General features: G+C 42.9%; 1 protein-coding gene across 1 annotated transcript; it reads right to left on the reverse strand.

Moving 5' to 3' along the window:
* Window positions 1-3,258: 3,258 nt before the first annotated feature.
* cbfa2t3 (CBFA2/RUNX1 partner transcriptional co-repressor 3) lies at window positions 3,259-27,248 on the reverse strand (the record flags this gene model as incomplete). The annotated part of the gene is made up of 10 exons (XM_083890594.1): window positions 3,259-3,627; window positions 6,034-6,224; window positions 10,035-10,103; window positions 11,061-11,256; window positions 12,939-13,024; window positions 14,732-15,015; window positions 19,263-19,444; window positions 21,799-21,888; window positions 21,977-22,218; window positions 27,128-27,248. The coding sequence occupies 10 exons, from the start codon at window positions 27,246-27,248 to the stop codon at window positions 3,259-3,261; spliced, it is 1,830 nt and encodes a 609-aa protein (XP_083746720.1).
* Window positions 27,249-72,089: the final 44,841 nt, after the last annotated feature.

Raw genomic sequence — 72,089 nt, forward strand, 5'->3', positions numbered from 1 at the left:
CACGGAGACCCCTCGAGCCTTCATACTTCTGCGTCGTGGTGACGGATACGCGCTGCAATTTCCCGCCCGATCAGTAGGGGTCGCTGCGCAAGGTTGTTGTGCTTTTGGCTACAGTGAGCAATGGCGTCCGAGACAGAGAAAGACTGTTGTTGTTGAAACAGTGGCCGTTTCTCACTTTTAAGATATGACGTATTTATAGTTTGGCAGCGACGTTGTCAGCGGTGATCAGCTCCGCCTCTGTGGACGCTCGGTGCGCACTGTGGCCGGCACAGAGCAGGGTGATTGGTCCTGTCCTGAGGACCAATCACAGCTCTTGCCGTCTCCTTTACGCAGGAATATAAATTGGGCTTCAACGGTGCCTGGACTCTGGTGGCGCGCCACTTAAACATGATGACATGCGCGTCTTTTTCCGGTCAGTCGTCATCGAAACGCGCCATGCGCTAATGTGCGTTAACGTTGACGCCGTTAACGCTGTTAACATGCCCAGCACTAAATTACAGTTAAATGCACATTAGTTAATAATTATTTAGTCCAAATCACAATTTCTCCTGTCTCCTTTGGGAAATTTCTTATTGTCCACGCTCCAATCTTTTAAATTTTGTTAATTTTGTAGTTTTCCATGGATACATAAAGCTTAAAAAGGGGCGGCATGAAGGGATGGGAATAAAGCCTCTGATCAGGCCTGGATGCATCTCAAGCTTATGCTCACTCTCGACGCTCTATATAAAAAAAAAAATACTAATCGATGACTGATATCAGAAATTAGCATTGAAGTTTACTGTAGCTTAACACTGGCGTATCACTAAATCCTACAGTAATGACCTGTGATGAACAACCACACACACACACACACAGTTTCTTGAGGGTCATTGCAGCGTCACTAGAGCTGAAAAGATGGTTTGATGATTTGAATGTGACCTTTTTTGTTAACTATTGGGGCTTTTTTTCTAATCAATCGCACTCCACTCATCAATCCACTCGTGTGTGTCCCTCTTTCTCCTGAACATCGGTGGATTAAGGATGTGAATGCGGGCGTTCGGCCCTGATAATGACATTTTCTCCTCCACTCAGCGCCACACTGTTACACTTTGTTTGTTTTTAGCTTGTGAGGGAAACAAACAAAAAGAGGAATTGATAAAAAAAAAATCCGTGAGACAAATGTACTGTGAGAAAATCATATTCTGGACATTAAACTTTAAAGGTTTCTGTTATTTGGCAAACACATTTTTGGACCTCTTTAAATACTATGTACATTCACATTAAGTTACTGATGTTGCTTTAAATATATTTATATGTATCTATATTATATGACACCCTATGGGCAGTTGCTGAGGTTCCATTCAGTAGCTGAATTCTCTTCATATTGCACCTCCGTCCTCTCACTGTCTTACAATGCGAGCAATACAAAATATTCTACAAGAGGGGTTTTTTTTCATCTCATTAACATAGATACAAGAAATCAAACAATAAGTACAATGTGGGACTTTCCTTTCATCGACGAGTGTCCTTGCTCTGACTTCACCGCTCAGCCCGAAACTCAAAGGAAGGGAAAGGAAAATATTAAGGTAACAGAACCAAAAAAAGAGTCCATCTTTGTGGATAAAACACAAGGGCAGCACATGTGGACATCAGCAACAAGAGACATTATTGAACAAAAAACAAAAAAACAAAAGAGGAACAATATCTACAAGCAGGTTTGAACCCCTCGTCACGCGCCACTGCTCTGTCCAAAGCAGGTCGCGGGTTTGTGGGGACAAACGTGAGTCAAGTAGTCTGGGAAGAGCGTAAGAAAGGAGGCGAGGGGGTGAGGGGAGGTAGAAAGAGAGAGGATAATCGAGTCCACACCTCCCTTTACTAGGCTCTTAAATCTGTTCATCATGCTTTGGAAAAAAAGGAGGGAGCGTGAATGTAAAGGTAACAGCAACTCCTTGAAATATCTCGTCATTGTGGAGCCTTTTTTTTTTTTTTTTGTCTTTTTAAAAAGCGACTCAGAAACAATCTTCCCATGCGTCTGTTATTGTACATGACGTTTCCAAGCGTGTTTTGAGGTTTTTGGCAGCTCTGTTGCCGTGTCTGTATCTTCATCTTCTTTCGAGGGCCATGTCAGTTTTTTTTTTCCCCTGTCCTCTCTGTTACCATTCACAAAAAAACAACCAAAAAAATCATCACACTGTGGCAGGGTTTCTTATCCATTTCATGAAGTCGCGTTCACAGCATTGTCCATATTCACGAGTCTGGGCCGTCGCTGAGGAATCACTGTAGTTTTGTGTCGACTGCAGATCCGAATGAGTCACCACAGTTAGTTTGTTTGTTGACCTCTGACCTCTGGGTTCTGCAGCTTCTCCGCAGCCCTGGTTCCTCTCAGTGCTGGCGTTATCTGCTGAGGAGGTGATGTTGCGTTTGGTTATAAGATGAGTGCTTCTCCTTTTATCGCTTACTTACTCACTTTGGCAGTGTAATACAAAGGTTTGGATCAGGTTTTTTTTTTTTTTCATCTTTGAATTCATTTGGGTTCACAACGGTGCAGAGAGGTGAGTCCGGTGTAGATTTTTCTTGGCTTGCTAGCAAGGTAGTTAGCAGTTTTTTTTTTTTCTTCTTTAAAAATTAATTTATTCTCATATCATTATTGTTATTATTATTCTGCATTTAGAATATTTGGACTTTTCTTTATTTTCCCTTAAAGCCAGAAAGAAACCTTTAATAAATACTAAGCATGTGTTTCTGAGGAATCAATCGCACCACTGGTCTTTTTCCCGCCCTTTTCCGTCATCCATTGAAGAAAAGTGTTTTTCCTATTAGGTCCCCATTAGGACACTGTTTGGACGAGTAGAGCACATCTGAGGACTGTTCTCTCATCGGTACTTCATTAAAGGGAAATCCTCTCCCTTCCTTCCTCATCGATGTTGCTTTACTACAGCCCTTACCTTCTGCCCTTAGCTTCCATGCTAATGTTACATCAAAGTTCATGTTCTCAGCAAACACATCTGATATGTTTCCGTTAACGAGACACAGCCACTGTTCATGCTTTTACACTACACTGAACCGCAGGCTGGAATCTTTGTATGTGAAGAAGAGACAGAAAGGTGTTTTTAAAGGCTAATAATCAGGTAGTGTGAAGATTCTCTGAAGAGCTGCAGGGATAAGGGCGGTGGAAAAGGGGGAAGCCGTGTGCAATGAAGATTCCTCAGTTTGGTTTGTGTGGCGTGTGGGCACTGGCGCGTCGTGTATCCGGGGAGGGGGGGGGGGGACAACAGGCCGTCAGCGAGAGGTGGCGTCCAGGAGGGCGGGGGTAGCCGGAGTCGTGGAGCGCGAGGCGCTGCTCGAGCTGCTCTCTTTGGGGCTGGCGGAGACGCTTCCACTGCCGCTGCCTGCTCCCGCCACAATGCTGCTCTGGCCTGCCAGGGACAGAGGTCCTGGCGGAGCGCTCTCCGAGTGAGTGGGGGGCGCGCCCGAGGACGAGGGCGTGCCCAGAGGGACGCTGCTGCCCCCCGGCATCCCCTGCAGGCCCTGACCACAGACGTGGTGGTGCTTCTCCCAGTCTTTGTGTTGGCAGAAGGAGCCGCAGTAGCGAGCCGTGTTGCAGCCGCTGCACGTCTCACTGGCTTTCCTCCCGCAGTTCCAGCAGCTCTGGTGAGACAGTGGGGAGAGAGTGGATTGATAAAAATAAGTCTCTTTTTTGTTCCCAGAACATCACAGACCTTGAATGTTATGTGTATATTAGTCTTCACATAGAGATTAGGTTGTTTTGTTTCCTAAAAATCCAGTTTAGGAGGGTTTAATGGCAGGAAATGAATAATAATTAGAGCTGCAACTAAAGATTATTTCTGTAATCGCTTAATCTGTCGATTTTTTTCTCGATTAATCGATTGATCTGTAAAATATATTAAAAAAAAACGTTGATCAGTGTTTGTCATAATTGTATGTTATAATATTTTTATTGATTTTAAAAAAATATATTTTATATTTATATTTTATCTAAAGAAAAAGAGAATTATAAAGAAATCTTGTTTTAATAATGAAAAAAGCTTCAAACCAATTAATCGATTATCAACATAGTTGATCACATAGTTATCATAGTTAATAATAAATGGTTCATGTAGCCTTTAATAAGCTTTGTATATGCTAGGCAAGGTTGTGTTTAATGAAGTCTGCCATTCTGTGCCACCATGAACCCAAAAAGAAGAGTATTTGTTTCATGTTTGACAGTGGACGTTTACACAACCTAAGAATAAACCAAAAAAGAAGAACACAGTTAATAATATCTGTATCATCAGACAAAAAAAAAGACAAAAACAGAAAGAGACGAGTAATTGCCGTCCGTTTCTTACAATCTGCAGTCTCACCAGTAGATGCCACTAAATCTCACACACTGGTCCTTTAAAAGGCCTGCACCAGCGCCAGTGAGCTGTGTTGCCAGCAGGTGGTGGTCAATTGCTCTGTAATGGCCCGAGTCTGGCGCTGCGCTCCAGCTCCATCTGGGTCTGTTTGCTTTTTATTCACACAGACAACTGGACTGTTTTCTACAGCGATGATGACACTCTGGTGTAGCACCAAACCCAACAGCAGGCAGCTGTGTGTGGATTACACAACACAAGATGGAAGGCTGAGAGGAAAAGTGTGGCAGGCGTTTAGACACGGATGGAGCTGCAGGCCGTTGAACAGGAACCCAACCGCAGAGTGCCCAAACTTAAGGGATTGTTTAGGCTTTTTTTTTTTTTTTAAGTTTGGTTGTGCAGAGTTTTATTATTATTAACACAGATTTTGTGTTTCTACTGACAGCTTGGCTGCCAGCAGGGACAGAAGGAAAAGACAGATTTTAGCCACTGAACAAAATGTTCACCAAGTAAAATTGATACCTGCTTGTCTATGATACTATTAGGAAACTTACCCACACCAAAATCCGTAGATAAAAACTGAATTTGGAGTTTTTGTCACTTACGCTACCGTTCAAAAGTTTGGGGTCACTTAGAAATGTCCTTATTTTTTAAGAAAAAACAATTTTTTTCAATGAATATAACATTAAATGAATCAGAAATACACCCTATACATTATTAATGTGGTAAACGCTTATTCTAGCTGCAAACATCTGGTTTTTAATGGAATATGTACATAGAGGCCCATTTCCAGTGTTCTAATGGTACATTGTGTTTGCTAATCGCGTTAGAAGGCTATTGGATGATTTGAAAACTAGTGCTGGGCACGTTAACAAATTAACGGTGTCAACGTTAACGCACATTAACACATGGCGTGTTTCCATGACAACTGACCGGAAAAAGACGCATGTGACGTCATGTTTACGTGCCACAACACTGGAGTCCAGGCACCGTTTACCAGTTAGCTGCATTAGCTCCTTTAGCGCTGTTGGTGAAGATACAGTGGAACTGGAGCAGTCTGTTTATTGAGCAGCGCTACAAATAATGCAATTTGTAGCATTATTTGCTACAATTGTGTTAGCACAGCTGAAAACAGTTTCGCTGGTTGTTTGGCGAAAGCAAAGTTTGAAGGGCAAAATTATTATTTTGAATAAAAATCACTATTTCTAATCTTGTCGATGCCTTGACTATATTTTCTATTCATTTTGCAACTCTTTTGATGAACAAAAGTGTGACTTGTAATGGAAAACACAAAACAATTGTATAGGTGACCCCAAACTTTTGAACCGTAGTGTCGGTAAAACCAAAATCAAGGATTTCAGACACATTTAAACTTAGTGATAGAGGCAGCTGTGGATCAACACCTGTGATTTTCTCTATGGACGTTGATGCTGGAAGAGAGCGGTTTACAACAATCCTCAGTTTGAGGCTGTAAAAATAGCGAGATTGAGGCATCTGTTTTTCCTTCTGGCCCTGTCGGGCAGCCATGTAATTATCAGTGAGAGTGAATGTTGGTTCTCTCGGTCGTCGGGTCCAACGGAAACAGAGGTGCTCGCGTGGCTGAGTCAGTGCCGGTAATGCATCCGTAAATCTCACACAACCACACTTCAATTCATCACAAGAGGAGATGTGCTAGGTTAGGTTGGCGTGTAATACTCACTTCACTGGAGTCCTCCTGTTGGTTGATGACTGTTAGTGCATCCTCAGAGGCTTGCCTCTTAGCCTCGGCCAGCGCCCTTTCCATTTTAGAGCGTTCGGCTGAAATCATCTCGTGAGCCTTCCTCTCGGCGTCCGACACGGCCTTCTGCAGCTCCGACATGGCCTGTCTCTTCACCTCATTCACAGCCTCCTCTGAGAGAGAAGAAGAGGTGGGCGTTAGTTAGTTAGTCAGTGCTTGTGATGACCGCTGTGTCCAATACTGTCTGTTCTGTCATCCTTTATTAAGGCCCTGTAAGCTGTCATCTTGTTGTATCTAAGCGAGCAGATGTACATCATCCAAGATTTAAAACTTTCTGAGACGGGGGGGAACATTATTCAATAATTAATTCAAACACGTCTGGCCACAATCATTCTCTGTGTTGACAACAGCAGATGTCTCCAGATTTTTTTTTTTTTGGGCTGTTCATGCGACGTCCTGGGATTCCCTGTTTGCATGTCGTTCCTCTCATAAGAGTCGTTTAAAGAGAAATTGTTAGAGTTTACGCTGCAGAGTGAATCATTTTCCCGGCAGTAGGCATGCATATTTCCTCTGCAGGGCTTCCTACTTTGTAGATTTTATCATGGGGACTATTGTTCATCCAGCACAAGCGCAGGCTGTATGAGTGAGGAGGCTGTGTTTTTACAACAGGCAGGTGTGTGTGTGTGTGTGTTGTATCCTCTCCAGATGGCAGTCTAAAATAGAAACTTCCCGCAGCGGCAGGAGTGATTACATTTTGCCATCTTTCATTACTGGCCTCGCAGTTGCACACAGGCATATATACCTGAGAACTGTGTTGACAAATGTACACTAATCATTCATCAAATGCTAAAGTGGTTTGTTGTGATCACAAGGCATGGACCCCAACACAAATGTCTCCTCCTCTCCGCTGCCATTAACCACAGCGGTTTGTAAAGATTAAATGATTTCTCTGCCTCCCGCTCCACCTCCTTCAGATGTGCCAAGTAGACAAACGCACTAAGACACAAATAACACACACACATATATATACAGCAAGTGACCCTGCAGGTAATGTGTGAGCTCAAATAAGTAGGACATTGTCCCTTTTATCCTGCAGTCAGTCAGCGTGTTTACATAATGTTAGAGAAACAGAGTGTTGTGTTAGTCTGAATGAAACCGGACATTTAAATTGGAACCAAACTCCCTTTTTCTGCGAATGAAGAAAAGTGATAGAGAAACTTATTATGGTGCTTGAAATTATACATTATGTATACATGTATAATTTCAATCATTGCTGGGCGTTAACGGCATTAACGAATGACGCGCTTCCACCGGAGTCCAGGCACCGTTTACCAGTTAGCTCTGTTAGCGCAGTTAGCGCGCCTACAGTCGAACTGGAGCGGTCTGTTTATTAAAGCGGACCTAGACCGGAAGTTCCTATTAACGCTGTTTTTTTGGTGTGTATCTGCGTCATTACCTTGTTTATGAAGCCCTGAAGTTTCGAAACAAACAGTTCAGCCACTGCTGAGAACGCTGTGTTTATTGTGATCTTGGGGCTCAGCGAGATCTCTGAAAATCCCGTAATAGTTAAGTAAACAACGGTTCTCCTGAACAGCCGATCGTCCTGCTCCGGGCACTAGTCCGGGCACATCCGGTAGCGTACATTGAACCGCAGAAGAAGAATAACGTCCGTTGTGGAGGTGTTTCACGAGCGACAGTGTCTTCTGACTCTGGGTCTGACTCCGGGTCAAAGTCATAAAAGGGACTGCGGCGGGGAGTCGTGAAGAAGCTATTTTTAAACACTGGTAAAACAATGTTTTGATAATGAGTAGCAGTGCATCCACCGTTCCAGAGGGGGGAGCTGTGCTTCTGAGAGCGGGTGTGCTGAATATACTGGCCAATCACAAGACTCTGTCTTCTGGGGGTGAGAGTTCACTCTGAAACATCGCGGCTGACGAACAGCGTCAGAAAAGAGGATTTCAATCGGCTCTTTTACAGCAACTAGGAGGTTTTTGACCATAAAAACAAGTTAATATATGTAAGTAGACCTCCATAACTAACATTTATGTGCAACAGGACCACTCTGTGACTTTTAAAGGAAAAGAGCAGTGCTACAAATAACCAGCGTTACTTTAGAGACTCATTTTAACAATCGGGAGTCACATAAATGGATTGTGTATGGATCTAACAACTCTGCCATATTGCCTCCTAGTGTAGTGGAGGTGAAGGTGGACACACTTCATTCAATAAACCAATTCCTTGCTTGTGGTCATACACGTCTCCATCTTGCCCTATCCACCCCCCCCCCCCCCCGTCGTAGTACAATTAAAAGTAGTTAAAAAACCTACTGTGTTTCTTTGAGGGAAAAGTCATTAATAACTGTCACTTTTCATTGACTGTCTACTCCATTAGTTTCAAACTGCTCTGCAAAACAGCAGATAAGCAGTCGAGGGAAAATCTTGTGATCCACACTTCTTCTGATCCGTGGCCACTGCTCCGTTCCTGTGTTCACGTGCTTATAAAGTGTCGTATTCTGTCGTATATGTAAAGTCACACTCAAACAAAAGTCTCTATACCTTGCCTCCACCTTCATCTCCTCTTCTCTCTCTGATACCCTTCCTCCTCCTCCTCTTCTCTCTCCTCTCCCCTTGCAAACAATATCTGCATTATCCCGAGCTTCTCAATTATCTGGCCCTAATGCATGCACCACTAAGATTAGTTTGCAAATTTAATTAATTCTTATCAAGGAGACTGCACAGCAGATGCCGGGGCAATTAGCACTTAATGGAAAACACGGGGGCAGCAATATTAACGTTTTAATTCCGCAGGGATTTGGCAAGTCCCTGGAACGTGTTATTTCGGTCTGCTTTAAACACTTCAGATCTTATTTTAAAAAAAAAAGAAGAAAAAGCAACCGCAGTCTCTCAACCTGAACCAGACCAGAGGATACGTGTCTGGTTTTTAATTAAAAAGCAAGAGATGCAGCAGCTGCATCAGGTCGTACCTGGCTCCTGAGATAGAGGTGACATATAAACACATACACACACAGACACTGGAGGTAAGATGTTGAATGCGTTACTCACCCTGCTTGTTTTGGAGGTGCTTTAGTGCTGGGGAGAGCGGGATGCTTGTTGTACCTGTATGAAAAACAACTGCAATTAAAAGAACCATTTTTTTTACTGCTGGTGAAAATGCAGCACAGTCATTTTTAGCAGCAGCATCTATCCTCCGCAGGGTATTGGGAGTATGACTGCAACATAATAGTGCTGGGACTGAGCTGGGAACAAGAGCAGAGCCATGATGACTCCTGGGATGGGCGCTATCTACGCATGCAGCGTAGGACAAGGAAGGCCCGAGCGGTGCAACGCTCCCACCACCACCTGCTTCCACCGGAGTCAAAAATAACAGAATTTCTTTATCTAATCACTAAACGTCTGTTTTTTACAGAAGAGGATTAAAAAACAGGAAAAAAATATTTGAGCTCTGACTTTAAACTCAGAATTCAGACTTTATTATCAAAATTATGACTTTAAACAGAATTATGACTTTAAACACAGAATTATGACTTTTAAGTTTAGAAGTAGCTGTTAGCTAATGCAGGGGGTTGTACCTATGTTCCCAGTTTTTCCCAAAAAAGGTCCTATGTTCCCCACTTTGTGGAAGCCTGGGTGTGGAGCTCCAGGGTTAAGGTTAGGGTAGGGTTAGGGTTAGGGTAAGGGGTAGAGTCCTATGTTCCCCGGGTCCTTTTGGGTGAAAGCGGGGAACATACAAAGCGGGGAACATAGGACCCTTTGGGTGAACAGTGGGGAACATAGGGCTCTTTTTTAGAGAAAGGGTCCTATGTATCTACAACATAGATACGGTCCCCTAATGCAGCTAACTGGAAAACGGTGCCTGCCCGTGCCTCTGGTGCCGTGACACGTATTTCCTTCAAAAATAAGGACATTTCTAAGTGACCCCAAACTTTTGAATAGCAGTGTACACAGTATGTGTGTGGTTCTTACCGGCTTTCCGCCAGATTTCTTCTGGCAGGTATCCTGAGGGAGGCCTGTGTAAGAAGTCTCGATGGATATCTGAAACACACACACACACTCGGTCTCAGTTGCATGCTCACAGTGGCTCGTGATCTGCACAAAATCCATCCATCCATCCATCCCTAACAGTTTCAAGAAAAGCTGTATGTGGCAACATCAGTAAAAAAACAAAAACATTTTCAACATCATCTCTAAGCAGGAATTGGAATTCAGAAGTTACATTTTGGTATAAATCTTAAAGAGATAGTTGCCATTGCTCAACTAAAGGCTTAAAAACTGCTAAAAAGTACAATATCCTCATTATGCTCTCTGCTTTATCTCACTGTTAGACAGCCTTTTCTGCTTCACTGTAAGTTTGTAAACATTACAAACACCAAATTCCTGTCCAACTTTTGACAGCTGCCTTATTTTTTAGGTAAATCTGAGCAAAAGACTTTAAACACCAAAGTCAATGAATATTTTGTCTCTGTGAGCTGGAGAGAGAGAGAGAGCGGTTTACAAACTTCACTTCTCAGGCACAGAAAAAGTCTATCGAACAGCATGAACGGCAGAGAACACATTCTGGAGATATCGTCGGCTTTAAGCAGGTGCAGATTTTATTACGTGAGCTTTTTGTTGAGTGGCTGAAATCTGTTTTCCCTTCTGTCTCTGCTGGCAGCCATGTTTTAAGTGAACGGCATGGTCGTCCATGTTGATGATGCAGTGGACATTAAACCACACACAACTATCTTATGGATGTAATCGGATGTTTAAAGTTCAAACCGCTTTGTATTTAATCACATTGTGAGCTAGAATGAGTCAAATTTTAGTTTTTAAACGTATGTATGAAGGCGTCGTCCGCACACTACCTTGCTGTGAGTGTTTTTGCTTTGCCGAACATGCCCTGCGTGTGTGTTTGTCTACCTGTCTGTCTGCCCGACTGCCTCTCAGCAGCCGAGGGAGTTCCTATGGGCAGCGCCTCGCTGCTGCTAGCTGTGTTGGAGGAGGAGTTGTGGTGAGGAGTGGGAGGAGGAGGAGGAAGAGGAGGAGGAAGGCAGTGCTGTCCGTTGCTCCCACCTTTTTTCATCTCCTCCACGTCGCTATAGCGCCGGATCCAGTGGTTCATCTCCTCGCGGTCGGCCTCCTGGCAGCGGCGCAGCACCGTCAGGGAGCGCCGCGTCTTCTCCACCATGTCCATGATGCAGTTCAGGAGCTGCGGCGGGATTAAAAGAAGCATTCACCTTCACTAATAAAGCAACAGGAGAGGATTGACAGTTCTCCCTTTAGCTGAAAACGTACAGAAAACACTTCACCGTTATTTTCCTGACTGATTTCCTGTCATTTCTGTAACACTGTTTTGTTTTGAACAGGTAACCCGGCCATTGCCAACATAAGCACATAAAGGTTGCGTGAATTGCCTTTGAAATACCCTGAGAACTCAGTGTGTCTATCCAAATGAAATATGAAAATGAAATTGAATTTACACATTGAAACACAATTTTTTACAACACAAGTCTTTATTTTCTGTTTTTAATCAGAGAAAAACATGTTTATTATATTAAACCCATCCTTTTTACACACCTAGCAGTAAAATCACAGAAACCAGGCACAGGAACATCTTAATGTTGTCATCCTTGCATTAGAATACAAACTAGTTAATAAATGATGGTGTCTTATTTGGTAATGCTTCATTGTGTTCTAAATCTATTATGCAATGATGAGTGTTGAACAGAAGCTTGAGTTAAAAACATCATCATAATAAGTCACATCTCAATTGCAGCCCTGGTCTCTTCCCAGACTCTGAGAGTGCGAAAACTCTAACAGCTGTAAACTCTATAATCCAAACCTGAATGATGCCATAACGAGAACAAAGCCCAGAGCCCAATCAAAAGTAAATAGTTGTATTTTTGAGTCCCTGAGCTACTTTAATCCGTCCCAAAACACATACATGTACCACCGTGCAGACGTGTGTGTGTGTGTGTTGCTGTGCCACAATGTGTCACTGTCTGCGCCAATCTGTTCACCAAGTCTGTGCTCGCCAGTGATTTTTTAACGTCTTAAGAGCATTACAGCGACGATGAATTAACAGCTGGACTGCTGATGAAATAGTTGAGCCACTTCCTTCCAACCTTCTGCTCCGTTCACTGCCAACTCAGCAGATTTCCCTCTCTCTCTCTCTCTCTCTCTCTCTGTGCCCCACTGTTGTAAACAATGACAACAGTGCCGTATGTTTCCAGACCTGGCCAGGTCTGCTAAATGGGTTTTAGCAAGGTTGACATTCAATCCATATCATTATTCTCATTCATCTCTGCCTCTGCCTGTTTCTCCCTCCCTCCCTCCCTCCCTCCCTCCCTTCTTCCTCTCTGTGTTTCAGCTATATTTATTTCAGTGAAGTGTTTCTAATTTGGCAGGGGTCCAGGCCTGGCCGGTTCTCTCCATGACTGCAGCTCTTCTCTCAGCTGCTCTGCCCAGCTGGAGCTGCTCTCTGCTGGGTCCTGAGCTCCATCTGGGGCCCTGTTTCTCTCTCTCGCTCTATCTCAGTGTGTGTATGTCTTATAAACATGATGATTTTGTCCACGTGTTGTTAATTTATCACACTCACATGGAACCTCATAGGATCACCTATCCATCAACTGTTAACTGTCAGATGTGAAGGAGTGTTTTTGTCCTTGTCATCCTTAGCAATAATATCACCGACTGTCCCATTGGCTCCTTTCCCCCAGTGTGTGTCATGATATTTATGAATGAAACAAAGGCTACGTTCAGATAGCCAGCAGTGACTTGTGTGGACATAGAACTACAATCATGGAGTGTCGTCCACCAGAGCTAAATATGGATTAATAAAGGTACAGTACAATCTGAATGAATCACATTTGAACAATATTGGATACGTACGTTATCCAGGTGCTTCCATTCTTCGGCCCACTCCCTGTCTGTTAGACGGTGGTCGATCACCTCCTCTTGGCGAGCTCCGTGCACTGCTGCAAACAAGGTGACACAGGACCAATATCTGTTAGGCTTACTGTATGCACTGTATGGTTATTATTAAATAATATGACCATTTTACTGCCCGGAGGTACAAGTAAAAGCCTGGAAAATTTTTTAGCATCTGTGATTTGACAGAGATAAGTTTCACATTTTCTCATAATTGTGCTCAATAAACTAAACTAACTAAAGTATTTGTTTGTGGCCTGAATGGATTACATCCTGTTGATGGTATACTCCATCGTCTGCACATTTAATACGTTTCTTGTTGCTGAATTATTTTTAATATAAAGCACATAAAGGCTGCATGCATTGCCTTTGAAATGTCCTGAGAACTCAGAAGTGTGACTTTCCAAATGAAATATGACTAAAACCTCACTGTGACTGAGACCTCGTTGTGTTTGTTTGGTCTTGAAAATAGAGTCAGAGTGAGCACTCTTTTAAGTCTCCACGCAGGTGAGGCTACAAACGCGTTATTTCTAGTTCATGTTGCTTTTAATGTTTTCTACTACGCTTCAGCTTTGGAGATTATTTTTCTGTGACATAGCTGCCTGTATTTTTTTGTCAAACATTGCAGGGCTGCCAACTTTTGAGAAAACCTTGGTCTGACACATCGTGGCATGCGGGGCTAATGTATGGCTGGTCCAGTCGAGGTTACCAGCACACACCCAATATATTTATTTATAGTAATATTTTATGCATCCCAAGCTTAATTAATGCATTATACAATATGATTTATGGATTATTAATGCTTAATACTCATAATGCTTTATACAATAATAATATGGTAAATGAAATAGACAGTCTGGTAGCTGGATTTGACCCTATGACCTTCTCATCCTAAGCCCAATTACTTAACCACTAGACTAACACTGTTAATATCTGTCGTGCCCAGTAAGAAAACTACCAAGTTACTACTCTGAGTGCAGTAGATACTAGCTAAGCTAGTTTTATTGGTTCACCTGTGGGTTGTAGGGGACCGTATCTATGATCCCCGGGTCCTATGTTCCCCGCTTTCACCCAAAGGACCCGGGGAACATAGGACCCTACCCCTTACCCTAACCCTAACCCTACGCTACCCTAACGCTAACCCTTTACCCTGGAGCTCCACACCCAGGCTTCCACAAAGTGGGGAACATAGGACCTTTTTTGGGAAAAACGGGGAACATAGGACCCGGGGAACATAGGTACGACCCCGGTTGTAGCTGCACATAGAATGTTTCTTTTATGTTGTGTATGCTAATTTGCTAATTTGTGTTTTCTTTGTAATTTTGCTTTGCGCTACAATTAAACCAAAAAAAGTCATGTGTACTACAGTTACCCCAGTAAAAGCAAGAAAAGTCAATTGGAGGACTTCAATGTTAGCTAGCTGACTGGCTAAAGTGTAGGGCAGGGCAGTACTACACAGAGAGTCACTTAATTCACTAAATTTCCCCACTATAGCTCCACTTGACTGTACATTTAGCTATAACAATTCACCTCTTTCCATATGGGAAAGCAGGAGGCAGGCATATATGGTTGTCACAGTTGTAGCACATAGGCATGAACGGCTGTGCGCTTTATATAGACTCACTGCCACGAGGATTATCACGGCCGGACTGACAACTGGCCTTTGTTCATCACATACACCGCATTGACATCTGTGCAACTGTGCGTATGTGGATCTATAGATTCATTTAATCCGGTAAACAGATATTCCATACCTGTCTGCCGATGCCTGTCTCGAGCGTCGCGGTGTTCGTTATGTCTGTAAGCGTCTCTGTACTGGTGAGCCAGCGCCATGTCTTCTAAGCGATAGTGCTGAGGTCCCACTTGGTGGTTCGATGGGTGCGGTAGTCCATTAGGGGGGTGTGTGGGGAGGCCATTGGGAGGTGGGTGAGCTGGAAGACCCGTACTGGGGCTGAAGCGGTGGCTGGGGCTGATGGTGCACGGCCTCTTCGCTAGGTGTTCTGGGTGCAAACCATCTCTCTCTGAGCTCTCTTTGGTCCTGTGAAGGAGAACAAGGGAGTGGAATCAAACATGAAATACTTCAAGTAGACATATTATTCCCTATTTCTACACGTTAAGCTAGTTCCCTGGTGTCCTAATGAACATGTCTGTGACATGCTTTGGTCAAAATACCTTAAGGATGAAGCACCACAGCACCAGAGCGTTCTGAACTGTTTGGCAGATTGAACATCTGCCAAACAGTTCAGAACGCTCGCTTTTGGGTGCCTGTCTCTTTAAATGCAAATAAGACAAAGGAAACTACATCAGTGTCACTGAGGCTCCGGCAGCTAACAGCAGTTAGCATTTGGAAAAGCCATCATTTGCCGACTCTAGCCGGCACATTGCCGTCATATAGAACACTTTGTGGACTTCCGCTCTTCCGGATACTATTGCCCTTGCTTGCACTCTCGCGATTTTTAGGGATAAAGCGGAGCTCTGCGAGACAACAATTCCAGGAATGTCTCATTGTGACGTAACAATGAGTGCGGAAGTCAACATTGTGTGTTTTATCTCCACAAAAACATGAGTGAGTCATCTTTTTTCACACTTTGCCTACTCATAGGGCCTCCAGAGTCCCAAATATAAGTTTTACAATTATTATAAAGTTGATTTCACATAATATGCCTCCTTTAACAGTCACCCTGTAAAGAATTGTTGTTGTTTTTTTTACCCAGAATCAGCCGGGTCAGCTCTACAGCGGCAGCCATTTTGGACTACGATATTGCCCACAATGGACAAATTAAACATCTTTTAGTTTTCCTTCCCACACACTTGGAAGAGAAGTGTGAGGGATACTGAGCTGCAACAACGCAACTTCACCAATAAATGCTCCATTTTACACAATGTTCCATTATTGTGGGCAGTGTTTTGTGGGATCTTACAAATTCAATATTGTTTCATGATTTCAAATAAAAAACAAATTATAGCCAGGCCAGTAATAAATGTCAGTAAAATCGTGAAAAACAGACCTTGTGAGAGATGAAAGTTTAACTGCTTGGATACAAAGTGTTGTTCCAGGAGTGAGGCATGTGCAATCTGTCAAATCTTGTAATCTACTCCATAACACGTCTATATGTGTGTACGTAGGTCTGTTTCAAAGACCACATGTGCTGTTATTCCACTCAAGGATGTGTTCAGCTCTGTCAGCCAGACATTTATTGTGATGCCCCCTTTTGAGGCACTTTTTTTTTTAACATCAAAAGGATCATTAACAGAACGCACACAGAGTTTTCTCCTATGTTTTTGCTCCAAAGTTCTTATTAGAGACATAGTAGAAATTCAGGAAAACCTGTCCCAGCAAGAACCGCAAAGCCCTTCACGCCACATTACGAGGTTAGCGTTGCCTGCTATTTGTACTTTTGATTTGCACCTTTAAAAAAACCCCAACTTGTTTATGTACAGCATGTACAAATAAGTACAGTGCACATAAATGATGACCATTAGAAATGAAGTGACTTAAATATCACGGCAACTTCCACGTTTCACTCCACTGGAAGATGTGTGGACTGATGAGGAAACCACAGCATTCCTCCAGTTAGTGCAAGAAGCATATATTACTACAATAATGATAGATGAAGCAGCTACTGGCGGTCTTCATTTACGTCATCAAGTCATACCTTCTCATGCTTCCTCTGTGGCTGCCTAAGATTTCAAGTTTTGGATGGAAACACACATAAAAGTGTATTTTCTTTAATCTGATTTTTTTCAGTTAAAATCTTGTATACATTTTTAATGCGAACCAGGTGCACGTCATTTATCCCTGCTGATGGAAATGCTGCTTGTTGTTGACTTACAGTAAAGCTTCCACACAGCTGTGCACCATATGTACCAAACAAAGCCAACGTCCGACTGTACATCCTGAGTCTCAGACTCTTAATCTGAACACTTGCACTTAGATTGCAAGTATTTCTCTCCCTCACACTCTGCTTTCAGGCTTAAAGGGCAGCACAGGCTGAATGCTGTGTGTTTGGCAGATGTTTAGTGACACTCAATTGTGTCTGTGTACTTTGAGTGTGTGTGTGTGTGTGTGTGAGTGAGAGAGAGAGAGGTTTTGTTTGTGAGCCATCTGGACAGTTTAAAATGGGAGTGTTGATATTAATCTGTTTAGCTGGAGAGCAATAGCCGTGCATTCGGATGGAAATCGCTCTTTATCGTCATGGGGATCAAATAAATGCAGCGGTGGACAAATTGTGTGTGTGTGTGTGTGTGTGTGTGAATGCTCATGCACTCCTGCTAGGTTATCCATGTGTATATATGTGCATGTTAGCTATACTTGCACACACATCACCACACCAGAGTATCTGACAAATTGCAGGAACAGCTGGCACGATGAAGCCCCGCCCCCCCACCCCCACCCTCCCTGTATTAAACCAGACTTAGGGACGAGGAGGAGGAGGAGGAGGAAGAGGAGGGGGAGGTGTGTTGATTACAGCGAGATTATGCATCCGAATCAAACCACCACCACCACCACCACCGTTTTTCCAACCCCACACACACACACCCACACCCTCTGCTCAGAAAAGTATTACGGTCAGCACATCGCCATCTGGACACATCTATGACATATGGACAGCTGCTGGGAGCCTGCAGGTCAGGCCATCAGGGCGAGCAAAGAGACAGAGAAAAAAAAAAAAAGGTGAGGAGGGGATCAGAAAGGAACAGAAATGCCGTAAAGAGAACAAGGACAAAAAGAAAGATGGGGAAATGCCGTAGAATGTATGTAAAAATGGACACTTATGGAATGAAAAGGATTTAGCAGTTAGCCACCAGGGGCCAACTACTGTATATAAAAATGGACATCGTCTTCTGGTTGTCACATGGTGTCATCTCTCTTATGTGCTGTGCTTTATCGTCTATTTTCCTCTTAATGGGAACATCGTTTACAACATGTACATGAGGTTCTATTGGAGAAAAGCTGAAACCAGTGACTGAGACTCCTCACAAGAATGTTTACTGGCATTATAAATAAAGTGAAAAATTAGACTAATTTTCCTGTAGACTTCCATTCAAACTGGGTTATTTATTGCAATCCCTGTTATCCCTGCTATAACGTCCTGGGCCTCCCTTTTCAAACTGGAAGACGATGTTCATTTTAATATACAGTCTATAGTTCGCTTTCGTACAGTAGTACTCCATTATAGAGCTGAAACAGTTAATCTACTAAACTAAAAAGTCAACTCTTATGATAATCGATTAATCGGTTTGAAGCTTTTTTCATTATTAAAACAAGATAAAACAATGATTATTCCAGCTTCTTAAATGTAAATATTTTCTTTGTTTCTTTGCTCCACGTAACAGAAGAAATCATTAAAACTGAATCATTTTGGTTTGTGGACAAAACAAGGCATTCGAGAACATTGTCAATTCCAGACACTGATTTTTTTTTTTTTTTTTTTTAACATATTTCATGGACCAAACGGTTCATAGAAAAATCGAGAAAATAATTGACAGATGAAGCGACGATGAAAATAATCGTTAGTTGCAGCTCTACTCCGTTAGGAAAGGTACCAAAATAACCAGCCCCTACTGTACCTACATTTTACTCTTGTTCCCCAGAACAGGGTATGGTAAAGTAAAGTCAACTGATTGGGCAAAAAAAACCATAATTCACTTGAGACTGGTGATTCTTCAACGCTCCCAGTCAAACCCCACACACATCTTATGTGATTTATAACAACAGTAAACATTCATGGTCTCCCAGTGTCAGACTCTCTTCAGAAAGCACATGATGCCTTTGAAAAGAGGCATCTAGTTTTGCAACCAGTTCTTATGAATGGTCTATGGCTGGAGACAAAGAGAAAATGCCTGTTAATGCTCTCTTGTGTCAGCTTCTTAGCGCAGAGAATAATGGCGAGCACAGGGGAGGAGGACAAATGTGGGATGATAGTAAACCGCAGCTTACTGCTGCTCTTTCTGTCTCTGTTTGGGTTGGAATGAGGACATCTAACTGTGCGTCACTGCCTCCATTCTTCTCTGCCTCTCTTAATTCTGCCTTCATTTTCATACTCTTCGTTTATCTCCCTCCCTCCCTCCCTCCCAGATAGCTGGCAGAGCCTGCCTGGCATCAGGACTGTCCAGACTTCCGCCTCCTGCGTACAGGATTTATAGCTCCCCGTTGTCGCCCGGGCATTCTGAAATGCCCTGAAATAATTCATTTACAACACTGACTGTGTCAGAGTTTGCCAGTGAGTACAGTAAGTTTACGAGTGTGTGTGTGTTTAATAACAGTGAGAATTTAAACGCTACCTGTCAGGGGTCCTTCTCTTGCCGTGTTCGTTCATCTCCAGCATGATCTCGGAGGAGTCGAGGGGCGAGCTGGCGTTGGCGTCCAGCAGGAGCTGCTCGTGTTGGGCCAGGTACTGAGCTGGAGTCTGCTTGGCTAATCTGGCGCAGTGGAGCAACTCTCTCTGCAGCAGAGGCAGGTTCGCCTTCAGTGGTTGAAACAAGAAAAAAAAAAAAAAGTTATTTTAAGAAGTGTATCGTAAACTTATTGAAGAGTGAGCGGGGAAAAGTCAACGCGGAACAATGGGCTAACGGGGGCGAGAGTAAAATAACACCAGATTAGGGCGAGGAAAGAAATAAAGTGATAGATAAATAGACAGGATGAGATAAGACAGGTCGCCTGACACATTCCTCTGCCGCGCGCATGTGTGTGTGTGTGTGTGTGTGTGTGTGTGTGTGTGTGTGTCTGCTGTGCGTATGTATTGTCTGAGTGTGTGTGTCTGTCATAACAGTGCTGTCAAACAGTTCTCTCAGACCTGTCTGCTTGATAGAATACAGCCATTGCTGCAATGTCCCAGATGTGGCAGACCACTGCATGCAAGGAGGTCTAAGGTCTAATCTAACACACACACACACACACACACACAATCTGATGTTAAGTCAAACTCTAAATAAGTTATTAATGCTTATTTAAAACAGAAAAGAAAGGTTAATTCTTCTGACCATTGTATTTCTAATTGTGTCCTTTCTTTTGAAGATTTTAAAATACTTATTCCTCTCCTGCTTTCTGTGCATTCCTTTATTTTGATAGTGTCAGGCTTGAAACTTCTCTACTTGATCTACTAAAGCTGAACGTTTATATTTTGTTTAAAAAAACAATTCATTGTGTTTCAATAGACTGACTTCTTCACTAAGCAGTTTAATGAATAGCCCTCCTACTATCTGAAAAACTTGCCTGGAGTTGCGAGCCATTCAGACAATGGAGGAAGTGTTAAGAAACGACGTGTGTGAATGGTGTGTTAAAATCCCTGTTCCAGCCAGCAGGGGCACTGCTGAGTATGGGCCTATACCAAGTCCCTACTAATCACGAGATTTGATAATTTGAGCTTGATTTAAAGCATGACTGACAGGGGAGCTGAAAAAATGTCCCATGTTCAACGTGGAGTCCCCAGTTTGTTGGTGTGTAACGACAGCAAAGTCCCCACACAAGTACATAAACACACACAGAATAAGAATAAGCTGTTGTTTTCAATTTTTTTATCTCCATCATACGGCAAAGCTGGGATGAGTAAAATCCGATACCGAGGATCTATTTTCTTATTTTGATTTGATTCTCAGTTTAATGTGTTAATTCATTCAGTGAAGCTACTTGGCTGCTTGGTAACAACTTAGAAGATTCTGTCGTCAGTTTTTTTAAGTTAGTGGACTAAAACAGAAAAGGCTCTGGTCTCTTATATTTCTATAACGCATCAGCCCAGCGCCTGTGCCCGCCCACTGCTGCATTGACTCCCAGAGACACGAGCTTCCCTGGAAGTGGCGATTTTGCCGCATTTATCTAATCTGCGTCTCACTCACAACAGTGAAATTAAAATGATTCTGTGCTGTCTCATAGAGAGATCGATTGAAGCTGAGCTTTTCAAATCACCGTATTTGACCATTTATCTCATGACATTTTAGAGGAAGCAGAGTCTTAGGGCAAATGCCTCTGCTACAGAATACATACGCAAACACGCCGTCCTGAGCCTTAGCCATAATATGGCAATAAACCATGTTCATCACGCTTGATTTATTCTACGTAAAAACCTCTGCATAGACATTTAGGGCCGATTCCAATTCCTATCTTAACCCTCAAGCTCAACCCTTAATCTTAACTGGCCGTCAAAACCAAGTGTTGAGGGTTATTTTGTCACTTAGAAATGGGACACCCCTTAAATGCAAATACGTCTTCAGACTGCAGGGGGCAGAATAACGCGAAAGCTGCGTCCAGTCTGTCAACTCCAAAAAAGAAGAAGAAGAACACATTTACGTCACGATTATTTGTTACGATCTGTTTGTCAGTCAAGTTATTAGGTTGTCAGTTAGTTATAAGATGATACTCGTACAAATACCACAACCATGGACATATTCAGCTGACAGTTACCACACACCACGGCTTATTGAAAAGTAAACCATAGCAAACGATCGCTTGTCCGCACCGGCCCGGCTATTGACAAAAGATCGTAAAATAAAAATAATTGTTACGCAACAATGACATCAGTAATCCATAATATGGGCCTAAACTAAGATAATACAATGGTTTTCATAATTTTTATATCTCTATTAACAAAGAAAATACTTAATTTGTATTGCACTCGCTTCGCTTTGTTTTGTCAAAACACGCAATGCATTCTGGGTAGCCCTTGCTCCCAAGGGTGGTCTTGGAAAATCTCAATATTGAGGGCGATACAGCCCTTAAACTCGCTCAACTTAATTTTTCTGAGAATCAGGACAGCACTTGCACTAGAGGGAGCGCACATTTTTGAGATTGAGGGTTAAGCAAGTAATTGGAATTCACCCTTACCTTCAGGAAGGGAATGACAAATGGCCTCAGAGGAAAATTGGTGGCCTCGTGAAGTTTGGAGTGAAACTCTTCGATCGTGAGGGTGGAGTTCTGTCCAAGACAAAGAGGGGGAGTAAGACAACAAGCACACAAGAGTTTTCTTTTTTACAGGACCAGGCCAAATATAATGAGAACTTACCACCAGCCCCAACACAAGGCTGCGCACTCTCTCTCCAATCTCTGGCGATATGTCGTTGCCAAACTGCTGCAGCGTGGTAAGGAAGCGCTTCAGCTTGCAGAGCTGCCGAGCTCCGCAGGCTGGCGGGAGCTGCTGGTTGGACAGCGAGGCTGTCGATGACATGGCTGGCCCGTTACTGAAGCCGTTGGGAGTGGACGGAGCGCCGTTTAGTGAAGTAGGGGAATGGCTGCTCCCATTCAACACTGCAGATAAACAAACAAAACAAGAGGGAAGAGTCAGCGTGAAAATGGGTCAGTGCGCAGGGAACAACTGACAGATCTGTAGATTATGATGAGGGAAGAAACACTTACAGAATCATCCCGCTGACAGAGTAGACTATGCAGTTCAAGATTAAACACGAAACAGACTCAAATTTGACACAATATCAATGATGCACGAAGTGACTTCTGTGTTTCACTTCTCTGCCAGTTTGGCTGAACACTCTCAGCATATGTTTGTGTGTGTGTGTCTGTGGTAACTTCAGCTGTTTCACAAGTGATACATTTGACCCCGTCCACACCTCCACCCCCCATATCAGTCTGTTACACCCTGCTCCTCACAACTCCCCCCCCCCCCCCCACTCACTCAGTAGGACACAACTATAAGAGGAACTTGTTAAAGAGGTGCCAAAAATAGTCCTGTGGCCCATGTTACTTTTATTCCGGTAGCAGGTGTGTAGCCAAATTTGGACCCACACCTGTCCACCAGCTGAAAGTAGATTTGCAGCTTTATGGTTCAGAATAGACACACACACACACACTTACACACACGCGCGCACACACATATATAAATAATCACTCATACATCCCTCTTAATTCAAGCACAAACAAACTCATAAACACACGGGAGCGCTCACACTCACACGTTTGACCTTTTCCCCTCTTTTCATATTTTCATGTCCGCACCATGAAGACTACGATTACGCGCTGTGAGTTAAGAGGAAAGACAATTTTAATGCTTGCGTCATATTTGTGTCGCAGCAACTCAAGCTTTTGAAAATCATTACATTTACATTTGAACTTTTTATCCTAAATTTGGATATCAAATGTGGGGGGTAGGGCACTTCAAACTAATACAGCCTGGAGGATCATCAGACTATCTGAAGTGATTGTGGTTGATCCAGCAGAGGGCGCTGTGAGTGCAGCTTAATGTGGATCCATTTTGCCCCCAGAAAACAAGACAGTTATTATTTTTTGCTGAGCACGCAAAGCTAGCTAAACACAAGCTAAACGTCCCCCCAGGGCAGACAGTCACAATACAAAATGAAATGAGTATGAAAGTATTTTGGGTTGTAAACCATTGAGGGCAAAGTTCCATTTACACTGGAAGTAGCGTGGAACTTGGAACGCGTAACGTCACCCGCCGAGTTCCATGTGTTTCAGCTGAAAAGTCGGAAATGCTAACATATCTCGGGCTAATACCACTTGATGCGACGTGCTCAACTCGGTATTTTGCGCACAATAACAGTAGTAGTAACATGTCTACGGATAAAAATAAAACAGTACAACTGATTGTGACAGAAGTGCTATTGATGTTAAAAGTAGCAGTGTTTGTATGATGGCAGCCATCTTGGAATCTCATGTTGTAGTAATGCTGCATTCCAGAACCCAACCAAACCAGTTGGACGTGGGACTTCTCCTACCTCCAACGAGATAAAGTGCACTGGAATGCCTGTCGAAGTGGGACCTCCTACTCGCGAAGTCGGAGAAATCACCAAAATGACGTCGGAGAATAATGGCGGCTCCCATGGAGTCACATGAATAGGCTATAAACTTTACTTTTCTGCGTGTAGAGTTGTTTTAGATACAGGAATTTTATCGCAACTTGTTTTTCATGTTATGGCGTGAAATTATGTCGTTGTTCTTATCCATTAGCATGAAGATATGTAGGGCTACGGTAAAAGTATACTCATGACGTTATATGTATCGCTTTTACATATACGGCTTGCTTGTTTATGTAAGTAGACTGAATTGCTGACAGTCAAAATGCCTCTTCAAACATAAATCTAAAGCGCGTTGATCGTCACTGTTTTGTAACATTCGACTTCAATTGCTGGAACGCTTTGAAGTAGGAGCTAGTACAATTCAGGTAGGATAAGTCCCACATCCCATTTGTTTGGATGGGCTCTGGAACGCAGCATAAATGAGGTTCTACAAGTTGGAAATCCCAATTTGGGGACTATGAACTCGGAATATCTGAGTTCTGACTACAAATGGAATGCACCGTCATGAGCAAATCTGCCGACGGACCTGTTAGCTTCACCTGTAGTGATGGACACATCGCAGACAGGCAGAATCGTCAACCGTGCGTGACTAACAGTATCTGATGACCTTCCCTAATTTACATTTACATTTCAACTTTAAACTCATAATTAAACACCAGACCATGGAGAGTTTTTTTAATCGACGAGTTGCCGCCGTTCTTCTTCTCAGCCATGCTTGTTGCTCTAATCTGCGGGGTTGAGGGCCTCAACACATATGTACTAACCCATGTGATCCCAAGAGGCAGCGCTTGTGTTCTGGCTTTAGAGAGCGAGAGAGAGAGAGAGAGAGAGAGGTAAAAGGAGAGAGCCTCACTGCTGAACGCCCGCCACAACAGGTGAAACAACATGGCCTGTCATTGCTATATAGGGAAGAAAGTAGTCTAGAACACCGCAGCAGCAGCACCCCGGCTGATGTCCCCCCTGTACCAGCTGGTAAACAACACAGAGACACTCACACACAAGCGCTCAAAGACACATGTCCCCACCAACAAGGGCATTCGGCACACGAAAAGACACACACTTAGTAGAATGTAAAGACACACACACACACACATATACACACCTGACACACAAGTGACTTCAACACTTGTGTGTCCCAAACACATATTTGGAATTTCTCCTATAAAGCCTTCATGACAGTTGACCTAAGAGCGACAGTTGACTATGTAGTCCGGGGGTAAACGGCCTCTGAGGTGTTGTAAATGTGAAGATTTAATACAGTTTAATGAATAAAAACGCATCGAGAAAATATCAAATACTATTATAGTAATAACAACTAATACTGGTTAATACAAGTGTTTTCTGATTCAAAACAGAAGAATAAAGTGGCAGAATTAAAGTGCAGCCGTTGTGATTTGCTCATTGCAATGCACATTCTGATTTCACTTTATTCAGACATAAGTGCGTGACCTAGACTTTTCACTGTGATTAGAAGGTTTGGGCATCATTCTGTATGCTTGCATTTGAGAGTGGGGAAAAGAAATGAACACAAAGGGAATGAAGCACAGCTAATTTCATACTGTAATCAAACGACAAACCTTGTGATCACAGTAAATAATATGCAATTAAAAAATTTAAAGGCCACTGACTGTTCTAATTTACCACAGCTTAAGGCAAAATACATTTTAACTTAGAAGTCGGAGCTAAAATGCAAAGTACTAGCGATATTTTGCCTTGTGAACTGCCTAAGTATTCATTATTGTCCCTGGATAAGAGTCGGTAGCTTTGTTGCTTTAAACGTCTTAGAGGAGACACAGCAAACACCATCACCATCGCTTCCAGCGAATCTGCGGTGAAACGTTCAAACATTCATTTGTGATGGTTCACACTAATGTCAGTTTGTTTTCATGCCATGATTTCACTGACATTTCCTTTCAGATCCTGCCCTGCAGGCAATCAACTCCACTCTGCTCACCTGGTGCTCCTCCCGCTCTGCCTCTCACCTGCAGCTCATCTGTTCATTAGCTTCCCAGAGTAGTTATATCAGGTCGTGTTCCCCTCGCCTCGGCCGCACTGTCATTGTCATGGAGTGGCAAACAAAAGCTCTCCAGCCTTCTTAGTTCCGTGTTTTTGTGCCTGGATTATTATTATTATACACTTCTTAACACTTGTTTCCCTGATGTGACCGAGACTTTTGACCAAGTCAACTGAAAGTCAACGTTTATTTTTGTGTTGTGCCATTTGGGTTTCTTCTCTACTCGTGAACGTGACACAGTTTTACTTAAAGGTGAAGTAAGAAGGTTTATAGTGCCATCTAGAGGAGAGGCTGAAATGTACAACAAAGAACTGCTGCTCTGCTCACCCCCTCCCTTCCCTGAGCGCTACGGTATCCGCAGCCGGTCAAATGTCGTCCTCGTCGTCTTTCTCCGTGTCAGGAGATGAGGTTCGTGAGGTGAGGGAGAGGGCGAGCTACCGCGGCCGTAGCAGACGAAGCTGAGACAGTGGAGGCGGGACTTCCGCTACAAATAAAGCGACGCTTGATTTGTTCTCTCGCGTTTGTCCTTACAGGCTCCGGTAGAAACATGGCGTCTCGCTGCTAACAGTGGCTATGCAACCGCGGCCCGCGACCATGTTATTTTACATGACTTTTTGAAACACTACGAAAATGAAACAAAAACTATTATACAGCGACTAGACAATGCAGGAGCACATAATATGTATAAAAAAGTGGATTTTGGGTCATATAAACCCATAAATACTACACATTGTCCCTTTAATACAGTATCTCAAAGTGTGATGAGAAGACATCACATGCACCGTGTTTGAACGTTTTCACACAGATTTCATTAATATGAGTGTAACTTTTAAATAAAACAAGGAAAGCTACCTTCAAACCATCTCTCTATGTGTGTCTTATAGAGGTGCTTAGGCCTCATATTACCGGGCAATATTAACGCTACTGCACACAGGAAGTGAGTCTTTTTTAATGCCAAGACAGATGTGTCTTGCGTTACTGCCATATACACACAATCAAAAACTCCCTCGTTCAGGTCTGATAGTATTGCTTGACAGAGCCTGTTTTCAGATAAATAAAGCCTGTTCGCACTGAAAGCTACGAAAAGTAATGCACAGTGTTTTCATATGCTTTCGCAGATAATTTTTGCCACGTGGTCATGTGACGATGCACAACACAGAAATGGTGTATTTCTGATTCATTAAATATTACAAGGACAAAAATAATGCAAAAATGAAGACATTTCTAAGCCCCAAACTTTGAACGGTAGTGAACTTTTCCATACGTGCTCATACGAACCCTTCATGAAAATACGTTGCCTGTTCACTGGCAGAGTAGTAACAACAACAGTGTTAAGATGTAAGTATCTTAACACATATCCACTTACTTGATTTACTGGTGGTCGGGGTGAAAGAAGCGCTGCGATTGGTTGCTTGGCTGACAGCCGGGGGTGGTGGAGGCATGGTGGGTGGGGTGGACCTGGGCTGGGTTTTCACATCCGCAGGTGAATCTGGCATTGTTCCAACCGTCTGCACTCTGCTACCTGAGATGTGAAAGAGCGCAGAAAAAGAGAACAAGGGGGAAACAGAAACAGGCATCAAGGTGCAGCTCCAGCATTACACAGAGAGAAAAAAAAACATACTTTCAAAGTGGAAACAGCTGCTTTAGGAGGCGAAGGCTCACATTTTCACCTGGGAACCATTGATTGTTTCCTGACACCCAAAAGCCGACCATAAAAAAAGAACTAAAACAAATCAATGCAGAGAGTGGAAATGAATCCAAACTCGTATTGTGTTGGAGATTCATGGGCCTGGGAGACATACAGTAACACCTGCTCACACACTCAGCTGCTGCTGACTGAAATACCCCCCGCCTTCCCTTCTCTTCACTCACACATACACACTCCATGAAGCTCTGACATCCCAATCAGTGCCCCCTCGCTACAACTTCCAAGCGCACACACACATATATGTGCACACACACGTACACTCTCTCTCCTCCCCGCCTGTCCCCTCTCGTCCCCCTAGTTCAGACAGCCGGCTTGACAGCCAGTGACAAGTGCAGCTGGATCTGCTGCTGTCCATCACTGTCGACTGGCTTTCAGCAGAGCGCCGCGCTGCTACTAAGAGTCTCTCCTGTCCTCTGCCAGACGCGCTGCCAGGACCAAACAAGGCAAGGCCCCGGCGCTCTATCGTGAAGGGACTGGACGGTACAGTAGAGAAGGAAAACACCACACAGGCTGGAGGTGCCGGAGCCACAAAAACTCTAACGTCTGTTATCAAAGTAACCCGACACAAACGCGACAATCAACCAGTGATGACATCACAATAAGAATTAGAATCTCCTCAAAGTGTGAACCGTGTCATCCATGGATGTATTATATGAACTGGATAGAGCACCGCCCCTTCGCTTCCGTTCATTCCTATGAAGCTGCTCACCCAGCGCATTATGCCAAAACAGTTTTTTGACTTCCGCGTTTATTTCCGGGTTATGGGGCCCATAGAGCATGCGCAGTAGTGTCACTACCATATAAAGATCCATAAAAGCCCGTGTCCATGTCTCGAGGTGTCCTGTGGACACGTTTACAGGTGTTTCTTTTACCATTGCGATCAATGGGAAAACATTTTTTTGGGCTTTTATGGGGTTTTCTGTTGCAGTACCCACAGTGGCCACCATGTAAAAAATTGTCTTCAAGGCAGAGGGGGCGATGCTCTATCCAGTTCATATAATACATCCATGGTGTCATCTTATAATGAGATAATGTGTCACACATGAAAGCGTCCGTGTAGAAACAAGCACCAACATAACAGTACTATTCTTGACCTTATGACCTCAAATGAATGTTGTAAGTTAAGTAAAGCTTTCCATTGGATGTTTTGTAGTTTTTGTAATGTAACTTTAACTAAGCACAGGCTGTAAAAAAAAGTAAATATATTTGAACTTAGTCATGGTTTGGGCCGTTTATTTCTTCCTTTATGGGTTTTTGATTTGAATGCATCAACATAAACGTGTTATTCACGCGTTAGTAGTCTAGTAGTTTATCGCTAACACAAAAAAGGTGGTATGAGGCCATCCCGAATCGATTAGCTACACCTGTTCAAGTGCTCGCCAATGCAAATCTGTAATCGGCCAATCACACGGCAGCAACCTAACACGCTTAGACATGGTCGGGACAATCTGCCAACCTGGTCTGGGTCTCAGAAACGACGCATTTCCCTTCCAACTGGCCAGAAAATGTCAGAAAAAGAATCCAGAAAGGCAACAGTAACGCAGATAATCACTCGTTACAATCGAGGTGTTGGCTACAGCAGCAGAAGACCATGCTGGGTGTCAGTAAAGCTGCTTGAACCTAATCTCTCCTACATTAAATCTGTACACACCGACGAGACATTTCAATCCCTGCTCCACTTTTTATACATCGTTACCTTTAGAAATCCCATTTACAGCCCGCGCGGTGTGTTAATATATTATAGGCGACGGGCTAACGCGTTAAATCACTGTCACCTAATGTGTTCTTCATTTTCACTTCTCCCACGAGCCGGTGATAAATCCGGTGTTTTCCTCCACAGCCTATTTAGCCTATTTCTCTGCTCTCACGTACAAGCATTCAGCAGCTGGTGTCTGTATTTAAAGAGTGCCACTCTCTGGAGTGTGCTGCACGAGGGCCATTGACACAGTGATCCTCAGAGCACAAGGGGCACTCTGCTGTTTGCCCCATGCCAGACGCTGTCAACACAAACACACAAGGTTGTAGATGGAGGCGGACGGGGTTGGCGGGTATAAATAGATCGAGCCATTCTCCCTTCTATACAAGTCTAAACACACAAACAAGCTCCCCGTGCGACTGAACGAGTGGGCCGTTCCCTGCCAGGAGGCAGCCATTACTGTATGTTTCAGTGAAAACGGCAAACTTAAATGTGCCACTGTGTACATGAGAGTTTTTCTATGGCTAATGCTGTTCCTTAAAGATCAGGGCGGTCAATGGCTAAGATACATTACCGTTCAAAAGTTTGGGTTCGAATTGAAGGAAAAGCACTTTTCTTCAATGAATATAACATTAAATGAATCAGAAATACACTCTATACATTGTTAATGTGGTAAACAACTATTCTAGCTGCAAACGTCAATATGTACATAGGTGTATAGAGGCCCATTTCCAGTGTTCTAATGGTACATTGTGTTTGCTAATGGCGTTAGAAGGCTATTGGATGATGAGAAAACCCTTGTGCAATGATGTTAGCACAGATTTGCTGGTTCTTTGACCGAAGGGAAACATCATTATTATATATATTATACAACAAATATACACAAAATATATCGGAAAAACGCGACATTTTGTGTCCAAACAGCAGCACACTTATGCATAGTTTGAATAAAAACAACGTATTAACAGTTAAAAACATGAAATAGAGTTTTCAAGTTTCTGACAACAAAAATGGTTTGACTTGCATAAATTAGTAATAATAGTCTAATTAATTCAATAATAATCAACAGAGGCTTATTAAAAATGGCAAAAAAATTGGTAGTAGTACACACATTTGCTCACAATTTATATTGTGAATAAAGTTAATCTGGTTTGCCAGCTTTAAAAAACAGGCCATATGAAAGTTTACCAGTATTAAACTAAATCTGAAGCAACAGATTGATTCAACATTCAAGTTGTGCTCACATGACACAGACGTAACATGGCATACAATGGAAAAAAAGCCTGACGTTTACTTTACTATAGCACAAATAGCAAAACTGACTACTATCTACTCCCACTGTGGGATTATAGACAGCTGTTTAATCTGACCAGGACACGGGACACACACACACACACGCACACGCACACACACACACACACACACACACACACACACACACACACACACACACACACACACACACACACACAAAGCATTATTCTCTGGATTCGACTTTTAATACATTAGGAAGTCTGCTAGGTCTGTGTCGCTCCATCTGCAGCCATCTGTCCTCCCATTATGGTTTGTGGTGAGGAGACAACACACACACATACACACACACACACACACACACACTTAACCAAAAGAAATATCAAAAAAACTGATCAGAGACTCTTTGCGATCCATACAGCTGAGAACACAGCTATGTCTGTCGCACACACTCTCTTATTCAATATCGGGCTGAGAACACGACGCAGTCATTACCCAGGGTACCCCTGTGTCTGCGCCTGTGTCTGTCTCTCTCTGTGAACAGCTGTACGTGTGCGCGTTTGACGTAACCGGGGCTAAATGATTGCTCACCAAAGAAGCCGTTCGCCATCTGAGCTCTAAAAAATGTTTCTCTGCCTTACACAGTTCCCCATGTGCAATGATGAAACCCAATGAAAAACAATCCACAGTGAGACCTACACACACACACACATACTGCACGCACACGCACACGCACGTGCACGCGCACACACACACGGGCAGTGTTTGTTGAACTTTCTGAAACCTGCTCATTATAGATTTAAAGATATTACACACACACACACACACATTAATACCATCACGCACTGACAAGTCATTAGATTGCAGATGTTGGCGGTGGGTTTTGGTCTGAGCATTGACTTCTATGCGTATATTATCTGTGAATGTGCGTTCATGTTTCCCCTGGAAATACAGCTGCAACTTATTAGCTTTAGCTAACCGCTGACGACCATCCCCTTAAATCCTCCCCTGTCTCTTCAATCCTGCGTACTCCACAGAGACTCTCCTCGGTGACCGCATAGCCCTAAAAACTCTCCCTCTGTCTCTGGCTCCTTGCACACCCCCTCCCCTCCCTCTCTCTCTCTCACTGTAATTCCCCCCGTCTCCAGGAATGTTGTTGTTTTTAATTTCTCCCAGCTGCTCTGGCTGGCTGCCCAGCCTCCTGCCTTCCCACATCTGTTCCCGATCACGCCGCCGAGGAGTCCACACAAACACAGCCTCAGCCTCTGGCCCCCCCAGCACCCCCCCCCCACCACCACCAGGCCTTCGTATCAAAACATGGGGATTGTAGCCCTCTGTGTCTCAGACCCTCAGCACCTAAAGCACCCTTCAGAGAAATGAAAGAGACTTTATTTTTTATTTCTTTTATTGCCAGTTTTTATGATGTAAGACTTGTTACTTATTACGAATTAGTGATAATATTATTATTACTTGGTATCCATAGACATGAGTTACTTATTCCTATATTGCCAATCCAATCCAACTTTATGTATAAAGCACTTTAAAAACAACAACAGCTGAAACAAAAACGCTGTACATCAGCGATAAATAAATAAAACGCACTAAACGTGTGACCTAATAGACTTAAGAACAAACAATAAAATAGTGTAGAAAATGTAAAAACAACACAAATAAACAGGTCAAAAAGATAAAAACCAACCGTCTCATACGGGGTCAAAGCCAGCATTAGTAACTACAACAAAAAGTGATATATAATACGTTTTTTTTTTGTTACTGAATCTGCTTGAATTTTATGGTAGACCACAGAGACAACCAACTATGTCAGCGATTTTCACTGTTTTTAATGGTGAGAAAGCACAGACTATAGACGCTGGACCACACACTTAATCAGAAGATTCCAGGGAGGAGATTTTAGATGATTTGAGACACGGAGGTGGACTGTCGTGGCTAAGACAGTAAGACTTAATAATTTCTCAGAAAAGTGATATATATATATATGCATATGTATGTATATATATATATATATATATAGTTATATAATTATATATAATATAATTATTACTTGGTATCAATAGAGATTACTTACATGACTCTATGCTCTATATTACTATATCGCATTAGTAACTACACCAAAAAGTCCTATATAGGAACTTTTTTTGGTACTAAATCTGCTTGAATGGAGCCAATTTTCTCTGTTTTAAATCATGATAAAGCACAGACAGTCGACGCAGGACCACACACTTAATCAGATGATTCCAGGGAGGAGATTCCAGGGATTTGGGCTCGCACAGAAACCAGAGTGATGATTTGAGATGATTTGAGAATATAAACAGACACAGAGTTGGACTAAGAAGACAGATTCATCTTGGCTTCCCGGTCGACTCGTAGTCAGTCGAATATATTATAAATGAAGGATTTGCAATCAGGAAGACTCTGATGTGTCTGTTAACTCCTAAAGGTAATCTGTTCAAATCAGCCTAAAATCAGAAAGGTATCCAGGATTGTGGGAAAGGTCAAATTAGGACTGAGTTCTGGCCAATTATCATCCTTATTCCCAAAATCGATTAATCGATAAATGTGAATATTTTCTTCCTTTCTTTGCTCCACATAACAAAGAAATCATTAAAACTGAATCATTTTGGTTTGTGGACAAAACAAGACATTCAAGAACATCGTCATTTCCAGGTTTCACAAATGTTTTTTTAACATTTTTTCTGACATTTTACGGACCAAACGATTCATCGATTCCGAAAATAATCGTTAGTTGTAGATGTAAAAGAGTAGCTCAGCATAACTAAGTAGAAATTGTATATTTCTACTTATTATAATCACTTACATTACTCATTATTGGTTAAAGTAATAATATTACAGTGATTGTGTGTGTGTGTGTGTGTGTGTGTGTGTGTGTGTGTGTGTGTGTGTGTGTGTGTGTGTGTGTGTGTGTGTGTGTGTGTGTGTGTGTGTGTGTGTGTGTGCGATTGTGTCAGCACACTGGGCTGATTCTGCAGACAGATCCCAGACTCCACTTCATCTTAAACTGATTTAGAGGCTCAGAGGCTTTAAAGCCCTCACTAATGACAGGGTGGGAGTCAGGCCTGTACATCGCATACACACCCACACGCTCACACATGCTTTTGAAGAATGCAGATATTGTGCACAGAAAAACACGTTATTTTTCCCCCCGTTGCATTACTCGAGACACTGCAGCGCCGGCTGAACAAACAACACAAAAAAAAAAAAAAAACGCAAGTGGGTGGCTGCAGGGCCCGGTCCTCCTTGATCAGTAATGATGATGCCTTTGATCGGATTATCATGAGCGAATCATTGGTTGGTCGGCCACTTTTCCACTTTTCTAAGTCATACGCTGGCAAGAACGGGGTGGGATAAGTTAGAGAATGAGGATGGATTGGACAGTTTATCCAGGGCCAGAGGTGCTAAGGGTAGAGGAGTTGTGTTTCTGCCTCTCTGAGCTGCAGGGATCCTGTCATCCTAGTGCTTATATATCTGTGAAAGCTGTTATTGATGTAATTGTATTGAAGTTCTAGCGACCATCTGTTCTCCTCTGGGAGGGCCCGGGCTCCTCTTGTCGGCAGCGAAGTGGTTATGTGCAGCATATCACTGCTGCCGACGTGCTTGCAGAGAAAAAACTTCCTTTTCAGATTTTCCCAAAGGCTGCTAATAAAATCCAGATGCTAGAATCGACTGGAGCCATCTCTGCCCAGGCTCCCTCCTCCCTCCCTCGCTCTCTCTCTCTTCTGTCTCATACATCTCTTTTCTTCACGGTCCCTGTATTCCCCTTTTCTCCCCTCATACTCCATCATGTCTTCTCTCGTGTAGCCTCCCTCCTCCTCCTCCTTCCACCCTCTGCAGCCACCAACCTCAGAGCCATTCCTAAATAAAGGAAAGTATTTGTGACATTCACTCAAGGCAGGCCTGTGCCAAGAACAACTCCCCTGGCCAGCCAGAGACATCTGGAGTGTGTTAGAGCTGCACTGGGCGCTGGCACCGACCCTGGCTCTCCTACCATACATGCACACACATATTTGTAAATGATCCCAAAATACTGGGCCCCGTAGGAATCGCGTAAGCCTCTTTCACACTGAAATTAGCAGATATTAGGCAGGATTTGTATAAACAAAGGCAAAAATACAGAAAAGTATGGAAGGAAGAGTTGGAAACTAAAAGGTGAGGGAACCATTTTAAGTCATTTTAAGAGTAGGAGGAACTGAGGAAATACAGAGTACGTTAAAAACAAGATGCCAGAATTAGTGTTTACTCAGGTCTTGCTCTCCCCACTGATGTACAATCGGAGCTGGAACTGATAAAAACTTGCATTGATAACAGAGTCATTTGACCCAGGAGTGAATGCTGATTAGATGCTTTCCCGCTGGTTCAAAAAAGCACTTTAATACTGAGTTTAAATGGGTGAGAATGTGGAAATATAAACCGTAATCTCTGTACGGGTTAGGGTTGCAGCTGTGGGCACAGATCCTCCTTCTACAGAATGTGCAGTTTGTCTGAAGCATAACTGTACGACTACATAAGCACATGATGACATACATGTATTCCTGTGTCTGCATGAGAACTACAATTGAGTGCATGCGTGTGTGTGTGTGTTGTGCTTCTGTGTGTGTGTGTGTGTGTGTGGCTCCAGGGTCTCTGTGTGAGAGGAGTTGAACACCTGAACATCAATAACTGTCATGTGGGCCACCTGGGACCCCACAGCCAGCTTGCACCATGGGCACACAGCCATCACCAGCACAGCTGCCACAGAGAAAGAAATGGGTGGAGGGTGGGGGTGGGGGTGGGGGTGTGGGGGGGGGGGGGGTTGTTGAGTAGGAGACGAGGAAGAGGAGCACATGTGAGGAAGTGACTGTGCATGTACATCTGGGACTGGGCCAGAGAGGCAGACAGACACGAGCAGAGAGCAGAGAGGAGGATTTACATGTAGCTTCTGCTCCGCATGATAACTCGACTTTTCTCCCCACTCAGCCACATCTTCTTCCACTCACCCTGTCAGCTGTGTGTGCCTAATATCGCCAGCTGAGAGCTGCAGCCTCGGGCTGCCGCGATCCAGCATCAGATCAGACGCTCTTTCAGCTTCACACCCCCCCCCCCCCTCAGATGAACTCTGTTTGTGAGCTCAATTCTGTCAAGACGGTACACGATTCATTCTAGCGTCCAGTGCACTGACAATAAAAAGCTATAACACCTCACCTCTCTCTAGAGCTGAAAAAAGGATTTGATTATTAATCGATAATCGATTCATCAAGCTTTTTTTAATGATTACGACGAGATTTCTGATTGTTTTAGCGTCTTGAATGTGAATATTTTCTTTGTTTCTTTGCAGAAGCTTTCAAAAGCAAGAAAAACAACATCTTCGCCTCCATAAATCAACAAAAACGAACCGCCAAGACCATAGTAGTGTCAAACTCCTTCTCACCATTACTTACACACTACACCTTTTGACCTATCGCACATTCTTGTTTTATTGCACAATATTTACTGAATATTTAGCGCTCGCTAAGCAGGTAGGGCGATTGCAACACACTTGTTACACTCTGTGCCTCCTTCCTCTCTGATCTCTGACCATTGTGCTTGTACTTGCACACACACACGGCTGTGCAGATGAAAGTGAGAGAGATAAATCTCTAAATGAATTACAGATAAAAATAACCAAACCCATACGGTTTTTGATTTCTGCTGCGAGATGACTAAAGCATGACAGACCCTGCCAAACTATCTGGATTTGAGTCTGGTAGCAGAAGTAAATCTCATCAAGAAGTCACACGGGGTCACAAGCAGCTTTGACTTTTGACTGTCAGTTCTGTGTGACTGCAATCGAAAACAATAACGGAATGGAATATTAAGAAAACCCAAACGGAAAAATTATCAAGAGTATAGAGTAAGAAAATATTCCCTCAACTACGACGATGTTCACGTCGCACTTCCATAAATAAACTCCTCGATCCAAACACCTGCACCTTCACACAGCACCAATTAGCTCATCAGGCATTTAATTACTCTGTTAATTGCATACAGGCTGCATGAAGGGCAGCCTGGGAATAGGGCACGAGGGCCTCCAGAGGACTCAGCCTGACAAACCTGACAAACAAAGAGAGAGGAGTTTTTTTTTTATTTTTTTTTATCAACAGCAGCCACAACACAGTGACTCAGGGGGCTGGGAGGACAAGCAAAACAGGAGACAATGGGTCCAAGTGCTGCATCAGCACGGCCAGGGAGTGATATCACTTCCTGTTCTTGAACTTCTGATCACATCACCACTCAAACTGCCAAAGTGATTGTACACAGATACAAATCTGGAGAGAAAAAGGAAAACACACAATCTGATTTCTTCAAAATCTGAATCAGGCGACATTTGAGCGCGGTTTGGAGAGGGTGGAGTCACGTCAGGACCAACGGACAGAGATCAAAAGACCTATGGATAGACCTACAACAAGTCAGATCTAGATGACGCCAGAAAACGCGTTTGTTGTAGTTTTCTCGGAGCAATGGCTACTTCGTAATGGCTTCTAACGACTTTTGCCTGTCGAAGCTCTGTGGAGCCGAAGCGAAAGACAGCTGCGCATCGGTGACTTGCTGTGTCGGATGTATACAAAAGCGGCGAGACGTTGCTTCTCTATCGTCATCTCGTTGAGCTCACCTTTAACCTTTGGTCAAAAAGATGTCCTTTCCACATGTGTCAGCAGAGTGGCAACTATTGTTTGGCAACAACTTGGCATGGGCTTATAATCAATCTCAAGGTTTACGTATGTCATCAAAACCATTTGATATTTTTTGGTCCTGTGTACCTAAGATACAAGGGCCTTTCTGCATGGAGTTTTGCATGTTCTCCCCCGTGTGTCTCTGGGTTCTCCGGCTTCCTCCAACAGTCCAAAAACATGCAATAATCGTGAAAAACTGCGTCACCAACATGCGTACATCGTTACCAGAAAACAACCCTGGTCAGGCAGACAGGCTGGCTATGTCTGGACACAGAAATCAGACTTGATCACTTGTGGACAGTCTGCCTGAAAAGCTCAGGAGAGCTTACAGAAACACAGAAGGAGAGAGAGAGTTCTATGCACATCTGTGAGCAGCTACTCTACATCTGGACTTCTTGATATCGGTCACAGGGGGGTGGGGCGGTGCTGGTGGTGGTGGTTTGAACAAGCGTGGGAATGTCCCGCTGTTAATTTCAGGGCATGTGAGCTTTACTGTAGTTGTGGGAGAATGAGTGCCGGAGTCTCCACAGAGTGACCTGTCTGTCACAGAGCTCGGCCGTAACACAAACATCCTCTTAACTGCGCACAGTCCGGACACGTACACACAACAGCAGAACCACACGGCAGCTAATGTGAGAAACGCAACGCGGCCCGTGAGAAATCCTCGCCGTGTTCCATGTATTATTTATTTGGCATTTGGCAAATGTCTCCGTCTATTGTTGCTGTAAGTGTATAATTCGGTCTCACCCTCACAACAGATGTCCTTCGCTCATTTCTACCAGGAGCAGTGTTTGAGGAGGTGTATCCAGGAAACAGTGGCCGGCGCTCACTTCCTGTGTGACAGGTGTGCGATGGAGGCCTGACAGCTGCTGTCCTGCTCTCTCTCTCTTTCCCGCTCTGTATTGCACTCTCCTGTTTCCCCCTCTCTCTCCAGCCAGCTGCAGCAGAGAGTGGTTCTGTTTGTTCTTACGTCACTCGCTTCTGCTGCTGATTTATGGAGCACAAAAGACTAGGATTTGACCCTGGCAACACACACACACACACACACACACACACACACACACACACACACACACACACACACACACACACACACACACACACACACCCATGTCTCTCCTTCCTCCTCATAAACCCCAAATCTTTGCACGTGCCATTGTGTTAAATAGCCAGTGTGACCTGTGCAGCCCAAACACATTTCTAACTGTTAACTGTAACTGAGTTACAGGGGGAAGCGGTTAGCATCTAGCATCTAGCATCCTCATACGGGATTCATCCAGAGATTCGTGTTAGATGCTACTCAATGTTAGCTTTATGTCGGTAACATCGGTTTCTTTGGATTTGGATCAATCATCGACTCACACCACTCATTCTCAAGTCTTTTAGCTAGCGGACTAGTTTGCGGACTCACATGTACAGTGTGTGGTACTTGAGCAGTTGTAAGCATTGCAGAACTGCATTGTGGGTCCGTTGCTTTGCTTTACCAGAGTTGTGTGTATCAGAACCTGAGAAAGGGGTCTTACCTATGTTCCCCGGGTCCTATGTTCCCCGTATTTCCCAAAAAAGGTCCTATGTTTACCACTTTGTGGAAGCCTGGGTGTGGAGCTCCAGGGTAAAGGGTTAGGGTTAGGGGTAGGGTCCTATGTTCCCCGGGTCCTTTCGGGTGAAAGGGAACATAGATACGGTCCCCTGAGAAATGGTCCTTTAGCAAAAATGCTATGCTAACTTTCCTGCAAAGGCACAAACCAATCAAGTACATTTAACACTACACACCCAAATTGTTGCTGTTTTCACAGACTTCGATGGCGGACCAAGACACGTCGCCATGGCTTTCTCCATATCAGCGACTCTTGCTATCGTGCTTTGTTGTACACATTTAAAAAACCCTGACACGCAGCTTTCACATTCAGCTACAGGAGCACAAATAACAGATTAGTCATTCTACGACTTGATGTCGTGTTTTTTTTTTTTCTTTTCACTTGGTTCAGTGTTAAATGTCTGCTCCGTCACTACGAAGCTGTCAGTGTGCTGACAGCAGTGTGAACCGCTCCACAGCCTGCAACAGTGCTGCTCACATACCTCTTCATTTGGCCCCGCAGGCACAGCAACAATAGCTTCTGACATTAGCCAGACATGGGAAGGGTGTTCTGTGTTACACTGCAGGACCCCATAGGTCGCGCAAACACTCTGCACACTGTCATGTGCACACACACACAACCGCATGGAGGGGGCGGGGGGTGCGGGGGGTGCATTCATGTGACAGGTTAGAGAGATGCTTTGACAGCTTCTCAATTTAGCCTACAGCCAGCTCACGCTGGAAGCTGCCGGAATAAATACCAGCTACTCCTCTGGGACACGAGCCGACACCGGGACGCCGCCACCGCCGCAAAAAAAACAGGGCGAGCGGGAGAAGAAAGGAAAGACTGTGGCACCAATAACACAATGATGACGTGAGCTAATTGGGGAAATTAAGACAATCTGCTGTTGTGGTCAGAGGCTGACGAGATGACAAGCAGCGAGGCAATAAAGCAAAGTTCACTGGGGAAAAAAAAATACATGTTCTTTATCCATTAGCAGAGTGATACGAGTCCCTCTGGGGTCTGGCTGTAATGTATTTGGGAGGAACTTTTCAAAGTGTTCCGCACAAAAATGTGTCCATCCAATCAGGAGCAAGAACGCAAACACAAACACTGCGCACTGGGTCTTTGAAATATTGTCCTGTACGACATACGTATTTCCAAGAATTTACGTTCTCCGACATGAAAACCTTGTCTGTAAAAAGCCTCTCCTGATGTGATGATCTCCCCTCTGTGGCTTTGAGGTAACACATGAACCATCAAACACATTAAAGTGGACCTAGCCCAGAAGTTCCAATTAACGCTGTTTTTTAGTGTGATAGCGTGATTACGTTGTTGAAGAAGCCTTGAAGATGGTTCAAAACAAACAATTCAGCCACTGCTGAGAACACTGTGTTTTATTGTAATCTTGGGCTCAGCGAGATCTCTGAAAAAACCCGGTCCGGTTACGTAAACACCGGTTCTCCTGAACAGCAGATCCTCCTGCTCCGGGCACTAGTCCGGGCACATCTGGTTGCGTACATTGTACCGCAGAAGAAGAATTACGTCGGTTGTGGAGGTGTTTCACGAGCGACAGTGTCTTCTGACTCTGGGTCTGACGCCGGGTCAAAGTCATAAAAGGGACTGCGGCGGCGAGTCGTGAAGAAGCTATTTTAAAAACATTGTTAAAACAATGTTTTGATAATGAGTAGCAGTGCATCCACCCTTCCAGAGGGGGGAGCTGTGCTTCTGAGAGCGGGTGTGCTGAATATGTCACTTCCGGGTATTGGCCAATCACAAGGCAGTTGGGAAGCTTCTACGCTGGCTGGCCAATCACATCACACTCTGTCTTCTGGGTGTGAGAGTTGAGTCTGAAATATCGCGGCTGGGGAACAGCGTCAGAAAAGACAATTTCTATCGGCTCGTTTACAGCAACTAGGAGGTTTTTGACCATAAAAACAAGTTAATGTATGTAAGTAGACCTCCATAACTAACACATATGTGCAACAGGACCACTCTATGTGAGCTTTAAACCCCCGCACTCCACTGAGTTCCTTCACATACCTGAGACGACTCGCTCCTCAAAGTCACCAGCGTTCATCCAGACAAACGTCTGACCAAACACCTAAAATGTCAAACGTCCTGGAGACATTAGTCGCATTTGCATAGGCAGTGGCGCGATGTGACGGGGGGTAGACTTTGTCTTTTGTGTGTGTGGGTGTGTCTGTGTGGAGAGAGAGAGAAGCAGAGGAAGGAAAGCTGGAGCCAAGATTAAGGTCTGTACGACTAACTGTTAACACAACCGCACTTGTTGGCTCAGCCTCCCATTTGAAGAGAGACGGAACCATCTGTGTGGCACAGGATCTGTTTCCAGGAGATAACAGCTTTTTTTTTTTACTTCTTTCTTCTCTACATTTCACAAATACTGTACAGAGAAAGAAAGACGGGGAGAGAGGGCGAGTGTGTTGTGACGCACCTTCCTTCCCAATCTGTGCCTGAATGTTCCCGTCCTGCACAACTTCCACACAGTGGAAGCCACTGCTATCTTCAGCCCGTGCTGCTTTGTGTGTTGTTTACTCGCCGCCTGTGATAAAGGCCAGAAAGGAAAAGGGAGGGGATTCCTTATATCAGGTAGCACTGGCAATTATGCACTTCCCATTTTCTCTCTCCGATAATCTGCCCGTGTGACTCGATTAAAAACGGAGCCCTGCGCTGCCGTAGATTAGCGCAGCTGTTTCCTGTGTCTGACTCTGATCTGGACACACTTCCTACCACGAAGAAAACGCGGGGGCGGGGAGGTGAGAAGGTGACGCGGAGAGAATGGGACATGGAAGAGAGGAGGGTCAAGAAAAAGTGAGAGGTCAGTGGGAAAGTAAGGAAGCGGAGCGGGAGGTGGAACCAGGCAAGGGAAGGGAGGAGGAGGAAGGTTTTTTTTTTTTTCTTAATTCTTTCTCTCTTGACTTGTAGCTGTCAGAAATCCAGCTGTAGTGTACGCGCTAATTCTCCGATGTTGTGACATTTGTTCACAATTGTAGTCGTGATTGAGCCAGGGAAAGCGTTTCCCTTTTGAGATGCAAAACCGAGGGGGTGCAATTTGTCAGTGCTGTCTGTTGAAAAGGTAATTTTTTAGTGAGAATGAAGAGTCAATTGAACAAATAATTTGTCAGCCATAATGGCGTGTTTTCATTTTTTTTTTCAATGTCACCGATATGGTAATTGGAAAATTTCACCTGCGCCACATGCGTCCATGGAAATCTTAAGAAAAGATAATTCCGGCGGGTGCAAAACAGCATTATGAGTCGAAGTATGTGTGTGTGTGTGTGTTTTTCTTGGGAATCAAATGTGGATGTGTGCACATGTAGGAAAGAGAACTCGGGAAAAGAGAGGAAAAGAGTGATATTTCACACACACATTTGGGGTTTTACTTGGCCTCCACCCTCTGCTCTGCTCCCACGCTGTGGCGTCAGCGGGCCGGGCCGTGCAGCCAGTGTGTTTCTCATTCCATCAGATGTTGGGAAGCAGTTTGCTTCTCTGCTCTAAGTCTCTGACATTCTCCATCTCCCCAGAGAGGCTGGGCAGCCTTGTCACAGTAATGTCAAACACATGTGGAACAGACCAGGGCAGAGCAGACAGCACACACACACACACACACACACACACACACACACACACACACACACACACACACACACACACACACACACACACACACACACATCCAGCATGCGGGACTGAGCAGTAGCCAGATCTTTGGTCTTTCCCATTATAGATTAGGATAAACACCAGTGAAACCATTGAGATTCAAAGCTGGGAAAAGTCATTTTCCCCCAAAAAATACAAACAAATTTACACGCTGATCTCATTAAAGTGACTTTAACTGAACAATAAGCACACTGTGTCTCTGCTCACAGACACACACACACACGCCTGAGTGTACACCAAGAATCAGTTAACCCTCAGAGCTTCAACACTGTTTCCTCTTCAAAACTTTCCTCTTTTTTAATTTTATTGTGAAACACATTAAACAGAAACGGAGACTTCCCCCGTTTAATTTTGAGATCCTAGTGTCTTCAGAGAACTAGAGCTCCCTTTATTGAGAATCAACATAGGTCACAAATATTTGATTAGGATAATATCTCTTGTCTCTTATCTGACCACTTTATTAGGTACACCAGTTCTGATCACATGGCAGCTACTCAAAGCATCAGAATGAGGAAGAAAAGTGATTTATCTACGAGCTACTGGTCCAAAAAAACATTTTCTGACATTTCATGCACCAAACAGTGAATTGATGAATCGATCTTAGCCCTAATCCCATTGTTGTATCCTTTAATATCCCTTAAAATGTATATTTTTTAATGATAAAAACAAGTTTTATCATTTTTTATCATTTTTAAGTGTAAATATTCTCAAGTTTCTTTGACATGTATAAGAAGGAAATCATTAAAACTGATTCATTTTGGTTTGTGAGAAGCACAGAACAAACAATTAATGACATTTTATGGACCAAACAACAAATCGATGATGTTTTATCCCTTGTTAAACACCAAAAAAGCCAAAGAAGTACACCAAACATCATCTGGAATTAAAACAAATCTTTTTATGGTCGATGTTCTCTCTATTTACGGTGTAATGTAAATAAACCTTCAGGGAAACAGCCCGTGTCCACCTTGATATCCATATTAGGATATAGTCGAGCATCAGAATGAGGAAGAAAGGTGATTTAGCTCCGAGCTACTGGTCCAAAAAGAGAGAGAGAGAGAAAACATCCAGCGAGCAGAGGTTCTCTGGGAGAAAATAATGCCTCGTTCGTGTCAGAGGTCACAAGAGAATGAAAGGACCACACAGGGCCACTTAATCAGGAACACATAATACTTAAATGAAGTATGTTTACATGTGGATTTGTGCCCATATAAGGGGGGGTGATTTGCATAAACATGATATGTGATATCATAATGCCTATATGAGTTTGTTGACACAGAGGAAGCCATGCATGCACACACACGCACGCACACGCACGCACACGCACGCACACGCACGCACGCGCGCACAAACACACAAGGCCTGAAGTCTTTGGCTCATCTTGTTTGTGATGGCCCAGGTGTTTGTGTGTTGTGCTGACCACCTGACTCGGCTCGCATGCAGCTCCCCGCCCACCCAGGGCCATCTGCTCCACTCATTAATGAAGAGACAGCCAGTTTCACCTGCACAGCCCCGCATTTAGTTCACAATAATTATCACACACACACACACTCAGTATAAGCCCACACAGTCACACAGTAAACACATAAACTGCACCCACTACATACACTGATATGGTGTCTGTGAGGTTCTTCACTGGTTGGACTGCAACAATTAATCCATAAAAAAAAAAAAAAATTTCAGTGTTTTACGTGTTAATATTTTCCGGTTTCTTTGCTCCGTATGAGAAAGTAATCATCGAAACTGATTCATGTTTCGTTTGTGAGTCGTTCATTTTAGTTGCTGGAAGCACAGATAATAAGACATTTTCTGGACCAAAAATCAATCGATGATGTTTTACCCCATTAAATACTAAATCTTCCACAGCATGTTAGACACAAACCCTTCACTGTCCACTTTTAAACGCCTCTTAAAACCCATTTTTACTAGAGCTGGTTGAGTCCGGATTCGATCGGATCTTTCACCCGTGTCTTTAAATTAACCCAGGAGTCGCGAGTCTCTAGCATCTAGCATTATTATAATAATAACAATAGCCTAATGATTTATTTACTGTGGGCAGTTCACCGTTCCTGTTTCTGAGTCTACTATACATTGTTTATGATACACTAAGTTAATCCAATAAATAAACTAGGACTGAGTGTTCTTGGCGATTTAGCAATACTGACTCCAGTGACTCGCATAACCCAGATCAGTTGAGTGACTCAGAATAACCCGAATTCTTATCAGAATCAGGAAGAAAGGTGATCTATCTAAAAGCTACTGGTCCAAAAAAACATTTTCTGACATTTCATGGACCAAACAATGAATCGATGAATCGATCGCCGCCCTAATCCCAGTGTTTTATCCCTTATTGAACAGTAAAAGGTCAAATAAATACACCAAATATGATCCGGAATTAAAGGGAACAGCTTGACAGCAAAAACAGATCTTTTTTAGTGTAGATTTTCCCTCTATTTACACTGTAATGTAAATAAACCTTCAGAGGAAAACCCTGGATATCCATATGGGGATATAGTCGAGGACAAATATCGAGGTATGTCTTCTCACCGTGCACCTGCAGTAGATGAGGCACTGAATAAACACTGAGCAGGAGCAGGGTCAATAATGGATGGCTTGTCTGTTTTTAAAAGAGAGCGACTTCATGATGAAGTGGGGACATCTGCCTTCATCTATAGGCCGGAGCCTCAGTGATGGGGCGGTCAGCGTTTGGTCAGGAGGAGAAAAAAAGGGAGGAGACGCTCACTTTGGTGGTGATGGAGGTATAATGTGCGGTGAGGCTGCAGGGTGTCTGCACTGCGGTTTCACCTCTGCAACCTCCCCCCAAACACCCCCCCCCCCCCACCACCACCACCACATATCCATTGTTCGAGACTATTATGAACTGTTCAATTATTCAGGTGATATTTACCAGGGCCAATTATACTGAGGCCTGTGTCCTGCAGAGAAAATGGCCTGAGTGTTTTACTGTTGCACTCACGGAGCGGAAGAGTGCGCTGATGCTGCTGCTGCTGCTGCTGCTGCTGCTGCTGATGCTGCTGCTGAAACCTCTGGATGATGCTGGACTTGTTTCTTCTCAGGGAGTGTCCCCAAGGTTGAGTGCAACTAAAGGTTTTCTCAGTTATTCGAGTGGTTGTTGTTTGGTCCTCAAACCTCAAAAAACGATGATGATGTTCTCAAATGTTTTGTCCATAAAAAACCAAACATTATTCAGCTTTCCAGGATTTCTTTGCAACACGGAGCAAATAAACGCAGAAAATGCACCTATGAAAATCGGTTGATGAATCATTTCGGAATCGATTCTGCCTTTGCCGATTTCAGCTTTTTACTCACTTTTGAGTTAATGTCCTTTGTTTAGTTGCACTTTCTCAATCTTTTAATAATATAAAACTGGTACGAAATACCAAATTGTGATCTTTCCTGACAGGTATTGCAATCATGATTTGATTTGCGTAAAAAAAAAAAATGAAACTCTAGCTTCAGTTTACTGTGTTAAAGTTGAAATGTGACGAAGCGTTACCACACGACAGTGAGCAATTTCCTATAATCTAGTTTGAATAACCTCATTCATTTGAGTGTAACAAACTGAAGACACAGTTTCAGTGCACCATTCAAATGCTGTATCTGTCATTCCTAATTTGCAAAGATCACAGAAAAAAAGCCAACAATAATTATTGTTTGCTAATTCACAGACAACAACAGGGAAAGCTGGTCTTCAACTTTCCTTTTTGCTTTAATTGCATCAAAGCGGACGCTGGTGTCTGCAGCGCTGTAGGCGAAGAGGCTCGACCGGACGAGTTCATGTCAGGGAAAATTGTCTGGCTTTATCCCTTCACACCCATTACCTCTGCTACAGTGCAGGTGGACACCAGAGTTCAACGGCGACCAAAGATTTAGTGTCATGGCTTCATCTCGCCTGCACTTTGATGTGCAGCACAGACTGATGAGACAAACAACTCCCACCCCCACGTCCTCCCCTCCTCCTCTCTCCTCCCTCAACACAACACCTTCATTATAACAGAAGAGACACATAATAATATCAACAATAACTGTTGCCAAATCTTCCAATAATGTCTACATTTGACATTTTTACTTGCAGGAAACGTCTTGTTTTCTTTGTCATTTGACATCTCTTTTACTCTTAAGAACATTTTGGATCGATCCAGCACCCTTCAGTGTATTTGTTACTGAATGTTCCCTTTTCCCCTTTACCATAAATCCCTCTAAAGACAACATGGTGGTATATGTGAATCAAAGGGGACAGAACTGCACACAAAGATTAATATAATAATTAAAAAAATAAAGGGTAAAACAGATGCAACAATAGCCTTGGCTGCTTTTGCCCTCACATTAACAAGCCCCAGTAACTGTTGCCTTAAAATCTTCCAATAATGTCTACATTTGTCATTTTTTTTACTTGCAGGAAACATCTTGTTGTCTTTGTCAACAAGATTTGACGCCTGAGACAATTTCTTTTGGTCTTAAGATACATTTTTGATTGATTTGTGTTCCATGTTTCTAAGCTAAATAATCATAAAAACGAATAACTAATAATAATAATGATAATAATAATAAAGGGCATAACAGATGCAACAATAGTGTGGACTGCTTTTGCCCTCACATTAACAAGCCTCAGTAACCAGAATGTGACTCCCAACTTATATTTATAACAAATATGTCAGCGTTTTAACCTCACACACACACACACACACATACACACACACACACACACACACACACACACACGCACACACACACGCACACGCACACGCACACACACACACACAGAGCATGTCCTCCTGTGCTTCAGCACAGTCAAGTCTGCAGGTTGCACTTACTTTGTGAAGGTCGAGGTCAAACTGAAAATGTGGCGATGATAAATCCACAGCAAAGAGTCTTTTTTTTCGAGAGAGAGAGAAAAAAAAGAAAAAGCTTTTAGATCTTCATCATTTGCGGGGAAAGGATTCACAGGCTGTTTGTTAAAGTGTTCAGGTGTTCTGTCCCTCTGAGAAAGGACGACAGTAAATGTTGATCTTTCCTTTGGAAGTTCTTTTTTTAAATAAATGATGGGGTATTTATCTTCTTAATTATAGAGAAAAGACATGGTCGTAACCGCAGAGCTCTGTGATCCTTTAAAAGAAAAACAAACAAAAAAAAACACTGATGTCTTTGGTTTTTGCAGTTTCTGGTGTTGGTTGTGATTCTTTAAAAAAAACAAAACAATCACAACTTGTTCCGGTCATTTAAATCCGCTCTCATGCTCATTCTAAACATCCCAGGTGGAGCAAATTCAGGAAAAATAAACAAAAACAACAAACAGGTTTATATTTTTGTCCATAAATCCTCTGCGGCTCGCGCGTAAAAACGCAAATGATGGGAAAAGATGCGGGTCCTTGCGCGAGTGCAGGGTGCGTCTTTTTTTTATTTATTTTTTTTATCCCCGTGTCAACTTTAAAAAAAGGGTTCTTCTTCTCCTTCTTTAGTTCACAGTGTGGGGGTCGAGAGGAGAGAGGAGCGGGAACAGGTAAAAATGACAAATAAGAAGCAGAGAGTGTGATTCTAACAGCGTCTCTCTCTGTGTGTCTCTGTGCTCCTTCTTGTCCTCCTCCTCCGACGCGCTTCTCCTCTCTCGTCAGATGCTGTGAGAGAGAAAAAAATAGTCACCTCCTCCTGAAGATAATCACAGTTAGCTGAGCATGTTTTTTGGAGCCTTTTCCTCGCCGGGGCTTTGAGAAAATGTCTGTTTTTTGTCCTCGGTGATGAGTGGAGCTGACGGGACCACTGTGCGCAATAACCGCGGCTCTGGTTCTCTCTCTCTCTCCTCCTCCTCCTTCTCTCTCTCTCTCTCTCTCTCTGTCCTCGGTGTAGCCTTCTGTCTGCGTTTAAACACCATCTGGAGCTCCTAACCTCTCTCTCTCTCTCTCTCTCTCTCTCTCTCTCTCTCTCTCTCTCTCTCTCTCTCTCTCTCTCTCGGGTACCAGGAGCTGACATCCATTGTGTAGGAATCCGTTTCCAAATTGAAGAAACCTTATTATTATTAATAGCATAATTATTATTAGTTCATCTATTAAATACAAAAACAATACAAAAAAATAAAAAACCATAACACACACCTGTAATTAAGTAATAAAAACATATTTATTATGATAAAGAATAACCTGCTGTTTGTAAATCACATCATTCCTGCACCATATGTGACTTCAAATAAAAAAATAATATATATATATATATAATGTTCAATAAGTTTTACATATATCAAAAGTGGTCGAATAAAAAAAAAAGCAAAGAAAAAAAAAGCAATGATCTCAGCGAAAATAGAACATATGTACAGTCCCGCTGTCTGCCCACGGGCGGCGCTGTTTCCCCACATCAGGGTCGAGCAGTAGCAGCAGAGGAGGCACGACTTGAGTCTATTATAGACTTTTTATTTATTTATTTATTGAACACTTGAAAACATGCGAGAGCGATGGATGTGAGATAATGCATCTGTCTGAACGCACACACACACACACACACACACACACACACACACACACACACACACACACACACAAACACACACACACAGTAAATAAATAGCTTGTAAAACGTATGATTCTTTTTCTTTGTGTTGTCATAATTAGTCGGTTGGATGTGAAGATGGATGGATGTGAATAGATGGAAGACAAGCGTTTGTTTGGAATAGTAAACAGGGGCTTATTATACTATCACTGTGTGAATAATCTGCCTCAGATTATTGGCACTGTCACATGTATTTGTCACCCTGATTAATCTGCCAGATTGATCGGTCGTTTGTTCAATTTAAGCGTTGCTTGACCAACAGAAAACGAAGTTGTAGAAAAAACGAAGACGAAGCTGAATTTATCTACAGTTAAGTTTTGAAAATTGTCGTTTTTATTTTGATTTCAGTTAACTAAATTCTTTTTTCACTACTATAGTCATGGTTTTAGTTTCCGTTAACTATAATAACTCTGCTAGTCATTAATCATTCAGTCATCCAGCTTTAACTAACTGAAAAAAAAATCCCCAATTGGCGATCATCTCTCCACTGACTCCCTTTCACGTTTTAAAAATTGTATTTACATTTTTTTTATTTTTATGATGTCACCGATCACTTTTAAACTTCATAAGAGTCTGACCCTGAGCTCCAGAGCAGCTTTAGATCCTCCCATGAAACTGAAGTGAGTGACTTTTAACTCTAAACAAAGTGTGTGTGATATAGATTCACACCACTGTGACCGGAATTCTCACACGTTTTATCAGCTTCACACGATTCACTTATAGAGTTTCTCACTGTAGTCGAATTTAGAGGCAAAAATATGACCACACTGCACACAGGAAGTTAAATATCAAGACGGTGATAGTGATATTTCTCATGTCTGTCCCTGATTATCCTGTTTTAAACCTTGTAAATTAATCTTTTTATTATTATTATGATTATTATTGTTATTGGCTGAATTTGATAAATTTTTTATTATGTTATTGTCGTTATTAGCGTTTAATAGATGGACAAATGTATAGACAACAGTATGGAGGGAGACCAAGGACGAGGCAGGTACATTTAGTCCATATAGTGAGAATCCTCCACCTGGCCCACAATGCCCCGCCCACCTGCCCTTGTTCTCCCTCTGGTGGACTCTGGCGGACACACACACACGCACGCACACACACGCACACACCTAACAGTGGACAGAAGACAAAGCTGACACCCTCCTGACCCCTCCTGTGTCTGCAGAACAAACAGAACCAGGTTGTAAAGTACACACACACACACACACACGGACAGCTGCTCTGCCCCAGACTCCACTCTCTCCACAGCCTCACCAGCCTCCTACACGTAAACGCAGCCCTTCATATAGAGAAGGAATGACTTCTTATATATTCATATATATATATATATATATATATATATATATATATATAAATAATAAATAAAAACATGATGAACAGCCACACAGAGAGAGGAAACCAGGGAAACCCCAGTGCTCTGCGTGGCCTGGGAGAAGGAGTGACTTCAGGTGACCTGAGTCCATGACAATGAACTTACAACTGTTTAAAAGTCAAGCACAGTGTCACTTACAACTTCCACTACTGGCAAGTTGTCGCCAGTGTGTGAAGCTGGGAAAAAAACGGAACGGTGCCAGTCGTCCTCTTATACATACATAAGGTGTGTATGTGTGTGTTACTAAATCATTAAACACAGCAATTTTCAATCAATAAAACTGTGATTTAGACGTATTTGGTGTCCTGTTATTATGCTGCTCCTCCAGGACACAAATGTGGCAAGAAGTCGGTGACTAAATAAAACTAAACTTTAGTGAAAATGTTTTTAAAGCGGAACTCGACCGGAAGTTCCTATTAACGCTGTTTTTTTGGTGGGTATCTGCGTCATTACCTTGTTTATGAAGCCCTGAAGTTTCGAAACAAACAGTTCAGCCACTGCTGAGAACGTTGTGTTTTATTGTAATCTCGGGGCTCAGCGAGATCTCTGAAAATCCCGTAATAGTTACATAAACAGCGGTTCTCCTGAACAGCAGATCGTCCTGCTCCGGGCACTAAGACATGTTTGAAGAAATGTACTGAACAGTAACGGCCTGCTCGGGAAACTTGGACTTTTTAAGGTAACGTTAGTAATTAGGACTGACGTTATTGATCGAAAAATGTTTACAGTGTCTTTTACAAGTTGTTTCAGTAGTTTGCTCTGACAGATTCAACATGTCCTACAAGGACAAAAGGCATTGAAATGTTAGCGTTGTGATGAGTGGCTGATCACCAAGGGGACCTATAATGTGCGGAGTAAATAAAGAGCCACTTTGTCTTTAAAGGTGCCATATGTAAGAATGTGGCCAAAAACGGTTACTACATTCAAATTCCAGATACAGAGGTAGGTTTCCTTTTCTGAAGTAACTGGCAACCCGTGGTTGCTCGGCAGCTGAGACTCTACTGACTGCAATGATTGGTAGACAGCGGTAGGTGGCGCCACATGCCAAAACATGATTTCAAAACATAAACATGATTTATAGTCTGCAAAATATTTTTTTTCTCCAAAATTGTGAATTTAATCTCAGAATTCTGACTTTGATCTCTAATGTGACCCTAATACTCTTTTGTAACTTGATGATTTTACTCCCCAGAGTCGCTGCTCTGATGTGGTGTAGAGTGTAGAACATCCATCCATCTATTATCTACAGCTTTACTCGGGGGGGGGGGGGGGTTGCTGTGCTGTGCTGTGCCTATATCTCAGCTGACATTGGGTGTCAGGCAGGGTAAACCCTGGACAGCTCGCCAGTCCATCGCAGGGGGCCGCGAGTGTAGAACATCTACACCAGAAATCGTCGAGCTTGCGTCTTGAAAACCAGGAAGTGACCCAAGTGTTCCACATATATTTATTTATTTTAGTCTTAATTGTAGCCATATACAATACACACATTCAATTAGAGTCATAAACTAAACAGCTGAACAGGCCATTACAGGTGTAACTGTGGTGGAAGTACAGTTGTCAAGGAGATGGATGGAGTGTTAATGAAATTCAATCACTATATTTCTCTCTCTCTCTCTGTGTCTGTCTCCTCAGACTTAGGGCCTTAGGTGGCTTTGCATGTGTGTGTGTGTGTATCCTTAGTATATTACTGTATAAGGCAGATTATTTGTGTCTTGTGCAGACTATACAGAAAAGGGGAAGAGGTGTGTGTGTGTGTGTGCATGTGTGCATGTGTGGCCCTGAGTGGCAGAAAGGTTGGCGATGGGGGTTGCATCCTAAGAAAGGATTCCTGTCAAGGTGACAGCGCTGAGATTGACAGGATGCTATTCTCCTCGGGAACGGTGTCAGTCAGCCTGTCAGCGTCTCCGCGCGCACGACAGCCTCTCGCTCCTCTTAATTTGGCCTTTTGTTGCGCGGTCACTGGGTTAGCGCTGACACTCCATGTGGCCGGCCTGATAAACTGCACAATGAGACACACACACACACACACACACACGGGTTGGAACTCGCCTCGGTGAACTTCAAGTGCCATAATGCTGTGTTTTTGATGGAGTTAATGATGAAAACGGCTTTGTCTCACACTCCTCAGCTCTTTTGGACTCCGTTAATTTGACAGCAGCATCTTCTGGATGGTTGAACACCTCTCTATGTGGCACATGAACTAGGCTTTGTTCTGGTATGTGTGTGTGTGTGTGTGTGTTCGTGTCAGAGTGAAAGCACGAGCGAAAGTTTGCAGCATTTCCTCTCCTCACACAATGTAAATCCTTTCCTATAGTGGCAGTCACAGGCTAGTGTGTTGAAAGGAGATAAGGCCCTGAGTCGAGTGAAAGGAGTGTGAGAGCCATTGTGTCCTCTCTCTCTCTCTCTCGTGTGCACTGAGCAGACAACACACACACACACACACACACATGAAAGACACCAGTATAGTCACGGTGAAAGGGGAAAGAGGACATCTCACTCAATCACAATAAAAAAAAGTGACTGTAATGCTGATTTAAGCACTGATAGATAGAGCTGTGTGTTGAGAAATGCACCCGTGAGTCATCCTCACCCTCAAATATGGGCTTTTCTGACATTTTTTACTGTCTTTGTGCTCAAGAGGATGCTCTTTGACTTTTTGTTGTTGTTGTTGTTGTATCTAGCGTGATATATAATATGTCTGTGCTGTGTGTCCTCAAGTGACTCCGTATAATCTGAAGGAGGATGAGACGTCGACACGGACCCAGCGGGCATTTTGAACAGCAAATTGTCACATGATGTGGAGAAGTTCACTCAGAGGGGGAAACACTGGCATTTTTGGATCTGGTTAGAATGTTACCTGCTCAAAATTGTGACTTTAATCTCAGAATTCTGACTCCCCCCCCCCCCCTCAAAATTTAGACTTTAATCTCAGAATTCTGACTTAATATTTTGACTTTAATCTCAGAATTCTGACTAAATATTTTGACTTTAATCTCAGAATTCCGACTTTTTTCCCCTCAAAATTATGACTTTAATCTCAGAATTCTGACTTTTTCCCCCTCAAAATTTAGACTTTAATCTCAGAATTCCCACTTTTTTCCCCTCAAAATGTAGACTTTAGTCTCAGAATTCCGACTTTTTCCCCCTCAAAATTTAGACTTTAATCTCAGAATTCCCACTTTTTCATGCCTGATTGAACGACGTGTGTGTGAGTGTCTGGGTGCTTCCTGGGAGCTGATTGGTCCTGCACAGAAGGCCTGATCATCTCTCCCAGCTGCAGTGGACTTAATGGAACTTTTAAAATGGTCTGTTTAATGGAGGGTCCTTCAATCCCCCACTGCCCTGCATGTTTTAGACGTTTCCTTGCTCCAACACACCTGATTCATGTCCAGCTCATCAAAAAGCTCTGCAGAAGCCTGATCATTTGGGTCCCCAGGACCAGGATTGAAGAACCCTGGTTTAGAGCATGTGTTGCTGGTGGTTTCTTGGGAGTTATTTGTGTAACAACTGCAGGCTCGTCTGGGATTGGTTGAGATCTGAGATCCATGAGGTGAACTAAGTGTGTTTACATACGTTTAGTGGCTTTTTATTTGACTGTGTTGGTGTTTTAGTTATATTCTGAGCACCTGAGTTAGTCGAACAATGTTGCCACTGTATAATTTTGCCTTTATTATTTTTTGGTGGTAATCCTGAGTGGGGGCTCGCTTCAGAGTGTTGCTGTCGATGACGCCTGGTCCTCATTGACGCACTGACTTCAGCATTTAAAGACGTATTCACACCTAATAGTCTCCGCTAGACTTGGCCAGTCCAAGCTTGCTTTCACACTTCTGCACTCAAAACCAAACCTTTTGAATAACGTATTTTCCTCCTCACCTGAGGTGGCGCTGCATCAAGAACTACTGAAGAAGAAGACGAGACGACAATGAACAAGAAAACTCGCTCATCTGTTGCTTAATGCAGGAAAACTTCTGTTTAGCTCCACATCACGGAGCTGAATCAAATCCTGTTTTTATGTGACCATTGATGACATTTCTTCTACACGTGCATATGTTCTGGTTGTATTTACCCACAGTGCCCTGCGTTGTAGTCTGCTTCCTGCATTTGGTTCGGTTGTAGCGAAACCGAGACCTATGTTAACCAGAGTTCGTTTCTTTGGTGCGGATCAGAGTTCGGTTCCTCCCCAAACAACCCGGACTTTCCAAGCAAACAAACTAGGATTCAAATTAGAAGGAGCTGGTGTGAATATGACTTAAAATCAGCTTGAGCTCGGCAAGCCGTTGAAGATTAGCTAGACTCTTTGTGTGCGATGCATTTCTGTTGGTCACTTATTTAGTCGCAATAAATAATGTTGTTTACAGTAACTTGTGACCTATTAACATCTTACATAAGCACGATTCTTTTGCAAGAGAGTAAATCCACACATAGAGCACATAAATAAACAAAATGTTATGAAAATATGGATGGTGAGTCTGAAATATCGTGGCTGGGAAACGGCGTCAGAAAAAAGGATTTCTATCGGCTCGTTTCAGCAACTAGGAGGTTTTTGACCATAAAGTTAATGTTTGTAAGATGACCTCCATAACTAACATATATGTGCAACAGGACCACTCTAAGTCCGCTTTAATATTACCCTGCCGGTTGATAATGCTAACAAGACACTTACACTTCCAGTAACAACACCGTCTTTAGACGGTAGACTCCAGGGTTGAATGTTTGGCGTCCATTTGTTTTCCTCCAGGCTCAAACGTTCAGTGACTCTCTGGAGTGAGATGAAGGAAAGGTAATAAAGAAGTTGAAGATGTCAGGACACTGCATGGATGTAAAGTGTCCAGTGAACTCTGTATCCAGGTTGTATCCAGCACGAGTCCCGTTCATCTTTGCCACATGTCAGGCTGCCAACATTTCATAAAAACAAGTGGTGTGACGGAGAGCTCTGGAACAAGGCTGTTTCTGACATTCATGTCATCATTACTTTAGCATTGACCCCCTCCTTGAGAGTCATGTCTCATTGTATATTTTAATGCCAATTACACAATTTTTTGGATGCCGGTAGCTCCCTGAAAATCATAGCTACTCTACAATATGTGCATACTTTTAAATCCAATGTCACGTTCGTGTTTTTGGACTTTGCAGACTTGTCTGCGGGTGCACGGGCTAATAAACATCTTTTGCGTACAGTGCACGCAGTATCACAGCTGACCAACATGAGTGCAAACTGACAAGAGGAGGAAGTGGCACCTGATTACATCAAGTGTTGACTCAAGAACAGGATATGCAGCCTGAGCACAGAGGGAAATGGACAGTGAAAAGTCATCAGTGTGCACAGGTGAAAACGTCCCCAACGCGTTCACATGACAGAGTCACTGCTGTGTGTGTGTGTGTGTGTGTGTGTGTGTGTGTGTGTGCGCAGACAGTTGGTGGTGCTGGCACTGGAGATAGGGAGTTGAGGGGGATGAGGCACTGTATCAAGTTGTGAACATCTGTTCCTCGCAGAAACCACAAAGCTGGTGCTGAGGAAATAGAGAGAATAACTGCTCTCTCTCTCTCACCCTCTCCTCACAGATCTCCCTCTTTTTTTTGCATTTATTATTTACTCAGTTTTCTCTCTCGCACCATCACCACCACCATCCCCACTTATTAATTCACACCCCACATTCTTCATGACCTCTGTTATACTTTATCTGCCTCCATTTGTGTCGGAGATGCAGTGATGCAATCCTCCAAGACTGAAGACTTCTCTGTTTGCCGCTGCGTTTCAGTCATTTCTAATACTGCACTGTAACTTCTAATCCTTTGATACTCTTGATCTGATCATTTTTATCTTTTTATTTTATTTGTAATCAATTTTTTAAATGTTTTGCATATATACTTTACCTGCTTGTTTATTTATACATATATATATATGTGTTTTATGTAAAGCACATGAATAACCTCGTTGTTGGAAGGTGCAATACAAATAAACTTGTCTTGCCTTTATCAACAGCATAGTGGACGTGTGTGAATATAAATCTTAACATTTGCAGCAAGGAAATTGTGAAACTTCATCCCCAGACACGTGTAACATGTGTCCTGTTGCTCTGGCTGTAATAACCGCTGAGATGTAGTGACACAGCAACACAACCAGCCACTTTTTGAAAGAGATAACGAGATGAACCATTAACGGGCATAATTGTCGGGGCGTGCACTAAACTCATGTCGTAAAGTACCTTTTAACCTGAAATTCACAGAATTCGACAGTGCAAAGGAATCTCACAGATCCATAAAGTGACAAAAAGTTCTGTAGTTTTCATAAAATAGTTATTACAGGTGTCATCATGACTCTTTTTCTGTGACAGAAAGCCGCAAAGCCCGGCCCGATTCATTGCTATAGAGGATTAGGATTAGGAATGGTGGCACAGAAATTATGAAGTCTATGATACAGCAGACATGAGCCAACGCTTTGTTAAGGACTCGCTGCACCTTTTCCATCAAAGTCCCTTGATTTAGTCCTCGCTCCTTTTTCTCTCTCTCTCTCTCTCTCTCTCTCTCTCTCTCTCTCTCTCTCTCTCTCTCTCTCATTGCCTTCCTTCCTGTATCTGGGCCCGCTGTGAGGATATGTTAGTGCTGGGTGGCAGTTCCTTATTTCCTTATTGTAGTGTCTGTGTGTGTGTGTGTGTGTGCGCGCCTGATAAGACCAAGGGAGAAGAGCCAGCATGCCGACATATTCTTGCCACCGTGGTTATCGCCCGTCGCAGCTGTGCCTGAGCTCTGCGACATCTGCTCCCTCACAGGAAGCCTATGCTGCAGCTCACAACACACACACACACACACACACACACACACACACACACACACACACACACACACACACACACACACACACACACACACACAAACCCACACACACACACACACACACACACACACACACACACACACACACACACACACACACACACACACACACACACACACACACACGCAGCTACATCAGGTGAACTACTTGAGACAAAGAGCAGTGTTTACATTTCACACCTACACATTTTGATTTCTGTGTGTTTAAGTATGTGTGTGTGTGTGTGTGTGTGTGTGTGTGTGTGTGTGTGTGTGTGTGTGTGTGTGTGTGTGTGTGTGTGATGACTGGGCTGAAGCACCAACGGCAGAGTTCTACTGGGTTTTTATCACAGAATTACAGAGGGGGGATGCTTATGACTAAGCCTAATTATAGAGGCCTTATCACTGCAACGTTCACAAAGCTCATTACAGCCAAGAGACGGCAGACGCTGCAGGTAATTCACTATGTCGGGTATTAGCGCTCGCTCTGGCTTACACTTTCTACATATTTAGAGTCTATAAAATTAGGCCTTTAATGTCTGTTTCTTAATGCATCTCTCGCTCTCCCCGAACACTTTGCTGATTTAAGAGCAGCTTTTCATTTTTACCTAAAGGCAATACTTTACTGTTTTTTTTGTGTGTGTGTGTGTCCTTTGAGAATCAATTACTTTTTTTTTTTCTTCCTTTTTTCTTCCCGGATGTCAAAATGCAAAATGCTCCTATAATGTTTGCTCGTTATTCACAGGGAGTTCACCCGAGTGACTTGTATATGTAGAGTTGAACAGTGAAGTGTTCCCTGCAGCAGTATGGGGAAACCCATAGGAAGAACCCAAAACACCCCCACTCCCCCCCCCCCAAACACTGACTGACCCAGTGCCCAGAAGACATACAGTATTTCCTTTTCCTTTGAAAACTGGGTTTGTTAACAATGACAAGTTTGTTTGTACTTTGACAGATACTATGACAAACATAAGACACAATGAAGGGATCATAGTGGAAATCATTTTAGTTTTAATTACACTACTGTTCAAAAGTTTGGGGTCACTTAGAAATGTCATTATTTTTGAAGGAAAAGCACTTTTTTTTATTCAATGAATATAACATTAAATTAATCAGAAATACACTCTATACATTGTTAATGTGGTAAGGTGTAGGTGTAGGTGTAAAGAGGTCCATCTCCAGTGTTCTAATGGTACATTGTGTTTGCGAAGGCTATTGGATGATTAGAAAACCCTTGAAAACCCTTGTGGGATGATGTAAAAACAGTTTTGCTGGTTCTTTGATGAAAGATAAAAATCATTATTTCTAATCTTGTCAATGTCTCGACTATATTTTCTATTCATTTTACAACTCTTTGATGAATAAAAGTGTGACTTTTAATGGAAAACACAAACAAATTGTATAGGTGACCCCAAACTTTTGAACGGTAAAGAACATTTGCATAAAGGAACCTGAGTGAAAAACAAAAGTTTGAAATATGACATACAAGTTTAAAGCATAACTTTTGCAAACCTGATCCTTATTCTCTATGGAGTTCCCCCTACAGGTTCGGAGTACATATCTTTTTTAAGACACCACCGTAAACATCCATCCATCCATTGTCTACCGCTTTATCTTCACTGTTGTAAAAACTGACACTTCCCCTCCCTTCAATGGAGCCGGCGAACAAAAGCCATGTCCACGCCGCTCAGCAGGCGTTTTTTCAGCAACTGTTTTTCAGTTCTCGCCATTCGAGAAAAGCCCGTACGATGTTTACTCTCGCTCGGTCAGGACATCGGCGTTTCCACTTCGTCACTTTCTCCGACTACTGTTTTCTCTGCTTCTTTTTCAACCTGCTCTGCCATGATGAATGTCTATAATAACTAACATTGCCTCTTATATAGCTTGACTTTGCGGGACCTCCTGATTCGGTGATTCCTGATCTTGTGTCGCTGGTTTTCCCACAGTAGGAGGAGTGCAGACATGTTGACGGACGACTCCGAAACGTTACAGAAGTGCACGGAAAACAGATCAAACCCAATGAAGGATGACATTCAGAAACTCGTCACTCTCACCTTTCATTGCACTTGAAAAATGTGTGAAACAGTGGACAACAGGAACAATGTGTGGACCAATGAAGAAACCAGGAAGCAAAATGCACCGTTATATTTTGGACTTAAAGTTTGAGCCACTTATATCAACTCACTCCACTTGTAAACGGGATCCATGCCAGAAAACCCTCTCCTGTCCCATATCAGGACCGCTCTCATTATTGATGTTTTTTTTCAAATCCAATTTAAAGTCTTGCACTTTTCACTCTTGCACTTTTCACTCTTGCATTTAATCCCGATGGGGACCTCCGATCACACGTCACTGTTTGAAAACGTGTCGTCTGTTACTTATACGTCATCCTCTGCTCTGTTCTTTGACTTGAATCAGTGCAGAAATGTTGACGGATGACTCCGAAACTGTTAAATTAGTGTAAAAATAGACGCTTTAAAGAAAAGTTACAGAAGAGCACGGAAAACAGATCAAACCTTCAGAAACTCGTCACTCTCGCCTTTAATTGCACTTAAATGTGTGAAACAGTGGACAGCAGGAACAATGTGTGGACCAACAGCGTTCTACTTAAAGCGCTGTGTAAATAAACATGGCTCGACTTTACTTGACAGGTTTGTTTTGCACTTGGCAGCTAATATTACAAACTATGATAATGAAGGGATGATGGTTTGGAGGGAATACAAAAAAACAAAGCTGTAATTGTAATCCCATTATAATCACACAGTCTGGTCTCTGCACAGTGAACCTCTTTGTTGTTTCACGACAGAAAAATATTCAATCAGTGCTCTGGGAAACAGTCCTAGGATCATGTCACATGTAAATGTATTTTTTTAATGTCTATATTGTCATTTGTTGCATTCGTCTGGCTACATTTTTGCATATTTTGTGTAAAATAATGAGAGATGACAAACATGACATAACAGGCAACAACAACCAATCTAATCTAATGATTTAATATCACTCATAAACAAACAAGAGTCTCATTTACTCCAATGTCTTTACCTTCATTTCTTTGATGTAGTCATTTTAGCGTCCAACCAGTGATGTGTTTTAAACTTCTCTTTCTATTTCTGTAGGCACACACGTGTCAGGTACAGTGTTTGATGTCAACCCTAACCTTGAAAACTCCTTCTTTCCAGTTATTAAATAACAAGTCTGCCAGAAACATGTGCTGCAGAAGCCTCACATCGCCCCTGATAGCATACGACGAAGTCAACACAAACTGATTATCTGTCAATCACCATGGCTTAATGAGCAGACCTGACAGCAGCAGGACCTCCATCACTCATCGAGGTAACAAACTGCCAAGAAGATTTCATAAAAGCAGGAAAAATTAGCTCCTACCTTCACTGCGGTGGTAGTGGCTGCCGGTTGCCAGGTTGGGATCGCGTCTCCCAGGCGTCTGGAGTCTGTGGGCGGCGTGTTTACCTCGTGTCTCCCGGAGGCTGATGAGCGCGACCGTGGGCACGCCGCACGGAGCGAAGGCTGAGGCGGAGGTGCCGCCTCTCAGCTCCGCAGCCCTCTGGCGCTCCAGATGGATGTCAGACGACATGTTTTGAGACGCTTGGGATAAACGAAGCCGAGGTCGATAACTTTGTTGAGGTTGGTCCAGGTGTTAACTCCCAACAATTTCCCAAAAAAGGGTCTCCTGGCTAAATGTTCATCTAAGTGTTCCCATGTTTTTCCTCATCGTTTCCGTCCACTTTGCCTTTGAAACCTCGTAAGATGATTGGATGTCCTTGTCCGGACAAGAACTCAAGAAATGATTAACAGCCAAGTGTTGCTTCCTCTTCTTCCTTTCATGACCTCACCAGAGAATGTGACAATTTGTCGTATTATCCGTGGATTCTTCTGGTATCTTGTCTTAGTTTGTTGTTAGTTGGACGTTAATGACGCGCAACCAACCGTCCTCGTCTTCAGGCTCGCGTCTTCTTTAGGTGAACTCTTCTTCCTTGTACATCTGACTTTCATTCTACTGTTTGTTGCTCTCTCTCTCTCTCTCTCTCTCTCTCTCTCAGCTGCTCTCCTCTCCTTCCCGGCAGCTTGTGTGAGACAATCAAGAGGTACGATATCTTAGTTTGTTGGACGTTAATACGCACAACTAACCGCTCGCGTCTCCTTTAGGTGAAGTCTTCTTTCTTTCATTCTTCTGTTTGTTGCTCTCTCTCTCTCTCAGCTGCTCTTCCCTCCTTCCCGGCAGCTTGTGTGAGACAATCAAGAGAATGTGTATGTATGTATGTGTGTGTGTGTGTGTGTGTGAGTAAGTAAGTGTGTCTCAGCGGCAGGTCAGCTTGCCTCGTGGCTCTGGCTGAGGGGCTGTGCTCTCATCTGAACCCTCCTCCTGCCTCTGCAGCTCAAAGGAGAAGTGTGTGTTTGTATGTTACAGTTTGTGTGTGTGTGTGCGTGAGCGTGCTCGTGTGTGTGTGTGAGTATGTTGCAGGGCTGCAGCCCTTGGGGAGGCCAGGCTGCAGTGTTGGCTGTGGCGATAGCAGCAGGCAGCAAGACCTGGGCCTCTGCTGTCAGGAACCAGCTGTGTCTGCAGCCACCAGCCAATCTTCCCTACTTACATCCTCTGTCATGAGTCACCCCCAACCCAACCCCCAACCCTCTCCTTCTGTGCACCTTGCCCAGTGGCCATAATAATGTCCTTATCTCTTGCCATACCCCCAAACTTTTTTTGTTTTCTGACTGTCAAACCAATTACTCCAACTCTATAGTCCACAGTGAAACACTGAGAAGTCTTCATTGACAGAAACTGAACACATATGGATGTTAGCATTAGCATGTAATATGTACTTTTAAGCTGCAGTAAGCGTTTTGTTGGGGTTTGTTATTATTCTGCTTCTGTTTGGTCTCTGGGAACAGTCATACTGTAACGTTACCCATGTGTTTCATCTGAAAACAGGCTCTGTCAAGCAAAACTATCAGACCTGACTGAGGGAGAGTTGGTTTTTTTATACACCAGCAGTGCAGATTGGCTTTTTTTGAGCAATAGAATGTACATCTGTGTGGGTGTGTCTTTGCGGACCGTCATACTGTAAAAAATCTGTGTCTTCCATCTGAAAACAAGCAAAACTATCAGACCTGACCGAGGGAGCGCTTGTGTTTATACACCAGCAGAGCAGCACAGCCCGTCAAGCTGATGTGTTTTTTTTGAGCAGTAGAATTCACCATATTTGTGTGGGACGCGTCTCTGTGTTTTCAGTCAAACTCCAACCTGTTTGCCACTGTCTCGTTTTACTCGCACATTGTTCTTCTGTCTTGGCATAAAACAAATCACCTCCTGTGTGCAACACTAGAGGAGATCTAAACCCTGGGGAATACAGAGAGAGCACGTGGAGCTGATAGACTTAATCAGCATTGTGTCAACTCATGTAACTCATGTTTTTATTACATTATATGATATACATCAACAAATATACTCATGGGAAGTATATTCAATTCCTGCCAATAAACTCGCCTAATTATTACATTTTGCTCTCCTTTGGAGTCTTGGGGGGGGGGAGCTGCTGGTCGCGAGGCCCCTGCTGCTTTGGGGTTTGGGAAACACAAATTGAGATTTTACACCATTTTGTAACCTTTATTCATTCATTGTCGAACCACTTTATCCTCCACATGAGCTGACAGGGGTTGAAAGGCGAGGTACAGGTAGTCAGTCCATGGCAGGGCTCAACACATAGAGACAACAATCATTCACGCTCACGGTCAATTTAGAGTGTCCTGTTTTTGGAGTACTCGGAAACCTGAAGAGAACTCATGCACACACCTTCAATTAATGTGCAATAAAATAATCTTAATAATATTTGCAGCCTTACACGTGCTACAAATCCATGACAGCTTCAAACCAGAAATTCACACCACAGTATTTTGTTTTTCGCAGGTTTCATTTGGACATCGGCTCTCAGCTTCATGTTTATACTTCAACTTTCATCCATCAAGGAAAAACAGAGGGTTTTCCCTGAAAAGTACAAGAAGATTTATCTGAGAATCAACTCTAAAGTCACTTTTATTAGGCACACCCGTTCAAGCGCTTGTTAACAATGCAAATATCTATCATATATCACCCAATCTCATGACGGCAACTCAGTGCATTTAGGCATGTTGACATTGTCAAGATGACCTGATGAACTTCAACACTTCTCACACACAACCATCTGTATTTTGGTGAACTCAGAAGCAGAGGAACACAACATGATGAGCTACAGCAGCTCAAGACCAAGTGACATTACTGGCACTTACTATAAATATATGTCCTCTGTTTAGGTCTTTAGTTCATAGACTTTCATTCTGCTGCCAGTTTGATATACAAAGATCACATGATTGAACCGTTCTAATGCAATCTGGCTCACATCACGCAACACCGCCGTTGGCGACAACGAGCGATCGTCTATAAATAGTGACACAGTTGTATAAAGGTGACGCCTGATAACAAAAACATATGGTGAGCACATTGCTGTCACATCGGGAATCAAAGATTCAATAAACGCATCAACGTACGGACAGTTGTTCTCATGTGAAACCCTGTAGTTACATTGTAACCATCGCCTCCTTAACCTTTAACCCCTTCAGGTCTCATTAACCTCTAAACCAGACGGGGGTGGCCAAGGGTATGTGACACACACACACACACACACACACACAAACACACACACACACACACACACACACACACACACACACACACACACACACACACACACACACACACACACACACACACACACACACACACACACACACACACACACACACACACACACAATTATTTTTGTTGGTTCAAGTAGTGTGGCTGATGAGAGAAGTGAGAGGGGATGTGAGTACACAGATGTGCCATGTGCCGGGCTGAAACCAGCTCACAGATGGTCATCAGCAGAGAGGAAGTGAGAGAAAGCCATGTTGCTCTCTCTGACAGTGTGTGGGAGGGGGGGGGGAGGGGGCAGTGTATCTATATAAACTTACAGTGTGCAGCAGCAGCATAAAATAGGTGTTTTTCTATTTCAGCACATAAATCAGTGGGATTTCCCACATTAGCATGTTCCTTAAAGGCATTCAAATCATCAAATGTTGCTATATTAAGCAAAAACACTCTCTCGATGCACTCTCTGATATTGCCGTGGGATCAAGTGAATGCGCCGTGTCACTTACCGTTCAAAAGTTTGGGGTCACTTAGAAATGTCCTTATTTTTGAAGGAAAAACACTTTTTTTTTCAATGAATATGACATTAAATGAATCATAAATACACTCTATACATTGTTAACGTGGTAAACGACTATTCTAGCTGTAAAACGTCTTGGTTGGTTTTTAATGGAATATGTACATAGTGTATAGAGGCGCATTTCCAGTGTTCTAATGGTACATTGTGTTTGCTAATGGCGTTAGAAGGCTATTGGATGATGAGAAAACCCTTGAAAACCCTTGTGCAATGATGTTAGCACAGCTGAAAACAGTTTTTTTTTTTATTACATGACTATATTTTCTGTTCATTTTGCAACTCTTTTGATGAATAAAAGTGTGACTTTTCATGGAAAACACAAACAAACGGTATAGGTGACCCCAAACTTTTTGAGTATAGAAAACGTATGTTGTGGGAACACGTCAGGTGGTGTGGTGTGTGTGGGTCGTCTCGTGTTGTGTAAAAAGAAGAGAGAACGTTTTTTAAACTCTACTCGACTAAATGATGTGAGCCCGCTGGTGTTTGTCTCTGCAGCTAGAAAAAAAAAATAATGACATAATTGTGGAGAAAAACGATGACACATAAAAATATAAATAAAGACAGTGAACATGTGTTTTGCGGGTTCTAGTCGTTATTCTTTGACTTGGTTCCAACAAACTCTTATGAGATTTATTGAATCCTGAATTTAGATTTGAATGGATAGTGGTAGGATTTTTTTTTTTGGTGGTGCATGTGTTTTTCTCTACTTGTACCCTGACCTGCTCTCTCTCTCTACACACACACACACACACACACACACACACACACACACACACACACACACACACACACACACACACACACACACACACACACACACACAAACACACACACACTGCCTCTGTGTTACCTGTTATAGAAGCCTTTGCCCCCTCTCCCCTCAGATGCTGGCAGGTATAAAATGAGTTTTTTTGGGGAGAGAGAGAGATAATGATTCCTCCATAATCACCAGAGGCCAGCTCTGGTTCTGGCAGGTGCTATCACAGCAGCGACCCAGTGGTGCCTTCTCCCCTGAGATAAGGTCATTGGGATGACGGGGGGGAGGAGCAGAGGCGAGAAGGAGAGCAAGGCTAACTGTGCGTTACAGGCGAGCTGCTAGCCTCGCCTTATCTCCCCCCGGCGGCTGTGGCAACCGGCTCCCAGATGCGGCGGGCCAGAGCAGCCGTGTCAGAGAGATCCCTCTATCAGCGAGACACAGGCAGCCCTCGCCAAATACAAACCCCAGCAGGACGACAGACTGGGACTTCATTACATCTTTAAAACTCCAATCAACATGCAGCAAGGGAAGGGACTCGCAAAAAAAATAATCTGCAACTTTACTTGGGTAAACCCCCCCCCCCCCCAAAAAAAAATTACAACTTTAGTTACAACAACTAAACAGGTTATGGTCACACTTGACAGTTGCGTAACAGTGATGGAGCAGACTTTATGAAACCCCACCATCACCTCTTCAGTGTTTGAACCTGATGCAACTCGGCTGAAGTAAAGCAGCATGTGAAAGTTGGCGCTCAGGAACGGCTGGTGTCTGCTGCTGAGAAGCAGCCATATGGTGGAGCGTCTCGTCTGCTCGCGCGACACCTGGCCGCCGCTAACTGGCTGAACTTTTCAACTTGGCAGCCGTCCTTAAAGCACTTACAGAGCGGACATGGACCCGCTCGCATTTAAAGGCTCAGGGAGATTCTACTTGTAACGGAGTTAATCACTTTACTTTGCCTGTACTACATTTACAGACTGTAGCTGCAGAATAACCTGAATAGACCTGAAACTGAGTGCCTCATTTAGTCGTATTTGCTTTTTAGTTGGAACTAATGCTTTTCTTCCATGAGCACATATCAGCTCCACTGCTAATTGAATCAAATGAAAGTTAATATTTCTTACATTACCGTTCAAAAGTTTGGGCTCACCTATACAGTTTGTTTGTGTTTTCCACACACTGACGCACCCAGTGGAAATCCGGGCTTATCCCATATCGATACACACAATGCACTAAACTAGACTGTTTCCTCCCGTTTGGTTGCTTTCACACCAAAGGAACCGTACCAAAGTAGGGCGGATATAGCAGTCCGAGACCACCCCTTCAGGCAGGTCTCAGACCGGTTGATTTGATGCTCACCAAAGGACCGAGATTACATTCACACCTACACAAACGAACCGAACCACAGCATTTGCTGCGCATCAACATTTCATTGTAGTCTTTATTTCTGGGTGTTTTTTAAATTTTCATTTTGATTTCAGTTAACCAAATATTTGTTCAAAATAAGAATATTCCTAAGTGACCCCAAACTTTTGAACGGTAGTGTAACTATAAAGCAGCTTTTTGGGTTTACACCCACCTACTTGAACTGAATTCCTAACCTGACTTCTTGTCTATTTTGTCCACTTCGTGGTAGAACAACTAACCACAGTCTGTCTAGGGCAGATTACCGCCGTGTATTGGTTCACTTTTAATGAATCGGTGCCAAATTTCGGTACTTGAAATGTCTGGGAGAATATGAGCGCTACGCTTCACAAGACGACGAGAGCACGACAGCAATAACGGCGAGTCAAAATCGGTCGCAAGTGATGATGCATTTCACACAATTAGATGCAGACATCGCTCAATGTAATATATCGCACATTTGCAAGATGGGCCGGGGAAACACCTCAAATCTGATGAAATACCTGGTCAAACACAGGATTTATTTAAAAGCTGGAGAATGTACCGTTGTGTAGAAGTGCTAGTAACCTTGACAACGTTATGAGCGATGGATCCATCTCATCGACACGTTCAGGTAATTATCAGCTAACTAACTAAGTGTATAAGTAGTTGGAAAGTTTATGTATTTACTGTTCCTATATCTTCGTCATAAAAAAATGAAACTGAGAAGTGTAGATTTTGTTTTACAACTGAAAAACATTTTAAAATTACCGAAATAAGGTACCGTTTGGTACTGGTACTGAATTCCAGATAGCGTTACTGGTACCGGTTCAGTTATGAACGGTACCCAACGCTAATGCTATCATAGCAAGGGTGTCCATCATCATCCCTTGAAAACAAACCTTTTCTCTAAACACTGTAACAACCACAACTCGCTCTTACTGTGATCTTTTGCAGCACTTCTTATTGACTATATTTAATACTTCACTTGATGTTCGAATAATGCAGAAGTAACAGTTTCAGTGATAAATCACAAAAGTTTCCTAGAACCTTTTTATTCTACAGCTCCACTTGATTAGGTTCCTTAAAAGCTTCAACAAGAATTGGCCACAAAAGCAAGTATCGACGGGATGAGGATAAGTTTCCATTTTCTCGCAGAAAGGAAGAGTAATTGAGGGTAATGTGTCTTCAAATGGGAGCCACTGCAATAAACTGGTCCCATGAAAACAACAAAACACACACGGTGCTCGCCAGCACAGTGGAAACACCATTACCAGACAAATAAGTCAGTTGAGACTGGTTCACCTTCCCTTTCAGCAGCGTTTTTGTTTTCGACGATACACCTGTTTGGCACAGACAGCCTCACAAAAACCTCCAGATCTTAACAGAAGTCTATAAGTTAAACCGTCCCCATCTGTCACAGTCGAGCTGCACACAGATGCACACTGAGCGCCTCCTCTTTCTTATCCTTTGTACGGCAGACTTGGCACTCGTTCAAGAACTGTCAGGGCACACCTGCTAAATTAAGCCCGTTCTCATACTTGCGCACACATGCACACACACACACGACCTTGTAGGAATATACAAGTGTATACTTGAGATACACAAATGGACACCCACTGACTTGATTTGGTTCCATGTTTTCTTAATTAGACACTTAGTAATGTTTAAATTTGAGAAGTCAGGTTATTTATTATTCAACACTATCTATGATAATCTTTCTGAACTTAAACATGTGATCTATGATTGCCCATCTTTCTCGTTGTTGACCCCCCTCCTCCCAAACTCAGCCTCTCCCCTCTCTTGTGGCTTGTGGCATGCACACCCGGCTCAGCTCCTCTAAATAGGTGCCACTGTGAATTGGAGACAGATGGAAACGAAGGTTCCCCGCAGAGTGGTTCCCCTGCAGCTGTGGCGTGTACCCGGTGCCAGGGAGTGATGACAGCTCAGTAAGAGGGCACCGAGAGACACCGAAGACAGCGAGCACCATCTTTCTCCCAGTGCAAAGGTGCATAAGGGGGGTTAGTGCCAATACTTGCCTGCAGGAATGTTAAAATAGACATTTAAGTGAGGAGACAAGCGATACGCTGCTACAACACAATGCGTTTCCACTGCTCGATGGCAACCAAACAAACAAACAAACAAACAGGTCGGCGAACACATGCCCAAAGTCATACATCAAACATGAGCCACTGCCCTGCAGCAAATTGTCATTCAATGGGAAATGAAGTGAGGTTTTACGGAGCTGTGTGGAGTCTGCAATTATGACTGAAGGTCTAATATTAGTATTAGTATTAATTGTAGCATTTGTCATAGTTGCTGGTTTAAAGATTGCATGAAAGAGTGTCTATATTTTCATATAAAAACAGTCTGCGTCCATACTAACGCAATTAAATAACCAGGGGGTAAAAAAAAAAGTATGGATTTCTGTTACGAGTCTGGTTTTTCCTCTATGATTTATTCATTGTATTGTTTTTCAATTTTAAAAGCAGTGATACAGTAGATAGAAATGTTCATGTTTTAGTGCATATGTGTAAGATATTGTAAATACAAAGAAGAAGAAACCTGTAGCACAAAGCATCCATAATAATAATAATGATCAAAAAACCTTTGATTCATAAAATAAATAGGCAAACAAGCAAAATCCAGTGAATAATAATATAATAATAATAATCATAATAATAATAATGATATGTAACTTAGTCGGTGTATCATTAACATCAAGCTGTACATGATCGGCAACCAGATTTTTGAAAACTGTATATTGGAGCCTGAGTTTTCAAGTGAAAATTGAAAAAAAGTTCTCAAAAAGGGCTCAAATTCACTGAGAGTAGACGATTTTTACGAGTTCATTGAAGAAGATTGTTTTAAAATAAAATGTAGTGAGTAGTATAAATGTAGCCTGTTAAACCTATGTTCTTTTTCTTTTCTTATTATCTAACCACTCTGTGTTGAGAAGAACGTTTACACTCAAGAAACCGCTGAATTATATAATTTAGACTAGAAATAGTAGACTAAACTAAAGAAATGAGGGACCATGGTGGCCTTAGCATACAAGAGAAGGATGTAAAGACTCGTCCACGTTCTCTGTTGGCTTATACAATAAATATAAATAACACTTCAATATACTACATGTACTAATAAATAAATTGCATACAACAGCTTATTTCAAGGCTACGAAAAACCAAATTGTTTCTATTTTAAAGCAATTATGGGAGGTACCAATTTCTGCCAGTAAAGTCTCCTAAATGCACATTGGACCTTTAAAATGTGAGATGGTATCACTTTGAGGAAGGTGTGTATGTCTGTGTGTCTCTGTGTGTGTGCGTGCGTGTGTGTTCAGAATATACCTGCAGCTAATTAGCCCCTGTCTCGCTGTCTGACATATTGTGCAGGGTCATGTATATTTCATTAGCTGAGGCCTCCTGTAAAGGTCATTGTGGACTTTTCAATTGAAGAGACACCTGCTTTATTCATCACATACAATCGTATGAATTATCAACACTTTTTGCACCAAGTTTCAACTCTCACGGTGAAAATATACCGACCGCAGAGAGTCTTTGCAATTACTTGAGTGCACTGAGGTAGATTATTGTGTAATATTGTTGAAAGCAAAATGGTTTCTCACAATTATTTTTTGCTGCTGCGATATTGAACTATTTAAATGTATGTGAGCGAGTGCGCGAAAGAGAGTGCATTAATATATGAATCACTTTTTTTTGCTGAGAGACAGAAACAGAGGGAAAATGGGTTGAGATGCACAAAGTGTCAGGGTGCTCCGGCTCATTAGAGCTGTATTTTACACATAGAAGGGAGTCCAGGGACTACTTCTGTTTGATCTGCTTTGCATAAACCAATCCAATCTAACCCGGCTTGTGAAGAAAAATCAATTAAATTCGGCGTAATTGGACTGACAGTACACTCCAAAGTAGAACAGCAATCAATACCGAAGATAAAAAATGAAGCCAAAGGCCATTGCACAGCATTGATTTGCACTGAGAGGAGGAAGGATCCAGATATTACTGCCACATAGGAATATGAGTTATTGAGCTCCATAATGTTATTATTGTCTCAGTATTGGAAAGGAGAGGCTGAAAGTGAGCAATGGCTGACAGCGCCAATTAAAGTACCGATCCGTAAACACACCCGGGTCAAGTAATATTTGCAGATCATTTTTATGTTTTGTTTGTTTTTCTTGGGACCCACCACACGGATACTCGTTCAAACAACGATAACCTCAGTGTTGTAATGAAGTTGTAGTACAACTGTATCATATGTAATATGTCATCTGTGCTGTGGTCTGTGTGATGCTAATCATCCACCTATGTTCTCAGTGGTACATCTTCGACTTTGTGGACAAACACATAGTGCTGGGCACGTTAAACTGACGCCATTAACGCACACTGCGTTTCCATGACGACTGACCAGAAAAAGATGCATTGACTAAATGAATCCCGATTGTTAAAATGAGTCTCTAAAGTAAAGTAAAGTAAAACAGAGGCACACATACGCAGTACAAAGGTAGGCTGATTAATTTCATTTAATAAACAGACCACTCCAGTTCGACTGTAGGTGTGCTAATGGCGCTTAAGGAGCTAACGGAGCTAACTAGTAAAATGTGCCTGGAATCCCAAGTAAAAGTACCAATACTTTATCATATCATTCGTCTGGTTCTGGTGTATGTTTTCCCCCCGTAGGTCTTCATTGTGCTAAATGTGTATTTTTACTCATTAACGGATAGGATTTATAAAGTAACTAGGTACAATACTTGTGTCAATACGTACTCAAGTAAAATACAAAATCCTGATTTTAAATTGTACTTAAAAAATACAAAATACACAAAAAAAGTATTCAATACAGTAACTTTAGTATTTAGTTACTTTCCACCTCTGCATGGCACGTAAACAGGATGTCACACGCGTCTTCTTTTTCCGGTCAGTTGTCATGACCCGGGTTTAAGATCCAGTCCTTAAGGTCCTTTCTGCATGGACTTTGCATGTTCTCCCCACGTGTGTGCGTCGGTTTCCTCCACGTTCTCTGGCTTCCTCCCACAGTCCAGAAACATGCAATATGGCGATTAGGTAAATTGGACACTCTAAATTGACTGTGAGTGTGAGAGTGAGTGGATGTTTGTCTCTATATGTGGCCCTGCAAGGCCAATAATGTTTTTGTGATTATTGGCACAACACTCCGTGCAACCCTTGTGGAGGATAAAGCGGTAGAAAATGGATGGATGCATATAAACATGTGCATCTCAATCTCAATTGCTCTGGGAAGGATTAAAGAAATGTTTCACCAATTTGCATTTAGCTTTCTGTTACTAGAAGTAAGTGCAGGGGTTCTCAAAGTTTTGATACCTGAGGGCCAATTTAGGAACCCAACATTGGACGGAGGGCCACCAAAGGAAAAAAAACATAAAATAAATCCCATTTGTAATCATTTTAATGACCAGATTGCAGTTCTACAGTTTAGCTATAAGTAATATAAGCGTTAATATAATGTAATTTAAGCATTAATATGATAACACTTTATAATTAACTGGGTAATTACCCAGTAT

This window comes from Microchirus variegatus (assembly GCF_963457635.1).
Source record: "Microchirus variegatus genome assembly, chromosome: 6".
Lineage (NCBI taxonomy): Eukaryota > Metazoa > Chordata > Actinopteri > Pleuronectiformes > Soleidae > Microchirus > Microchirus variegatus.